Here is a 72,089-nt window from a genome sequence, read left to right as displayed (position 1 = left end):
ATTGTGGAAGTAAGCGGGGGGGAGATCCTTTCATTTTGCAAACATGGCTAGTTGATGTATCTTACTTTTAAAAAAGAGGGTCTTCATAGACATTCTTTGCAGCAGGATGAATTTTGTATCAAGCTAATTTCATTATGGCGTAGAGGCGTAAAGAGGGTGACTACGAAGCAGATCCCTTGTCGCCTCTCCTGCTTTTTGTCCAGGCAACACCCTGTTTGACCTCATGTTTAGTCTTAGAAGGGGGTCATTAAGGGCTTAAGCTGCAATGTAATGAAAATGTTGTGACAACAGCAGAGGGGTGAAGTAAAAACAGGCTTTAGGAGACAGCTGAGCCTCCACTCGAGGGACCGCAGGAGGGTTTAGAGGGAGGAAAATGATGGTTATCTGCGCACCCTTGAGACATTGATATTAGCCTTGAGACTGGTGGATGGACTTGATGATAACCCTGAGTACTGCTGAAAGCCTGTCATAGTCCGGGGTGTTGGCCGTGTCATGGCGAGGAGGTCAAGTCAGGAGGGGTAGCTACCTTAAAGTGGCTTATTAAAGTGTAAAATCCTGTATGATGTGCTATCAAAACTGATCCTGCCTCACCAGACCAAAAAAAACCAAAACCAAAAAGAAAAAAAAAAAAGAGCAGAGTGAGGAACAGCTCAGAGGAAATTTGATTAATTTGGCAAGAGCGGTAATTTAATCTAAAATGAAATGCTCTGCTCCCTCGAATGAAACTAAATTTAAAGATTGTATGCAAGCAGCTTTATTCGAGTTAGCAGCCGCTCCCCCCCCCTTTTGACTGCATTCATCATAATTCTGTGGCTTGTTGTTTTTCCACCGTATGGTTGCTGGCAAGTTGGATGTGACAAAAAATGAAGAGTAATGTGCTTTGTCCCAGCTCCTTTATCCTTATGCAGGGGCCACTTTTGCCATCATTCGTTTTCTTTTTTTTTTTTTACAGTTTTTTTTTTTTTTTTTTAAACTGGCTAACGCTCCTCCAAGCCAAAAGCACTTCCACATGCTGTACTAGAAATCCATTGCTTGGTGCCAGAGTGAGAGTTAGCCTCAGTTTTGGACTCCAGCCTGCTTAACCTCTCTGTTTTGGAGCAGCTGCACCACCCTGTACTTTACAGTGAGAAGAAACACCACAGGTATGCTGTACGCTGGCCACTCTGCAGCACCACACACACACACACACACACACCCATTACAAACTTGCGTCAGCTAACTGCTGTAATTTAAATTAACATAAGTTGCTCCAAATAAGTAATAATTGTAGTGTTTTTCATGACAAATTTATTGCATGCTATTAAATTTCAATGATGATTCATAGGGAGGACTGGTGCCTCGGGTGATGATACACCAGTCAATTGGTGTCTAATTTGTGATCCCCAGAAAGAAATTAAAAGTGAACAACAAGGTACTAAATCTGTTCAGAACTTTTCTTGTGAAAGTTTGTCTATAATGCAATTAATCACAAATCAACTCCTTTGGCAGTGTTAATATTGCCCACAATATTTCTGTATATCATCATCTGTCTTCCAACATCTGCCTAAATTATTCCAGTGCTGCTCCAGGAAGTCATTTTGGTGCGCATTTCCCACCCTGAATCACAGTAAATCAATTTTCTCCTGGCCCAAATTATTATTTTAACTACTGAAGTGCAACCACAAGGACCTGAGACTGACAGGCTGAGAGGTAAGCCGTGATGAGACAGAGACGCTGCTTCGTAATTGCTATCCTATAGTAACCTAGACCGCAGACACACACTCGCATGCACATGAGCAACATACAGGTTGATACAACCACCGCTTCGACTTCCACCGCCACAAAACAAGGCATGAAATACTGCCTCCAAACTGCCAGCACATGAATCATAGCAGTATGACATTGCTTTGTGCCCGAGGCCAGATTCTCAACAACCCCTCTCCAATCTTTTCATCCATCCCTCCACCCAGTCAGTCCTACCCCACTTTCCTCCTGACTCATAAATGGGCCAGTCTGCTTTACCAAAAGCAGACAGGGAGCCTGGAGGAGGGACAAAACTATTATCTCTCTCACAGCAGCAGCTCATGCAGGAGCTCCAGCAGCAGATAGGATTCTCAAACAAGCTGCTGTCCTCCCTCAGATTGTTACCCAGTCTATCCTTGCTTTTCCAACTCTCTAACATGTCCCAGTATGTTAGTGGTTTTCAGACTTTTTTCCCTTCAGGGCATGAACATACCCAGACTGATTTTTTAGGCTACTCTGGGAGCGTGTCTGACAAAATATATCCTGTTTTAGGAAAAAATTACAGCATACATTGTTATTATGAAGAAATTAGGAATAAACTTTTGGTCACAAAACAACAGGCCTTTCCTCATCTACTTCTTTTTCTGCACTTCTCTGGGATGCAAGTCACAGCCTACACCCAGGTCATACTTAGCCAAATAAGCTCCAAATTTGTCACACAACAGGTACACAGTTATGTTAAAATGTAACCACCAGATCCGGTGATGTCAGCAGGAACACTGTTGTCCCAGTTGCAAATTAAGTTACACTGCGTAATCCTGTTCCTGTGGGTTTGAACTATTGTGTTCAATTTAACAAACTCCCAAGGGTGTAAGTTTGAACTTGGTGTACTCTGGATTGATAACGGTCTATGAATTCAACAAGGAGAAGTAAAAGCTCCACAAGGGGAGTTGAGTTTATATTGTGAACAGCTTTATCCACTGTTTAGTGAAACTGCTGTGTTAGGGGGGAGATTTGGGGACTGAGCAGGATGAATTCATTTTGTTTCACATTGATTGCACCATTTTGAGATAATACATTCTTCATTGCATCATCTATTTGCCTAATAGAGATCTGAAAAAGGCAGCAGTCGTGAGCTAAGAGTAACAATGGTTATGTGGTAAATGATAATGTTCAAGTACAGTTCACTAAAAAAACAGGTAGAACTAATTGGTCTGAATGAGTGTCGTACTTTACTGTTGGCACCAGGGAGGATGGTTTCCAGGATTCATTCTGCTTATGCCAAATTGTGACCCTGCCATCAACAAACTGTGATGTGCTGGAATACTCAATCTTTTTCTACTCCCCAGTCATCCAGTTTTGTTGATCACGTGCTCGCTGTAGCTTCATCCTCTTATTGTTAGCTGACAGATGGCACAGTTTCCTGCTGCAGTCGCTTGTCTACTTCAAGGTTTGATGAGTTGTGTGTTGAGAGATGCACACCTGGACACATCATCTCTTGTATTGAGTTGTTATTTGCATATATTTGGCCAGCCTGTAAATTGGAGTAAGTATTGTTATTTTAATCTGATGTCACTCATCAAAAAGGTCTTTTTTGATGAGTCCTGCTGACAGGATGGTAAATTCTAGAAACTGTATGTTTATGACAGTCCTAAAGTGATGGCTATGATCGAACCACTTTTACAATTAGATCGAGGAGGAGACAGCCTGAGAGTCTACTCTGTTATCCCCATTTGTACAATTCATTGCTGTAGTGCTGCCACCTCATAAAAAAAATGGCAGAAGATGTTGTTTGGCACTGGAAAACTTTAAAAGGGGGGTTGGATGTTGGGAGAGCAGGTTGGCAGAAAGGGGTATGTGTGAAAATGGTGATGCTTAACAAAAAATATTAATAGAACAGAAACAAAAATTAACCCTGGGAAATTGGGAAAATAACTTAAATTGAAGCAAAAGTAAAAAAAACAAACAAAAAATACAGCCTCACAGCAAGCTGCCAACTACCTCTCATTACAATTGACCACTGACTGGCCTTTTACCTTCTCAGAATCGACTGACTGGAACGTCCCATCTACTCAGGTTGCCGTAGGGTGAGCTAGACTGATAAAAAGCTTTCAAAACATATAAAAACATTCATGTAGAATTTCTTGTTTACTGCTGACAATAACAACTTTTTATGGTTGCACATGCACAGCCATGAGAAAACCAAATTATACAAAACAGTTTTACCCTTCCTACCTCAACAATGCTTAGTGACTCACTGCTTAGTGCAGCTAATGATGCACACCTGTTGTCACCATCACTGATTAAGCAGACGATCACAAAACACATCACAGCAGGATTGAAGCCCTTCAAGAAAACCCAACATTGTGAAACACAAACCAGTCTTGCTTTCTATTATTTGTGTAATATGACTGATAAATCAACAGATTAATAGAAATATTGGACTGAAATGAATTTTACAAAAAAAAAACCCAAAAAACATTAGTATTGTTAGGAACCAGAGCTTAGTGAAAAGGGAGAGAAGCAACTTTTTCACCACCTGCTGCAAGGCAAGGGTCATGTTACCGACCAGAGCTAGCACTAGTTAGCGAGCTAATCTGTTAGCGTGTTTACTCCATGACAACGATGACAACGACAACAACAACAAAAATGTTACAATGGAGACATTTCATTAAGACTTGATTAATGAAAATTATGTTTGCTGTCTTATTACAACAGTGTAATTGAGCTCTGCCCTGTTCATTAGCTATGTGTCATTTCTACAGACAGAAAACAGAGACAAGATCCACACACTGCACTAATAGCTTCAAGCAAAATTAATGGAGCAATTATTTTTGATCTAACAGATCTTTGTCAGGCATTGTCAAACAGGTATCACAAAGCTGAACAGGTAATATGCTTGATAGTGTAAAGACTGGCTTGAAGGGCCATGGCAAATAAAGGGGAATGTACTAAAATGAACCTTCACCTTTAAAGGGGCAGTGTGTAGAATTTGGCGGCAATAATTTAGCAGAAAATAAGAACTGTCGTGTTTTCGCTACCTTAGAATGAGCCCTTTATAGCTACACAGGGAGCAGGTCCTCTTCCACGGAGCTGGCCATATTGCACCACCTTGTTCCTACAGTGGCCCAGAATGGACAAACCAAACACTGGCTCTTGAGAGGGCCTTTTGCATTTTTTGCAAGTTTCGTGGCCATCATAGGTTCTCCTACATGCTTGGAGGGGGAGGGGGCGAGAGAGGGGTATTCAGTTGGTTGCAATCTTGCAGTCTGCAACCTCATCACTAGATGCCGCTAAATCCTACATGCTGGTCCTTTAAACCTTCATCTTCAATACAAGTAATGCTAGCAAGGCTAACAAAATGTTGCCAGCTGACACCTTCCGAGACAATCGGTCATGTGAGCCTCGCATTGCATATATATATATATATATATATATATATATATATATACATATATATATAGCAGTCCATCAAGAGTCCCCCAAGACATCAAAACTTCAAGTGTGGCCATTCCAACAGGTATTATTACATTTGCCTCTACATGTGTTTGGACAACATACTAGCTCGTTTAAAGCATATTGAAAGCTTTACAAGGCAGCTGCATTGCTGTGTTGTGATTGCATCTGCAGCAGGCCCTGTTGTTACTTACCAGACAGAATCTCAGTTTCTGCCCCATTATCCCCCATTACCGGCCTGCAGCCAGCAGAAGAGAGAGAGAGTAAGGCCATGAGGTTGATTCAGGACTGTTGGGGTCCACCATAGGGTGTGAGGATCAAACTGGATCAACAACAACAAACTGCAGGAGGAACCCTGACTCAAATGACACAGAGATTAATTGGAGTTTTAATGTTAAACAGATCAAAATCGTCTTGTTTGTGGAAGCACAGGTGGCAAATGTGTAGCACATCCATCATCTTTCTGCTCTCAAACCACACATATCTGTGAACAAGAAAACGTTCCCAGCAAGGCACTATCACATAAATGAGATGGCTTTTCCAGCAAGCTCCTAAGAATTGTAAACTAGATGTCTGGATTGTAATTTTCTTTTCACCGGAGAATCAATAGATTCTGCAGCGTTCTTGACTGAACCTGCTGAAGCGTGCTTCTCAGCCTAATGGACCCACAAGTTCCCATCTGTTAGTGAAAGAGATCTCAGCGGGTCCTCTCCCCTTGCAGTGTCCAAACACAGGATACTGAGCACAGACAAAATGGATGACTTTTATTGGAATTCCAAAAGTCGGGTGGAAAACAAGTGCAGGACAAGCACATGGCTGTTAACCTTAGACTGTAACGAGCACGAAAACAGTTTTACGAGCAAAATGTTACAAGACTGACTGTCGCACTGTGGCTTTGTTTTCGTTGCCATGAACTTCTATTGTTTTGTGTCAAATTTAACCCTGACTGTCAACACTGCAGTTTGTCATGTCCCATTTCCCTCTTTTTCTGGCCGTAAGACACCAGTTTGACTTGAAGTAACACTTCAGCCTTTGTCATCCAACTTCCTCGACAGATCTGCTCAGGGATAAGGGCATTGCTGTCAAAAGTTTAAATAATTTGACCCATTGTAACTAATCGATAATATAACTGACATAAATCACTCACGTACTTATGAATTGAAAAACTGAGCCTGTCCATCATCCAACAGGAAACCTTGGAACACGGAAGAGCTGCTTTATATCAGGTGGGTCAACTTTGAATGTCTGCATTCATTCCTTTAAAGTGTTAACCCTAGAAAGCTAGGTAGTAACCATAGAATGTATATAAAGATGGACGTAGAGAGGTGTGGTTTCACCCATGGATTCGCATCGGACCCAAGCAAACGCTAGCCAAGACCCTCACAGAATGCTGTCAACACCCACACGGCAGAGATCAAAACTATATAAGCCTTCAAATTATATTAACAGGGCAATAATTTCCAAAATGACCACCAGTACACTTATTAGTAGGCCTGAATTTAGCGATTGTGTCCATAATGACTTGTTGAAAAAATGTATTTTACTTTTCTTGACACTTTTTGAATGAGTCAATTGGAACCAGCATCTAGTGGACATCAGTAACATTGCACTTTAGGGTATTTCCACATTGGCTTTGGCCTCAAGCCGTGGTAATTGCCGGTTGGTAGTAACTCTGGTGACCTACAGCCTCGAAGAAGTTCTTTGAAGGTCTGCAGTGTTTATTTCCTTTGCACCTTTATCCATCACAGACCGCCCACCTCCTTGCAAAGCACAAACCCTTCCAGATGCATTTTTCTCTCAGCTGCATTAAAACATCCCGTGACGGCGCATTATGAAACACTGCTTCTCAACGAGATGAAATATCCCTCGGTGATCAGACTAATGTGTTGTTGTCTGCTGCTCCCTCTCTCCTCTCGGTCTCCCCCCCAAGCCTCCTCTCTGTGTAAATAATGAATGCCTTCTCCCGAAGAGCAACTGCTTTACCCAGAGTGTGGGTATTTAACTCAACATTTAAAACATTAGCCAGATACTTGGGGCGTATGCCATAAGTGACAGAGGAGGACAGATTAAAGAAGGGAAACAGGAAAAAGAAGTCAGAGAGGAGAGACAGGGAGAGGGATTAGACACGGGAAATATGTTGCGGTTGCACATAAAATGGTGAAAGCAGGAAAGAAAACATGTTCCCTCTGACCACACAAGGATTTGATGGGACTTGATGAACTCTGATGTGTGGGTGTGGGATGGCGACGGAGACAGAGAGGGAGAGAGAGGTAGGCACCATGAGGACTTTGGCCAAATTCATCACCCACATGGTTTAATCCAATATGTTGTGTGGCGGCAGCTTTCATTCATCAGTCTGCTCTTAGCCGTGCTGACTAACACGACCCATCAACAGCAGTAGTTAGCAGGGAGACAATCTCTACACTAAACGGTTGAAATTTTCTTTCCATTCTTTCCAGATTTCAATTAGCTGTCATTCATTGTCAGAGCTCTCTCACAGTTGTTGTGCTCCTCTGAATGAATGTCGGCAATAAACGGCAAAAGTCACAGTGGCATGGTAGTTATGGCGTCTTTACTTTCCAACATATTTCCAACATGATGTATTTTAATTGATCAAAAGTGGGCATAATTCAGCAAGCGTCGAGTCCTTGGAGTTCTCCCATTTCCCTCACCCACGTCATTAGATCAGGAGGTGGGGGATGAGGAAGAAATTCATAAATGAATCCACAACCACACATGCATTTTACAACTGATACACATACCTTGGATCTGTTATATTGCTCTGATACTTTTATGACCCACCAGCTAATGAGATCAAGCAGCAGTCCAGAGCTGCAGCAGTCCAGTCAGGAATGAGAAAGAAATCCTGTGCTGTACTCGGCTTTATGTGGTTTAAAATATATTGACTTCAAAGGAGGAAACCTTTATCGGTTATCATATTTTTAACTAAAAAACCATTCTCTTAATTCATATTTTCAACATTCCTCTCGTGACACATTTTATGAACTGCTGAGTGACTGAAAATGTCCAGGTCCTGTATCAGGGCTAGTTTTATGTGATGGGAAGGTTACTCCAAATCTGTATATTCGGCTGTCATGAAAAATATTTAAAAAATTTACAGGAAGAGAAAAGAGAGAGATTTTAATATATAAATACTTTAAAATACTTTTTGGACACATATCTGACTTCTAACAAGAGCCAGATGAAATCATATTTTTCATTTTACTGTATCTTTATATTGGCACTGATTTATTTTTTTGGCCATTTGGGTTCAGCACAACAATCTGTAAACATGACAGCACTTTTTTAGAGGCATGTTTATGTCCACCTGACGAACCTACTCTCCTTTTAGCTCTGTTTTGTTCGCCACCAACTCTGGTGAAATATTTTCCTGTTTAGGTGCTAAATTCTCCACTGCTAGTCCACATCTTATTCATGAGTGAGGGAAAGATGGAGTGTGAGGTCGACAGGCGGTTTGGTGCAGCATCGGCAGTAATGCGGGCGTTGTACTGGACTGTTGTGGTGAAGAAAGAGCTGAGCCAGAAGGCAAAGCTCTCAATTTACCAGTCGGTATAACATCCCAACCCTCACCTATGGTCACAAGCTTTGGTTAGTAACTGAAAGAATAAGATCGTAGATACAAAGTGCCAAAATGAGTTTCCTCCAGGGGGAGCTTGGATTAAAGCTAATGTTCCTTCGCATCGAAAGCCTCCTGGAGACCCCAAGGCAGACCCAGAACACACTGGAGGGACCACATATCTTTTCTGGCCTGGGAACGCCTTGGGATCCCCCAGGAGGAACTGGAGGGTGCTGCCAGGATGAAGGATGTCTGGGTTTCCTTACTCAGTCTAATGCCACTGCGACCTGGTCCTGGATAAACAGAGGAAAAGGGATCGATGGGTGGATGGATGGATGGATGGATTGATGGATTTATAGTCCACATGCTAGTCACTAACTTTGCCTGTCTGTTGTTTGGTGCTGGGAAGATAGTGTGGTCTGAGTGGAGCTTTTACTGAAATACTGAAAACAGGTGCCTACTGTTGGAAATAGCACTAATGGGAGAAGTGAACCAAAACAATAAAGCTGTCCAAAAAGACAAACAAACAAAAAAACCCAATTAGCTAAAAGATGCTAAAATGCTCCATAGAGCTGAGGGGAACTGCAGAGTTGGTGATTATTTTCTGTGGGTTTGTCACTGTGAGTGACATCTTCCACATTACACATAGTGATTTGATACATTGCTAATATAAAAATATTTATCAATGCAACTTAAAAAATGAACATTTAAAATAAATACAACATATGGCGAGAATCACTGACAGCCAGGAAGTCCTCCACTCGCTTGCTTTGTGAGCTGCTTCCACTTGAGGCCTCAGGCATGACAGACCCCTCACCTCCGCTCCGTGATGTAATTGGACATAAAACCCAGCTTATTTGAACAAAGCTCTGCAAACAGGAAAAGCTATGAATCAGCAAATAAGATAACTTGTCACAGATGTGCTGGTGGGCAGGTTTGATGGTCAATTAATTAGGGGCCATAAAAAGCCAGTTCCTGTAGGTTTTAGGGAGGAGAAGCCGCTGCTGTAATGGGATCAACTTCTTCATGGAATTGGTCAAATTACTCAAATTTGCCTTGTTGATCTGATTTGGGTGTGTCTGGCCTTAACATGAGTCTCCCAAACAACTGCGGTACTACTAACTACTGTAAGGAGCCTGTATAACTTTTCATTTTGCCTGAATTTCCTGAATCTACAGTAGGTAACCGATATTCCACTATTCCCCCTTGACCTTTAAATTTGGGATAACTCCTCAAGTAAACACAGTAATCAGGTTTCCTGGCCCTCAGCTGAGCCTAATTGAAGATACTCAACTGAGAACTCAATTGTGTAAGTGTGATTTAGTTAGTGCCTGGCCTAATTAAAGTCCTGGAAATGACCTCCAAAGTTCTGTGTGGCATTAATCAGCTAAGACACCTCATCAGCCACCAGAGGAAAGTCTGCAAGGGCCTGCACCCACACAGCATTAAGTCCATGTGTGTGTATGTGTGTGTGCGTGTGTGTGCCGTGAGACTGATTTCCTGGTCTTTAACCCCCGGCACAGCTCTGACAGGATCAGCCACACTGTGGTCTATTGACAGCTCTAATCCTACCTCCGTGTTCAAACCTCCATTGCCTGCCACCATTCTGATACCGCACACGTTCCTCATTTCCCGCGACATGTGGTCCACGCACAGGGACCCCAAGTTGTTTTTAGAGTTACACCCACATCAGCCCCCTCGCTCGAGACACCAAACTGGCTTTCGCTCACCTCCCGGCCACCCTCTGCAAACGTTTGCCTAGATCTGCGGAGGTAATGCATGCAAGTTTTGATTAAAGCACTCCCTTATGTTTTTTGGCTCAGAGCTGCTCAACCATTAACGCCTGTGCCATGAACAAATGGATTGTGTGCTGCTGCCAGGGCCCAGCCTCTCAGCCTGCTCTGACTCTCCTCCATCCAGCTACTCATTCACAACCACACCTTTTTAATGCCTCTTAATGTTCTTCTTGCCTTCCCTTGACCTCCGCATCCATATGTTCACTTTGACAACTTTTGAGCAATTTAACGGCTTAGTTGATACAACTTCTACTTCAATTTGAAAGAGTGACACAAAGTTCCAGTACAAATGAATTCAAACAGCTTTTTGAAGGATACTATTGGGGGAAAGTTGATGGAAAAAATAGTAACACTTTTATAAAAAGGATTTAAAAGTATTTATTTCTAACCTTAAGGGATTTTTTTAAATCAATATATAGCCTTTTGAAATTAAACTATTTAATAACATGGTATACTTGTTTTACCCACCTCACAAACGCGGTCTGTCAAGAGTCAAATCCAAAGAGGTTTGTCTCTCTACCTTCCAGAATCTCCTTTGTGCCCGGGTGCTTAGTGCAGTCGTTTTGTCTTATCACATTTTCACACAGTCCCCTCTGCAGCTTTGACAATTTTGAAATGCTGCTTTTGTTCATAGTGCTTGAAAAGAGAGAATGAGGGGAACGAGGCCTCAGAGGATCGCGGTACCATCAGCGTTAATGCAGGCGCTCTCCATCTGCCGGCGAAAGCTTCAACGTATGCCAAGGAGGCACTGGACACGGCACGAGTAACCCACTACTCTGAAAGTTGTTTTGTACGAGTGTGCGCACATGCATGTAGGTATTCTGTGCTTGATAAGAGCTTACACCACTGCGCCAGTTATTTGAATCATGTCCAGCTTGACCACAAACGGACCAAAACAGAGGCGGCAAGTCATTAGCTTAAAAATAGTGAAAAGCACTGTTTCTATCCAACTGAGTCTGCATGGGCCGGAGTTGACTGCGAATGATGCACACTTTCCTGGTCCTGGTTTCCCTGTAGGTCCTGATTTCGACATGTACAACCTGTCATTGAGTTTTCCAGCCATAACTGGTGCCATGCTTAGCTGCTCTGGCGTTTCACATCAGGGAAAAGTGAGAGGAGCTAGATTGATTGGTATGATGTGTGATTTTATTGGCAGTATTTTTGTTAGCAAGGGACTAAAGGGAGGAAGAAGGAGGAAGAAAGTGGGAAAGTGTGCTGGAATAGAGTTGATGAAGTGAGGGTGAGAAAAAGGAACATTAAATCATCAGCGGTCTCCTCGCACTACCTTAAAAGTACCCTTTAGATGTCTTTTTCTTGCTTTCATGCATGACACATATTCATTGAGAGGGTGCTGCTAATATGTTATGTCATAGGAGACACGGAAAAACTGTGGAGCAAAGTGTTTCCACAGCTGGCCTCATGCTGGGGCTCATGGAGGTGGATTGTGGCCACACCGCAGGATCCGCGATCAGTCACTAACTACATGTGTCAATCATACAGTCAGCTTCTTCTGTGCCAATCACAGATTTGATCCTGCTCTCATTGCCGTGTTTTCTTTTTACATAAAGCAAGAGGCCCATATCTCACATATGTCCAACTCTATTATAAATTATCAGCTCAGAACAGCTCTTTTAAACTAATACTAACCAAGATGACTTGTGAAAGGATCTACAATTGGAAAGAAGGAAAAACATTTCTGCAACACTAAATTATTCTCTCATCAATCTCAGTTTCTCCACACTTAATGCATTGTTTATAACAAACTGTAATAAAGTTGTAAGCAGATATAAGGACAGTTTTGAGTGTTTATTAATGTGTTTTTTTGTCATCAATTATGACCTCTCCTATGAAGCATCTGTACTGGTGTATAAGATATAGTATGACATACCTGCAACCATATTCACTAATATATGATTACGCACAAACAAACTCTTACAGTGTGTTATAAACAATTATTAAGTGCTCATACACTTGTACAAATCATTAACAGGCCAATTAAAATACTGGAGTGTGAAGGTTCCTTCTTGAGCTTAGAAATAGTAGTTGTAGACAAAAAATTCTTAACTCAAAGGTCCACTTACTAGATGTCCACTGATGCTTTCAGCTACATCTTGTGGACTTCATCAGCAGATATTGTTTGCTCAGTTGTTATGGACACTGAAGACATATTTATAAATAAATAAACACTTTATTAAGAAATATAACAAGTAAATTGAATAACTGTTAATACACTGGTTGTTGACAAATACATTAATAAGCACTTACTTTCCTTATAGCTGCTTACAGATACATTACTATGTTATTGTGTGTTATAATCCATTTGTCAAATGTTTATATGCTGCTTATAAATGCTTATAAATCCTCCTTATTATCCACTTTATGAAAATTATATGAATCAAGAATATATGGGAGAATGTTTCATGAGGAAATAATAACATACTAATATCCAGAAGCAATTAAAAAATAATAATTGGTAGACAATATTTACAATGTAAAATACACAAGTCAATACTTAAAGTGAGGTGGTAAAAGCACACTGTTTTTGAAAGTGCTGAGTGTAGCACAAGCTTAATGTTAAACACCACATTAGCTTCTGGGACCAAACATGTATAAAACAGAGGCAGCAGAGTACATTAATATTAATGGGTCAGCACTAAAGGCTCCTCTCTTTTTCCTCTCCTTCAGAAACTTGCAAAGTTCTGTAATCGACCGTGAGGAGACCTGTCTCAGACCTGAAAGGTCACCGGTGACAAATTAGTTTGTTGACGGGTCAGTGAGAGGGGTCGTGAGCCCGCAGGAACAGGTCAAGGGGTCAAGTTTGTGCAAACACAAACTCACCGTGTTGTAGCTTCTGTCAGGAGCTGTGCAGACTTGAGCTCTAACACAGAAGAAATAGCATTATATCAACATTTTGTCAATATTTGCTTTTGAAACATTTTTTTTTCAAACACAAAAAAAAATTCTCTCTACTACACCTGCTTTTTAAAATACCCTTTTTATCCTCTTATCCTCATCCAGTACCTTCTACTCTTCTTCCTCTTCTCCATTATCATTGAACAACATCATTTATTTTGCCTTTCCTATTCCTGAATAAACAGTGTTGTAAGTCCTTGCTTGTCTTATTTTGTGAGATTGTAGTAGAGTGTGTAAATTGGGTTGTGCAAAAGAGAAAGCTGCTTAAATCTACTGTGTGGGCAGGCAGTGTGCAGATATTTTCTATCGCTCCATTACCTCCCTATTGATTGAAGGGCTGGATTTGATGTGTTAATCCGCTCTCCCTGGTGAAAGATTCCTGTCTTTGGAGACACTAAACACACACACACACACACAGTCTCTCTTGCGCTGACTGAAAAAAAAAAAAAGTAATCAACTGAGAATTCTACAAGGCTCCTCATTCACCTCGCAGTCTTCTGAAAGCCTTTGATCAAGAAGTGCTTAGGTTTCACATAAACGGTTGGATACCTTTCAGAGACCATGCTAAGCACACAGCTACTTGGGGGATTTAGGCTACTTTAATGCCTGTTTTCAGAGCTTCTCTGTGGTATTTGAGCCAACACGTTAGCCAAGGTGGATGTCGAGTTATGAACTGCCACACAAGTAGATATCGCAAAGGGGCCAACGAATGTATGATTGTCATGAAATATCAGCTAAACCCGTAGGCTCTTCTTTGTTGTGCGCCAACAAAGCGCAGCGCCTTCAAGTTTTTTCGGGGGATCCCCAACCTTCTTTTGTCAGCTCCTCTTAATGTTCCAGCTCTTCGCGTTAAATCACGTGGAACTAATTGGGTTATGGCAAAGCATCACAAATGAGAGCAATAAATTCCGTATGAAAGGTGAACTCTGTTAATAAAAAGTCACACGTTTTAGCTGATGGTTCTGCATCCACCCGTTATTCCAAAAAAAATTAAATAAAATATCTGAAAGCTGTACAACTTACATGCCTGAATAAATACAGACAAAGGTCTTAAGCCAAATTGTTTCCAGTGTGTCCCACTTGTGTGCCGTTTTACCGACTGACGCGACATCTTTGTTTGGAAACACTCTCCCATGTCCAGAGACACTGTGAGTGAAATGAACCTTTCAGAAATCTTATCAAATAAACATGTTTGCGAGTTTGTCGGTGTTGGCATGTACACTTGTGTGTGTGTGTCCTCTGTAATGTCTCATAAATGTATGAGAATCCCTCTCCGATGTCTGACCTTCTTGTTTCTGTCTGAAACTCTTTGTCTCCAGATCCCAGCCAGCCATTTTACTTGCAGATTCATGAATATGTGGCTCAATTATGTGTTGAGACTCCCCGTAGCTAACTGCGGTAAGCAAACATTGTTTTGCAGGTGCAAGAGGGCAGCTATAATGAAAACAGATACAATTTCTAGTGCTGCGAAGTTGCCTGTAGCGATGATGGATTTATTCCTTCTGAGCGTCCTGTCCCTTTTGATTAGATGAAAACTTATTTTCCAAACCACAACATGTCTTAGCGCTAACCTACACCTCCTACTTCTGTTGTTGATATACAGTTCTTTGGCCAGAATGACACAGCAGGCTTTCTTTTTTCATTTCTCTTCAGTGGGACTCCCTCATTCATTTTTCCTTCCTCCTTTTCTCTAGATACAGGGAATCCTTCCACTTCCAGGAGGACTTACCTCCTGGCTAAAAATGCACTGGCTCCACATTTTCCAGTGGCCAGCGCCGTATTGACAAAAAAGCAACACTCACATAAGAGCACCGCTGCCCCCATGAATCAAAGTGCGGAGCAGCGAAAGGTTAAAAGCTCCTGGGGCCTGCAGACACATTTTTCAGGGGGGCGGGTAATAGGATCAGGGCTTCCATAACTCCCCAGAACAGCCAATCCTCCCTCGTTTCTGCCCGTTTAGCCTTCAAAGAGAAAGTTTGTGTCTGTGACGGCTGGTCAGGGGGTTAAGAGGAAAGTGCATTTTTTCGGTCACAAACTCAATTTCCTTGGTGAGCTGAAGAGGCCATGCTTTAAAACCCAGAACATAAAGCCTGTTTAATTTGTCCCACATACACTATCCTCCTGAACCTCTCACTCTGGTTATGGACAGACCCAATCCTGATTGCATGAGCGGAGGTACAAGCAGCGAAAGAAGTCTATCTGGCATTTTTTTTTTTTTTTTTCAAAGTCTTGACCCTATGTAACTAATAATAACACACTGTGTATTCTTTAATGTTCCTGTGACATCCTGTCTTTATGTTGTTATCTTAATGTGGAAAATTTGTCAGCACAGGAAATGAGGCCGAACAAATTAACCTTGTTTTGGCAAGCACTGTATGTTCCTATATTTTATGACAGCGCTTTACAGCTCCTATACATGCTGTGTTAAAGGATAGGCTCACAGTTTTTTTTAAGACCGCCTTGAAACAATAGTCAGATGCACATATGAATGCTGAAAGACATTTTGCTCACTGTAATCATTCTTCTTGCTAATAACGGCCATTAAAACTCCCCCTCCTAACATACTTATAATGTAAGTGATAGAGGACAAAATCCACAGTCTCTCACAGGCTGGACTACAAGCCCGGTCACACATGGAATTAAAGCAATGAGATTTCACAGCAAAATCAGTTCATGTCAGTGGAATAACCACAGTGGGTTCACTCAGACAGGTGAAGTAAATCTAGAAACATTTTTCACACTAAGTTTAACCTTGGTGAAGTTAAACGATGCAATAGCAAACTGTCTCAACCATGCTGACTTTTGAGGAAATGAAGAGCTATTGTTTTAGCTGTGTTGCACCATCCGCTTCTATATAAACCTCCTCTGTCTGAGTGTCAAGTGCTCCATAAAAGAGGCACAGTTTGAAGTCAGTCGTGAGACAGGAGCTGACAGTATACATCAATTGAATAAACTGTATTAACTGCTTGTCTGGCTATACTGCTGTTGTCTGACAGGGCTCTAACTCTGTTGTATAAAATACATATAAAAATAAAAGTGAGATAAAAGAGCATGGAGAGATATGGAGAGAGAAACAGGTGGGTGGTCTCACCTCTAAAACCTCGTAGCACAACGACATGCTAGTCGAGGAGGTCCTATAGAGGCTGCATGTGTCCTTTCGTCAGGGGTCTTGGCAGTAATCAGATTAGTAATAGGAGTCTATGAGAGCATCTGTGAGGCTTCTTCGGGTCATGTGCAGCTGCAAATACAAGGAGATGGAGAGACAGGTTAACCAGGTTTTCCGCTGTTGAAAGAAACCTCTGCATGTTGGTCATTCTGACAGACTGCTCAGTAATACAGACAAGAGAGGGTGGTTAAGTAAACACAGACCACAGTGGATCCCGGGGGGGATCTGTGTGTGTGTGAATGTAACTGTATTGTGGTGTACGTGAATATCTGACAACCTCTTTCTGTTTTAGATTTGTATCAGCTGGAGGACAAATCCACTTAAAACAAGGTCTCTGCTCTTAATGTTTAAGTATTCTAAATATGTCCGCTAAATGCTGCTTTGACACTGGTGGTAATCTGGGCTAAAAGTAACACCGCTCATCTACATGGCCTTTGTATTTTGTACACGACTCTACAATGTGATCAATTATCACCGTGGCTCCGAGGCTACATGCCTGAATGCCTGAACTGCTCGTCTCTGACTGGGGCAAATACATTTTAGCCGTCATCACTTGAGCGAGAACACCGTCCCTGATAATTAAAAGAGCTCTATTGTCATGTGGCAGAGCTGCTGTTCCCATGCATGCGAAGCTGAGATCAGATGACGATGACAGGGCGAGTGTGGACCGGAGCCTGGGAGTAGGTGACGAGGGGGCAGGGTCCCTGAGGGTGACCTCGGCCAGGCTTCGCTCACCAGCTGCTGCCTTGAAACGGGACACCCGAGCCCCTCTGCAGCCATCCACCTGGATCACTTACCTGACACAGACATGCTGCACACACACAGATACAGATGCAAATGCCAACAGTATCTCTTTCTTACTAATACTGTACAGTGTTTTGCACACACAGTTGCCGTTCAGGGAATATAAATTGTGAAAACTCAGTGCAGTCTCATCTGATTAGTAATGTTTACAACTTGCCTTTGACCAGGATGTTAGGCTAGTTTTTAGAGTCTAATCCAGGGGTACTCAGTTACATATTTCATAACAAAAAGTCCAGAACTCTGCACATGAACTGCATTTCTATATTAATGGAGATGTGACACCTTCGTTGTGTAACTAAGTCTTAAAAAGGTCAGGTAAAGACACTGGTTTAAGTGCTCATTAATGAGTCTGCTGCAGTATTTCACTGCATTCATCATTGCATTGACATCCCAACTTCAGCTTGTTCAGTTTTGTGGTTCTTACAACTGTGTTTTTGGGATAGTTTTGCTCAAAACAGGCCTGCTTGGCGTCGTAATGGCGTTTTGCCATCTCATTCTTCATTATTGCCGCTCATTGCAAATGAAGCACAATGGTACTTCCCCTGGGCAAAATGAGCCTCAGTCTAGTCATCTTTATGCGTGTTTTTCACTGTCAGCCTTTCTTTTTTTGGATCAGCCAGTGCTGAACAAGACATTTTATTTCATTAACTGAGGCTCCTGCATTCCACAACAACCCTGTCAGTGACAACTAGTGGGTTGCTTAGAGACAACAGATGAGGTGTTATTCGGTTCGGGGCTGAATAACAATTTAATCAATTAACATTACACTTCTCTGTTATGTGCTTTGCAGTTCTTGGTTTTTAAAAATCATTCAATAATTTTAGGTGCCTTTTCATTAATACACCCTATCTAAAATTTTCAGAAACACTGTTATTCATGGTATTTGCCCAGTTACAGTACTGTCTACAGCCTACATTGCAAGTCTCGTCAGATATTTTACAGTTTAATGTTTTATAGTACCTGTAACACTCACATTTTGGTGCCTTTCATCCTCTGTCAGTGGAAAACATTAGATTTGCACAAGGTCAAAGAAATAAAAACTGTACACAGTGCAGAGTGCTTCTCTTGCGTGGATCCTGACAGCCCTCAGCCAGAGTTACGATTACACTGAAGAGAAGTGGAGTAACCCAGCATGCCAGTTAGGTTTGTTATGTAATTTTGAGACAAGAATGGGTTTGTAGCAAGCCATGTTGTCCTGTGTTTATCTGAGTACAAAGATGATTTGACTGACATTAAGTTTGCATCTGGGGCTCCTTGACTGATGACTCAAATCATCAGCGTCACCAGAACAGAAACAAGGATGTAATCCCTCACTGGCTTCCCACCAGTGAGCACGGCCAATGTTTTCATGAATGCACAACCAAAGTGCCACTACTGGGATCAAACCCCAGATCTCTGTGGTATTTGACCAATTTTACTTTGTGATTTTGCTATTTTATACTGTTTATAAGACCCTAATTCTGTCCTCGTGATATATATGTTGTGTTACTGTTGGTCTGTAACTCAGCGTTGTTGCTTGGCCAGGACATGCTTGAAAAAGACATTTTTAATCTCATTGAGGTTTTCCTTGTTAAATAAAGGTTAAATACCATGTACCAGCATGACCACGAAGCATGCTGAGAAAAGTCCACCGTGTTAAGAAATGTCCACAAAGTTTATGACTGTTTTTAAAGGCCAGGCGGCATTATGGGCAGCAATACATCACACTTGAAACATACTTTACAACAGCCAGAGTGTGGCGAAATACTTGACAGCACATGTAAATTATCCTCCATACAACCTCGCTGATTACTGTGGCATCCCTTGAAAGAAATCCATCACCTGATTACACCCAAACCTCTATGGCAACACAATCCTTTCGGGAAAAAAAGTAACAAACTGCCATACTTGTCATATTTATGAGCATAAGGGCCTCTGTTTGGAGCGGCTAGAGCTGGTTCATACTTCACACAATGACCCCCATGGCATTCTCATTTGTCAGAGCAAGACAAACCTTAACTAAAAGGCTAAATGAGGGAGTGGAGAAACCCTCCAAGTTGGGTGGAGTGACAGAATGGGGAGTGACGCTGCATAAACACACACAGTGTTATATGTCATGGGGCGCTCAGTATTAACAACCCCACTCCCAAAACAGGTTGAAAATCTAATTCAATTGACCAAAGGGACAAATTTGCTTCACTTGGCTGTAGTGGAGACCGACGGCTCAGGTTTCCCCATCGCCTGTGCTATATCTTTACATCAAGTCTACACCATGACCCGCTCCACCAAAATATACAGTCTGAGAGGTAATATTGAATCTGTCTGTAACACCTCACGGGGCTCGGCTCCAGGCTAGTTCATCATGTTGGCTCCCTCAAGTAACACTTTGCCTCCACTGCTGTAGCCCTGGGTGATAAATAATTACTCGTCGGAGCCTTGACGTTTTTTTTTTTTTTTTTTTCTGTGGTGTTTGCATGCTGTCCCCTCGCTCAGCACTGTGGCACTCCAGTAGTGTCAATTATTAACAAGGTCCTTTTGCCTCAGTGTGTGCTTTCTGTGTGTTTGGACTTTTCTTTTGTATGAATAATAGTATGAGGGAGGAAAAAAAAGAAGTTTAGGTTGCGTGTGTGAATGTGGCTTGACAGATGATTATACTTGTTATTTGTATGAATTTCTTTGAGTTTTTGCGTCTGAATGTCTTTGTATCAGATGAGGAAAGGGACTCAAGGTGCTAACAATGCAGCCCGTGTGTGTGTGTGTGTGTGTTTGTGTGTTTGTGAGGACCTCTGAGCGTGATGGGCCAATGTCTATAATGAGTGGGAGGTAAACAGGGGCGAGTTCTCATTTATTCATGAGGCAAACAGAGACTGTGCAGTGAATGGGAATAAGTGTGTGATGATTTATTTAGAGCTATTTGTTTCAGGCCACACAGGCTAATTTCCCTCTAAAACAACTCTTTATCCAACTCTGTCATCCTCCTCTATCTGACTACACTCCTCCTTTACAGTCTCACTCTCGGTGTCGTATTTTAACGCTAATGTACACACTGCTGAGGAATGATGCGTTTAAATCACCATCACATCATTTATCATAATTTATTGTTTATTATTGACAGAAACCTGGATAAGGTGGTAATGTATAACTAGAGTTTTTTCTTTATCGATTGATCTGTCAGTTATTTTTTTCCATGAATCATTTCACTGGTCTGGTCTATAAAATGTGAAAACCAAGGTAATATCTTCAAAATGCTTATTTTGTCAGGGCCAACAGTCCAAAAGAGAAAAGACATTTTGGGAAATGCACTATTACATGCCTATTCCCCCTAAAACCCCAAATTGCCACTAAAATGACAATTAGTGGTTTCAAGGGGGAGTTATGTGCTGTAGCTATTTCTCAAAAAACAATCGTTTATCCATCTAACCGAATACTTCTGTGCAGTGTCCTCACTGGTTGCCCCGGCAACCTGGCTGTTCATCGTTAAGAAATAGTTACAGCATGCAACTAGCTCCCTGTAAAACCACAAATTGTCCTTTTCGTGTATTTTTTTTTTAAAATTGTTTATAACAAGATACATCATGTAAATTAGTTTTAGAGGTGTTGGTAGGTGCATTTTTAGGGTCCGCCACTTTTGTTTTTTAGAGAAATATCTCAACAACTATGGGATGGATTGCTATGATATTTTGTACAGGTTTATGACTACAAACCTGCAACTGTTTCCCCTCTGCTTCTAGTCTTGATACTAGTTGCCTACTAACATTTCATTACTGTTTATGTTCCATGGTATCCCAGTGTATTTAGAAGCAACCCACCAAGCATATTTGGGTTTCTGAAGACCAGAAAATGGGCTGTGATGTTTACATGCTCCAACACATGGATGACATTCTCAGAAAACTTGACCAAGATACTAGCATCCAAGTGAATGTACTCTCTCTGATCGTGTGACTAAAAGGTTCCAGCGCTGAGTGGCAGGGCTGACAGAGCCTTCAACCAACAGGGCAAACGTCTCCTCCCCTGAGGACGTTCTGGGCTCTAGCCCTCAGACGATCTGGCCGTCTTTGTTTAGAGTTCTGTCACCCTGCTTTTCATCCAGGGGAAGGAAAATTTGAGCTTAACATGAACACATCTTTAATCATGTGTCAAGATCAATTATCACCCTTTGAAAAGCAGCAGCTCTTTTGAAGAAGGTTCTTTTAAGGAGAGATGCCGTGAAAACTTCGAAGTCAAAACACACATGTCTGGAAAGAGTCCTGCTCCCAGACAATCTTAATTGCTAATTTTGTGTGTCGTCTGCTGTACTCGGGGCACAGAAGTGACAGTTCAAAGAGCAGTCCCGCGTTTTATTACTAGAATGCAAACCAATGGTGAAATGCCTTTTCATCACGAAAAAAACAATTGGCCATTTTCATGAGAATGTCTTTAAACTTAAAACCAACAATTTTGCTGAAGCATAGCTAAACATTTCTTTCTGTGCATCTTTTTGCTGCCCACAATCCCTCTGTTCTGTCACAATGAGGAACATCTACAATGCAGTCAAAAATAAAATAAAACACAAACTCTCAGAATATGAATAAGACAGATTTTCGTTGCATGAGGAAAAATTCCACATTTGAAACAGTTTAATGAATCAAAAAACATTTGTTGATGGCTAATGTGTGCTATTCTGTATGTTTGATATAAATGTACATATGTTTACAAGTATGACACACGGGTATCTTGGTAACATCTGGCCATAGTGCACCCGATAAGACTCAAAGTTCTGCTTTGAAGTTTGAAGATCTCTCTTTAAGATACAGAGTCTATGATAGATAAAGCAAACTTGAAATTGAAAGTGCGACTCAGTCACCCCCTCGGCTGTTTTGATTAAGGCTGTGTGTGGAGCGTGCCTGCCAGAGATATTTGCTCAGACTAGGCCAGGGATTAAGGGCTTCTCCTCTGGGATCCAGAGAAAACAGGGGTCTGATCCCCTCCATGTCCCTCCGCGGGGTAGAAGTGGGTGGCGACTGTGTGGGTCAGCGTGTGTGTGTGTGTGTATGTGTGTGTGTGTGCAAGTGATATTGTATGTATGTGACAGAGTGTGAGGTCATGTCTGCATGTATGTACTGTAAGTGTGTGTGATTGCTTGCACATGCAGGGAAAGATGCAAGATTCCGGGTGTGCGCATGATTGTGAAACGCTCTCGCTGCTGCCTTCTTCTTCAAAGCAATCTCTCTGATCCCTTCACTTCATCATTTTACATGGCCTATATGATGCTCAAGGCACTTCACATGCAAGCACGCACACACACACACACACACACGCTCGAGAACCTTGTTTTTCTAAAAGCGCTGGCGGTTGTTATCGTACAGCCCACCCATCTTTCGCTGCGCTTCTGTAATGTCTGTGTGTGCAAAAACAGGCTCAGCGTTTGCGTGTGTGGAGACGGGGCGCGGATGAGTGGAGGTTTTGCCGGCTTAGTTAGAGTTAAAGGGCGGGTGGAGGCGAGCTAATTGTGCACAGGTGACTCCACACACAGGTGCTTCTGCGTCTACGCACGTGTGTTTGCGAGAGAAAGAGAGAGAGAGTGATGCCATATTGATGGAATTAGCAAAAGAAGCAAAAAGGGGGGAAATATAAGAAGAAAGAATAAGCGGATCAAAGAGATTCTAGAGGCTACCAGAAATGCCTGTCTTTCTGCAGCAGCTCGCCTCACCCTCACAAAAAAACCACCGCATGTGGTCAGCTGTTTTTGAATAGACAGACTTCAAGTTCTCCCCGGGTCCGTGCCGTTGATATTGAGCCGAATGTTCTCTGACAGGGGTGGTCTGTACGTCGCCTTGGAGCAGATGTTGCCGTTCCATTTTCTCTTTCATACTTAGCTGCTCTTCAGAGGATTGAGCGGGAGGATGAAAACTGTCTCTGTTTATTACTGTGAGGAACCGTCGCTGAAGAGGCCCCGCTGACCCACTCAGGAAGGAATAACAAGCAAATTGAACAAGTCAACAAATGGACATCAGCCTCCCTTTTCCTCTCTTCCCCCTCTTCCTCCTCCACCCCACCTCTCCCCACAGGTTGTTAAAGTCACAACATTGTTTCAGCGCGCTGACGATCGGCATGAATGAGCTTCAGAAATTTGTAGGACGTTCAACCAGGTTTCCTCCTGTAATCATGGTTCATCTGCTAAGTGCCTGTCAGTCTAATTATCCAAATCAGTCAGCAGATGGCAGGAGGAAAAGGCCAAGAGATTCCTTTAGCAAAGAAAAACATACAGGTGTGGAGGGAAGTAAAAGAAAAGATGGAGATGAGGTAGAAAAGAGGAGCGGACATAAAGAGATATTGATATACTGTATACACACTATTACATCAAGACTGCAGTTATTCTGTACCGTGCTGTTTTGAGCTTAACATTTTACTCACTAGCCTTTGTTGCACAGTTTTTCATACTGTCCACTCGCATATTTCACGTAAGATTCAGGTTCAAAAATATACGGATGTATTTGAAAAGTTTCTCTTCTGCGTAAACAACAATAAAGAGAAGTGAAAACCTACTACTGTTTGTTAACGTAGCCTCTGGAACCGGTGGAAGTCTGTGGAGAGGCAGCTAACCAAGAGCTAACCAATCAGAACAGAGCGGGCTCATTGGGAGGGAGGCCTTAAGGAGACAGGAGCTGAAACAGTCTGTTTGAGAGAGAGGCTGAGCTGAGGGGCTGCATAAAGGGCCGGTGTAAGATAAATAACAAGTATTTTGAAGTGTAAATCATGCAAAGATATTCCAGCAGAGCCCCAGAATATAAATATAGACCTGGAAATGTGCATGATATGTCTACTTTAAAGGAAGACTGCAACATTTTGGGATCTTATTCGCTTTCTTGCTTGAGATTTAGATGAAAAGACTGATACTAAAACTCACACGTCTGTGCAGTAAATATGAAACTAGAGCCAGGAAGTGAGTTAGCTTAGCTTAGCATAAAGTCTAGAAGCAGAGGGAAACAGCTAGCCTGGCTCTGTCAGTTATGATCTGTTATTTCAGTATTGTTGTATACTGATGTGTTAAGTTAACCATTAGCTAGGACTAACTGCATTACAAAGTCAAGAGACCCAGCAGTGCTAATACACAACTTCCTTGTTCCCCAAAAAGCTTGTACCTCTGAGTCTCCAAGTTGCCAAGGAGCTGCCAGGAAGACCCAAAATAAAGCTTTCAGATTGCGAGCACCTTTTACAATCCTCAGCGCCTCCTTTGACACTCTGCCCAGGAGGCTGGACTGAGATAAGCAGAGACAATATGTGAAGGTGTAACAGTGGAGATAGGAAAGGAGCAAAGGAGGTGTTCTGAGCTTGTTAGATAGATGCGTGAGCAGCACTGCAATGACTTTAATGTTCTCTACTTAACGTTGTGGATACGGTATCCCGTTACGCGTTCATTTTTCTGGATGAAAATTAAAATATATAAAGGCCAATGTAAATACAGTATTAACATATAACATCATTTATTCAAGGAGTGCCTTAAAAATTCCCACAACTTCAAGTTAACAACAGTCTGAACAGCACAGTTAGATTGGTAACATTATCTCCCACCCTGCCCCCCCCACCCCTCAAAAAAAACAATCTAGATTAGGTTCTTTTCTGATGCTCACACCAAAAAAACACAGATGATTTTGTGTCTTTTGAGGCACATCTGCTTTCAGAAAGTGGCTCACAATACAAGTAGACATAAATTAGGAACACAACTCGGCCATTGTTCTCATGCTCCCTGGGGTTTATAAAGACATCCACACACACATCGCCTCGAGGCAAAAGGAAGGCCAGTGACATCAAGTGTATTCAATTCACAAGGAGGCATGTTGAGGAAATTTGAGTCACAGTTTGGGAAGGCCTGCCACTGGAGTCGCTGTTACTTGGACAACAGAGTGCTACTTTATCTTTGCTTGTAAATTCATTAGCTGAAAGTGAGGGGGGGGGGGCAACCATTGGAAAAAAACAGCGCTGGAATTGAAAACTAAGTGGAGACTAGTGTTACGTATTAGAATGAATGACCTTAAATTAAAATGAGGATAACAAGTTTTTAGTGTACAGTATATGACAAAGAAAACTCTAGAGACATGGGGAGCATGATAATAAGAAAGCAAATAATCACTGAGGAGTTATTCAAAATACATACATACTGCTTGTGTACTTCTTGAATAAATACATTTCAAAAATACATATATTTTTATCTTTTCATATTCTTTTTTGCTAGAAAAATGTTAAAATTTGAAAGCAGCTATGTATGTTTAAAATATGGCATTAAATCGCTCAGTAAGGGCTTTTATCAAAAGCCCCTGGACACAATGTGATTTCACCCAACTTCTTAAAAAAGCACTGCATACAATATTTTTCTGTGTCACAGCTAAACACTTCCAAACAGAAAAAAACAAACAAAAAAAACAAACAGTTTCTTGTAGTGCACGAAGATATGATGCAAATCCTTCAACAACTTTATCGTCTTTTTTTTTTAGAGGAAAACATCTCCATGATTGTGGATTAGAGGCAGCTCTGAAAAATGTAACAGTGAAATATTGCATATCAGGGGAGCCACTGAGGGGAGATTGGGCCTTTTTTTTCTCTCCTGTTACAGCCACATATTGCTTAGGGTTAGTGCTGAGGCTGTGTTTCTTTTAGCTTTAGTGTTGGAGGAAAAATGTCAGACTGTGAGATTAAAATCAGAATATTGTGAAAAAGTCATAATATTAGGAAAATTAAGATTTTATGAGTTGTATTATTTTGAGGAAAAAGTAGTAATATTTCAAAATTAGAATTGCAGTATTATAAAAAAACAAACAAACTTCAGATATTGGGGCAGAAATGTATAATATTTGAGAATAACCCAATACTTGTATTGTAACATTTTGGTTGTTCTCAAAAAAAAAAACTTTTTTCATGTAAAGTTATGACATTATTCTCACATTTTGACAATATAATGGCAATATTTTGAGATAAACTACAATATGATAAAAACTAAATTACAAAAAAATCTTCCAAAATAAAGCACCATTGGAGCACCATCATATTATGAATTATGAATATCACTTTTATATAAAAAAAAGTAATATTTCAAGATCTAACAACCAAAATGTTATAATTAGATTGGGTAGATTAGATTAGATGTATGTTTCAGCATTACAGTTCAATTAAATATCATTTTTGCTCACATAAACATGTTTTGACTGTAGTGTACAGCAACCAATATTTTTAATATTTTAATATATCTTAACTTATATAACTTATTTCTCGTAAAATTTTCACCTCCATTCGTTACATATTCTGACATTTTCCTTTTAATTATGACTTTATTCTCACAATCTAACGCTTTTCTTCAAATATTACGACTGTATCCTCAAAATCTCTCTTTTCTCCCCCTAGAGTGGCCCCAATACTCCGTCATTCTTCTGCCGTTCCTCTGTGTCACCGAGAAAACAAACATTCAGTCATCCCAGCCAAAAAAACGTCCCGTCATCTGGTAGAACTTCATGTTGAAGGGCCTGTAGAAGTCCCGTAGCCTCTGCACCACCTCAGGGTTAATGTTTGGATGGGTCCGCCCTTTGGTTTTGCCCAGGCAGTGGGGCTTGCTGCTGCCCTCTGCCTTCTTGAGGCACGGGAAACCCTTGGTCTGGTTGAAGTAAAAGTGTTTGTCTGTGATGATCCTCTTGAGCCCCAGGAAGTCCTGCACGCGACCCAGCTCTCCGGCCGGGTCGCTGATCAGCCGCTCGCCGCTGACAAACAGGATCTGGCCCATGGGGAAGTACTGCAGCCAGTTGTCCAGGTGCTTGGCGTAGATGCCGATCTGGATGGCGCTCCACGAGGTGTCGATGAGCCCCGTAGTCCTGTTTTTGAAGGTGAGGCTTTCGAAAGAGGGAATGTCAGGCTTCTTAGACAGCGTCTGTGTGTAGTCCGAGATAGCCCTGGTGACGGGGTCCCTCACGACGACGATCAGCTTGGTGTCCCGGGACATGGCGGAGATCCGGGCTGGAGCCTCTCTGGTCACAAAGTAGCTGGGGGTTTTCTCCATGGTGATCTGGCCCTCTAGGGTCTTGGGCATTAATTCCCTGAGAGGAGAAAAGGAAAAAGAGAAGGGGAGAAAAAAGGAAGTGAGAAATTTGTTTGACCTGCACCTTTGACTGAGACACACGCGTGAACTACCGCAGTTGTTCGACTGCTCTTATTACAATAAACATTACAATTGGACGAACTCTGTGTCATCAAATATTCTGAATCCAATCAATCAAGAATAACATTGGAAACAGTTTATTTGCAGAAGTTTATTTGATCTTTATCACGTCTTTTTCCTCTAAGCTCAATTAGCTGCCAAGAGGCGAAGACCAAATGTTGATTTGCAGTTTTGGCGCAGCACAACGTTCGGGCACGTCTCTGGGTATAAAGACATTCTTGTGGTGATAGCATGCTGATGCTACCTCAAGTATTCCTTAATGTAGCCTGAAGGCATATGAAATCAAGAGCGGCACTCCCATGGGTCCATTTGAAAGGGGATATTCTTCACTATCATATGGCAAGAAAAGAAGAATGTCAATCTTTATACCCATACTATGTAATGCTGTTTATAAAATATTGATATTTGAGCCGAAAGGCCCTCTCAGCATAATTAATCACCTTCCTGTCTTTCACCTTTTCCAACCAATGATGGACAAACATCAGAAAACTATTTCAATGCTGCAGTTTCCCCTCCGTCGGACAGTGAAAAATGAGTGTTTTTCTCCTCACAGAACATTGTATTTATTTGAAACATAATTTTGGGTATCGCTTTGTGGGTTTAACAGTTCCACTTGGGCAATGTGAACACACTGTGAAACTGTAATCATAGACTGAATCAAAATGTGCTCACCTCTCTGAAATTAAACGCTAGGGATGAAAGTATACTCATAAATCAAACCTCAAGTATTTAGATAAAAAAAAAAAAAAATTCCATTAGGCAAATCCTGAGGTTATAACATTTATTTGGCAAGATGCTCATGTCTGCTTGACTCATTTCTCACTACAAAACTCACAAAACAAGCTAATCCATTTGGCCTTGCCACACCTCCACTCCCACTCCTCTTTCTCCACTTTCCTTCTGCCCAGCCGCCTTAAGGACACTGACCTTAAGCAAAGTGGGTAAAAGCAGCCCATGAATGATTAACGTGCCCTCCCTCTGCCATTTAGAGCCGCTGCAGAATACAGCTTTAAAATTCACCAAAGTACAGAATGCAAGTGTCAATTATTCATCTGCTTGGCTGGTGCTGCTTAAAGTGAGGACTGGCGCTGACAAAGTGGCCGGGCCCGCTCCCAGGGTAGATGAAGTTTGCCGCCCGTGACAGAACTACTGAGACGCTAAACGCAATTTCTAAAGACCGAAGAAGTCTCGACACTTCAATCTGTTGTTTATGGGACCATGCAGTGGCGTCCACTGGCGAACGTGGGCTCCTTCCAACCGGCGATGTGGTGTGCATGGGCGCTGTTTTTTCTGCCTTGCAATAAGGCTGGTAAACAATCACGGTCCGTTTCACATAGACAGAACGAAATGAGGCAGAGGACACTGGAATCTTTGCTGAGGACGAGCTTTACACAAACGGAACGTGTTTCTGAAAAACACCAGCTGTCGTGATGAATGCGATGGTTGGTTTCACTGACGGTTTTTCCTCAAACAGGTCCTCCAAATGAAACAGCGAAGTATTCCAACTGCCCCCCCAGAAAGACACATGCATGCGTTTTCTAATTTGACGTCTCCATCGTCAAGACGATATATTTGTCTGTTCCTTACAAATCACTGTTACGACAATAAAACCATTTTCTCATCTGGCACCGCTATGGTTAGGGTCCTACTCCCTCTTTGTGCCTCTAAAACAATGTTACACTCTTTCCGCCTTTGCTCCAGACGGACAAGACTCATAATTCAAGACTCATAAGTTGTTTTTCTTGAGAGGAGAGGACAGTCTTCTCTCCTCAGTCGACACTCCATAATGTTATGTTTTTACTCTTACAAAGAGATGGATAATGAAAATCAAAACATTTGGATGAGACTTTGTAGGAGGAATATGGAAAATAATTCAGTCCGTGATTACTCCAAAATAAACCATGTCAGACTCCAAACTGCAACAGAGTCATGATTATTGAGAAGACAGCATGAATGTGTCTTCTGTGTTTTTTCATGCCATGCTTTGAAACAGCTGCCGGTTGAGCTCAGCGTATGAAGTGAAATAGATCCAAAAGCTATAAGTCAATACCTTCAGGCCAATGTCTAAACACATCCAGCCTTTGAGGCTGAGTGGATCTACTCAGTGAAGGAACAGATCACGAGGTCAGCACAAGAGGGGACGCGAAGGAAGTGGTCGATAAGAGCACGGGCTGCAACACGGGTGCGCAGACGTCTTGACATCCGCTGGCAACATTGACCATCACCTGACCCCCTGAGTCCTCTCGGTATCTGCAAGCTCTCATACAGCTGTTTAAAGAGGTACAAGGACAAGGCTCCTTTCCTCTCACATTAGCTCTGCTCCATCGCCTGAAGAGGCAAAGTGAGACTGTATAATGGTGCTTTAAAACAAACACAGGTCACACCAATGCCATCAGGGAATCCGATGGCTACTAAGCTGACAAGTCAATAATAAAGAACGTTGGAGACTGATTATTGATAAATGGAGGATTCCAGACGCTGGCATGCAGGTAGCCTTCCTGAGCGTCTTCCTGCCTATAATGGCAACATGCTGATTTGGGAAACACCACCGTGCTTTCGGAAACAGCCCTTACCACGACTGTATGACGCAAAAGAGAGCATTATTGTGTTATGAAAAAGAAATGAGCCTGTACTAAAGGAAGCATCCATATTTGATGGCGTGCGTCGAGCTTGTTCTGTGGTCGATGCACTCACAGCGGTGGTGTGGCGGTGCGAGGGCACTCTTGGGGGATTTTCAGGGTCAGCGAGGTATGTGGTATTGGTGTGCAACATGAAGCCAGCCATGTTTGGAAGTCCAAGTATAAAGTCATAAAGCACTCATGTATTCAGGTTGATGTAAATTTTATAGGAGTTATTGGGAGAATGGTTTCAGGTTCATCTGCGAAGTGCAGTCGTATGAAACAGATACATTCTTGTTCAGTTTCTTAGACAAATGAAATTCACTAGAGCTGCAAATTGTGTTTTTTTTTTATCATGATATTTTTATGATTAGTTGATGAATTGTTTAATCTAGAAAATGTAAAAAACGAACGGCTTTTTCAAACTTGTGTTGTTTTGTCCAGTTGAATTGGACTCTGGTTCATTTCCATCCCTTGAAGACAGCAATCATACCAGGGTTACAGGTTTTTTAAAAACTGTAACTTTGACTGTTGTGGTGTTTACTATTGCTATGACGAGGAAGGTTGCATAACTTTAAGGAAAAAGTAACTTTAGGGTTAGGGTTAGGTTTAGGAGGATGTTAAGCAGGTATAATGTTTTCCATTTTCACCATCTTTACCATGTTAGCATGCTAAAATTTGCATGCACATTCAATTTACAATGAAATTAACCAGAGATAAGCAAATTAATTCTCGGTAATAGAGACTCGAACCATGACCTGAGTCATGTCAGGTCTAATTGGGTCCTGTTCTATTTCCTTGGGTCTCTGGCCTGAGTGTCAAAAGGTTGTTTCTTGTTTCTTTATTTGTTGTGTTTGGATCGACCGTATTTTGGATTGGGTTTAATTATTCTCATGTCTCATTTGGGTTTAGTCTCTTTTTTTATGTAAATTAATTCATACATGTCAGGTCCAGGTGGGATTTGCATGGTTCAATTTTGGATCAGATGCACAATTTTGGACCCCTGAAGACCTCTAAAGCAAATCCTCAAATTTTAGAACCTGGAACCAGTTCACGTTTGGCATTTTAGCACGATTATACCAATTAATTGATTATCAAACCAGTTGTAAATTAATTTACTGTTGATTAATTAATCAGTCAACCAACTGTTTCAGCACAAATGCACACCAATGTTAGACAAGCAATAAAAAAAAGTTTTAGTTGGGCAAAGGCACTCGGTTTTACAGTAAGTGAACGACACTGGAGTATTTCTTTCCATCCTACAGCAGAAGCATGCAGCACTTTCTAATGAAACTTTATTGGCAGAGTAGGTGATGTAACAGATGACAAACCGTCCAAGTGCTTGAGATTTACTGCAGTTCCAGATTCTGCTTTGATGTCTTCATTGTGCTGCTAAAATATGACTCCCTAAGTACATTGATGCATGAAACACAGGCAGCAGGATCTACTCATGAAACGAGACGCAGACCCAAACCGAAATAAGAAACACGGCACATGAACCAGAGCCTCTCTCCTAAATCAAATTCCCTTCTATTGGCATGCGTTTCAGCTCTGGAGAGAAACAAGAAACACTATTTAAGATGACTAATATGTTTAGAAAATAACAAACAAACAGCTTGTGTACATGACAGAACATAGCACATGTTGTTACTGTACGTCATTCCTCTCATATGGAATTAACTAGCTAGAAAAGGATGCCAGGACTCATTCAAACAGCTCTATTCCCTTTTTAGAGACCAAATCCAATGTACACAGTAACGTGCAATACATCACTCAATGCATTCTTTGTAGGCTCGTCTATAAAGCAAGCACTTTGGAATAAGGGTCCTGATGCACTGCTTTCGTTTTCCCCATTGAACTCATTTCACTCACGAACCAAACTCAACTCTGCTCTCATATACGGGCTGTGACTCATGTCTGCCTCTTATACCAACGCCAAAAAAAAGTTCATGTCTAAATGCACCATAAGGTCTTATTTACTGCAAATCGGGTACACGCACAATATGACAGCATGACATATGAATTAGGGAGGAGTAAAAAAAACTAACAAGCGATCAGCTCCGAATGGGCCGTTTCCTGGTGTTATCCTGGACCTTTCAGAAAAAGGGGGGCTTGGATCGGGGCCAATGTCTGTCAATTGACGGGAGTTGTAAAGACATAGAGGCAAGTGGGCATGAATGCTGTCCACTTCTCCCCCCACAAGCCTTTGATTCATTTTTCCTCTTCCAGCAGGGAGCCCTGGCAGGCATAAATACACTCCCACAGTGTTCCCCTGCCACTACCACCAGATAATAATCTTGTAATTGGCTCAATATTTCTGCTGTTTGCGGGCGAAGCAAGGGCCAGTGCCGCTCCTGGTGGCTTGGACTCACCAGATATTTTCCAGGTCAGTGGATGCTAGCGGAGGTCAGAGAGAAAGGAGGGGAGGGTGATTTAGAGTAATGGCTGCTGTGCGATGAGGGGAAAGCCCACTCCTCTGAGCTCAAAGCTTTACTGCTCTGTCAACCTTGTGCAACAACACAACTCTTTACCTGCCCTGCAGGCTGCAATCACCAGCAGTGCTGCCACACAATATGGCATGCGAGGGAAAGATATGATGTGGGACGTTGGCGTGTAACAACCTCTGCAAATTACTCCCATGGAAACGTAATGAATGACAAAATGGCATGTTTGCTATAAACTCTAATTCACCTCCCCTTGTATTAATTCTTAGAGAGTGGGGAGGGCAGCGAGTGGCGAAATGTGGCCGAGGCTGGGCGGTGAGGGATACGGGTATTTATAATTCAAGGGATTACAGGTGTGAGCTCCCCGGCAGCAGACAGTCCCGATCGTTTGTTCTGTTACCCCGACAGCCTCAGACCTTCAGGTTCAACCCATCTGACCTTTTTTTTCTCCCCCTCCACTGGATTTATAATCCTTGTGCACTGTGTCACCTTTGCCTGCATACCTGCACTTTACAGCTCTAAATCCTCGCCCCTCCTGGATAGTTAAGTACTCCTCCAACATGGCTACTCGGGATTACTGCAAGTCGAAATCACACAGCACAGAGCATCTAGTGTGTTCTGCTGTTTGGACATTGAATAATCAAATCAAATCAAGGGCAAACAATGTGTAGGATTTTATTCCAACCAAGGGCTGGTGATTTTGACTTGATTAAACCCTCCTCCCTGGCTGAGTGTGTGTCGATCACTGAAATATTGTTGCCATTGATTGTAATAAAAGCTTGACTGTCCCCTTGGAACATGAGTGCAGATCCCTGCTTTCAAGACAAACTTCAAACTGAACTCTACTTTTCAATATTTTTCATTATAGTGATAAAATATGCATACCAACCAACATTTTCACCTGAGTCTCCCTATTTTTAACCCTTTCCCCGCTGTGCTCCTGTTTGGTTGTTTCTCCTAGGAAACCTCCATAATTTGCATGGCGCTCAGCTTTTATTATGAATAGTCATCATACACACGGATCCATAAGTTCTGTATGTTTGTCTGACGTTACCCGATTTGCCAGACCGTCTATGAAACGCAATCTGCACACTGTCACTGTCACCACAACCCGATTCAAGGGGCGTGTGCACAGCTGCTCTGTGTGCAGGCAGTTTTTCCTCTTGTCCTCCTGTCCTCCTGTCCTCCTCCCTCTGCTGCGGATGTGATTCACTGCCTGCAGGTACCTCTGGTAGAGAGGAGGGACTGGTTTGTCTCAGCCAACAGCTACGTTTACAAGAATTTGCCAGATTTTATGATACGTGGCAGATAAAGAGTGAGGCTACATACAGACAGCTTTCGTGTTATTAGTTTAACCAGCACGCTGTGGTTGTAGCAGTTGAAAATATCGCTCTTCTACATGTTTATGCTTGTTGAACAGGTGGTTTGATAAAGTACTTATTGCCTTTTTACTCGGTTTTGTTGCACCTTGTTGGCAGGTATGACCTAATTCTGACTTCACCTAAAACTACTTATGTTGTGTATGCCTTTGTTTATGGCTAATTGGTCCAGTATAATACAATAAAAAGTCAAAATATTCTTCTTCTTTAAGAATACAGAACTTAGTTATTCTGTTAATGAAGAAAAAGAAAATTCTCAAGCAATTTTCACTTTGAATTAAGTAGAAATTATCCAGGGTGGGCTCTTGGAAATAAAGAATGAAACCAGAATGGTACATGGGAACTGTAGGGGGTAGGAAGCAATTTTGAGAGACACACAATTACTAGATAAGAGAGTCGTTTGTTCCTCGGAAAAACAAAATGGGAGGACAGGGTCTACAGTTTTCCTTTGGGAGATGACAAGGTTTTGATAAAGAATAAGTAGGAAAGGAAAGAAACCCTGCGCAACTCTGGGGACACATAAGATAACAATGTCGCTGTGGATGAAAAACTTTGAAAACGTCTGCTTTAAAATAACAGGAAATTCATTCTCAGATTGATGATTATTTCAAATTAGAGGAGAATGATGTGAATGGGTCTCAAAAGCCTCTGGTTGCTGGTAAGAGGCATGGGAGGACGATCTGGCCGACAGAAGAGCAGGAAATCAAGACAATCCAGAATAGTTTGAGATCAAAACCTTTGAAAACCTCTGAGTCATTAATCAAACAACTTTGTTAAAAACTTCCCAGAGATATGAAAAGACACAGACAAGTGGGAAACTGTGTGAAGGATAAAACCTGCTGTCCTCCTTTTGGCCTAAATAGGGGGGGGGACACACAATGAGGGAAAGTTAATCAATAACACCAGAGAAAACTGGAGAAAAGCAACATGGGAAATAATACTAAGCCTCACAAAGTTGCATCTCTGATTCAGCTGCATGCACCACTGGCTGCTGGAAACGTTGGAACACAAACTTCTAGTCTCAAACACCAAATTTGAAAAAAAAAAACAGCGCTGGCATCTCGCCATTGTAATTCATCTCGGTTGATATATGTGGCTACACTTGGAAAAATTTCTATTTCTTCATATATGCTGAAATATTAGCGACCTCATAAATAATGTCTGGAAAGAAAAAATAATCAAGACTTATGAAATTTGTTACTGGGTGAAATTGATTATAAATGGAGTACAAGAATAATATTGTATCATACACTGTAGTAAAACATTTTTTTTTTTTTTTTTTTCATAAAAGCTTGTACAAATAAATCTCCCTGCTGGACACTCGCCATACCACCGAGCACTGAGTTTTCCTCTCCTTTTTCCTTTCCATACAACAACCGCTATGCGATTTAGTAAAAAATTTATAGAGTTAGCTTTGCAGTATGTTCTTATAAATTTATCAACAGTGTTTTTAACAGAATCCTTCTTTTTTTTTTTTTTTTTTTTTTTTTTCCTCGGCGCTGAGTGTAAGTCCCCGGTTTATTGCGTAAGGGGGAAAAATAAGCTTTATCTTTATGGCGACTTGCTTGTGAATTATTCACCCTTTCTAACTGTGGTGGAAGAGTGAGTGAGGAGGTAAAGAGGCTGCGGGACACGTCGGAGCCGACTGAAGCCTTTTAGACATCGACTAGCGGCTCTGGACTGCGTATCAGCAGAGAGGAGAGAGGGGTGAGGTGTTGGAGTGAGGAAGATAGGTGATAGTGATGGAAGGACGGGAAAAAAGAGTAAGAGAGAGAGAGAAAGAGAGGAAGTGAAAGAGCAAAAATAGAAAGAAGAAATAGAGACGGACATAAATATCTCAAATACAACTCCCATTTTATATGATATGTACTGACCAGCTGACACTGCCACCCCCACAGCAATATGAGCTAAAAAACAAAAGTTGTGCCAAACAATACAAACAATTTAATTCCCTTCATTCAGATTCTTTTTTTCTCTGGTTCTGAATCTTAAAGGAGTTTTCTCTTTTTCTCCCATAGCCTGAGGTTTACTCTCTATCAGCTTTGCTGCAGATCAAGACAAACTTGTGCACAACTGGTCTTTAAAGGAGACATATTATGCACATTTCTAGGTTTATATTTATATTTGGGGGCTCTACTGGAATATCTTTGCATGATTTACAGTTAAAAAAAAATCCTTATTTATCATATACTGGCCATTTATGCAGCCCTTCAGATCAGCCTCTGTGTGAAACAGGACGTTTTAGCTCCTGTCTCTTTAAGGCCCGCCTCCCAGTGAACCCACTCTGTTCTGATTGGCCATCTTCAGGAAAGCTGCCCCTCCGTCACAGCAGAGGCTACCTAAACAAACAATAGTAGTAGGATTTCACTCCTTTTTTTTCATTCTATACTCAAAATGGAGACACGTGTACATGTTTGAACCTGAATCCAATCCCAAATATGCGAGTGGAAAACAGCGACAACACATAGCAACACTGAGCAACAAAGCCTGCGGGAAACTGACAACGGTTTGTGGACATGCACCAACAGTCTGTCATCAGTTCGAGGAGTATAGAAATAACAGAAAATGTTGTCACCAGAAAATGACAAAAATCATGATATGTCCCCTTTAACATTGTTGGAGATGCAGTAATTTTGAGAGTGGTATCAGAACACGTATGTGTGTATTTCTATTTACAGTGCTCCCTGGGTGGTTTGAGAGAGTGAATTTCAATCTGTCCATAATGCTCCTTTAGTGCATTTACACCTGGGTTTTCATGTGGATAGGTGTGATTACAATGTAATTTGAGATGCATTTCAATGCTGGTTGTAAAATGTGGTAGCCTGTGTCTGAATTAGCTGAGATGCAGAACTGAGTCTGATTATTCCCCAGAGAGTCTAAAAAAACCCAAAACAAACTGAAAGCAGCCAACAAAGACAAGGCTATATTTTGCATTTTGTGATTCATGCTCCATTAAACCAAATTATGAGGCAACTTAACCACCAAAATATGACCCAAAGAAGAAGAGTTCTGTATATCTAATGTCATCACATGGAGTGTATGCGTCTACTCAGAGTAGATTCTCAGACACAGCGCTCACATTACTTTTTCATATTTCTCTGACCCACTTGTTCGGAGTTACATGCAGTTTGAGACAGAGCATGTGGAGATGACACTTCAGTGGGATCGGCTTTGGCAACAGCTCACTGCTATTTTTCTTTCTGCCAAGTCAGTTTTTAGGGACTCAACAGCGTGTGGGAGATAAGACACCTAAAACTTGGGTTTAATACCAGAGCTCATTTTCAAGGTATTGTGCTTCTTGAATGTTCACTTATATACTGAAGGTGGCTTCATTAGGGGGAATTCAAGTGGTCTTTCTACAGCCCTCTTTATCCTTTCTCTATAGTTTCTAGTATTGAAATAATCTGAGGGAGAAAAATCACAGAGAACCACTTGACTCAAACGGAAACCATTTCAATGGGTATTTAAATTCTACATTTAAGCCTGATTTGGATACAAAAAAATAAAAAGCTCTGTGTCAAATGCATGAGAGCAAAATTAAATGTGAATTTGTTCAGAGCCAAATGGAAGGCTTTGAGGGGACTGCTCTGCGATAATTACCCATGACAAAAGGCTAGGGCTTTTGTCTTTGGGACCATTACCATGGTGATTTTCAAGCTGCTGAAACATTCAATATAAACATTTCAGTCTGCTGAATATGCCACATAGACTGTCACTAAAAAGATAGCCGTTATGAGCCACATTTTTGTTCCGCTGGCACATCCCAGCCTGTGCTGCTCTCTGTGTCGAGAAGAAGAAGAAGAAACTCAAATATTAGAGCTCAGAAAAAGACATAAAAGCTTATGATTTAAAAAATATAGAGGCTAAACTCTGATAACTAAAGCCCGGTTTTCAGATCCTTCTACGAACACAGCTGCAAAATGATGGGCTGGCAAAAAGACAATCCCCATCCCCCTTCTCTACTTTGTAGACTGAGACACACACACTGGCACAAGCATTCCTAAACATTTCTCAAGCACAGTGGTGATATTTATTTCACCAGCAAACACTTATCCCATCTGACATTTTCTCTTTTTCATCGGGGTGAAAAACTCCCCCCAAAAATGTGCAACCTCTTGTGTAAGGTGATGCGCTGTACTTTCATTTTTCCCTTTTTTAAAGACTTTCGGGGATCTTCAATCATCAAACAGTTCTACGAGCATATGATGGTGTTTTGTAGAGGTTCTCCTCCGTTCCCCTCTGATGTTCTGAGGAAGAAATATTTTTTTCCTGCTCTGCCCTGTTCCCCAGCCCTTCCTCTATGATCTAATAAGTATTCCAAAAGGCGACTTATTAAACACAGTCTTGTAAGATCAGAGATGATGGTTTCATTACAGTTATCAGTGCAAGGAAAACGTGAGTGGACTCGAGAAAACGTTTTATACACACACAGACACGTTTGGTCATTTAACTCCTGGGAATGTGCTTAAATGCCACTGTTCTCTCACTGAGCGTTAGTATGTTCAGTATGGCTACAGCTATAAAAATGTATCTATTGCAGATACAAGAAAACAGTATTATTCATGCAAAAACATGCATGTCTTTTATCATATTAAGTCAAAACAAGCACCATTGTTTTTGTCAGTGCAATATATATCCTTATCAAGCATTGCTCCATTACCTGTCCTGCTATAAAATGCACTGCAACAGTGGGGGGGGGGGTGATAAATTGCAGCTTATTTCAATCTCTGGCAAATGAACAATCCACAATTCTTCACCGCTTTCAATCCCGACTAGATTCACTTTTTTTTTTTTTTGTGTGCCTGCATCTGTTTTCTATTATAACACACATAGCGGTAGGACTTGCCACGGTTTGTGTTACAGCAGAACAAGTCGACAAGCATCCAGCGGGGAGCTCCTGTAAAAGTGAGAGAATTACTGTCACGGTTACACATAGGGAGGAACATTTATGATGGTTTCACTGACAGGTAACATTAACATGTACAGTAAGGCGGGCGTTATGCTGTAGTCTTTCTTTTTGTTAACTACTAATGCCGTGAAAAGAATTAAAGCAACGATGTGTTCGTTCATCTCTCGATACTTGCTGACATCCTGTCTGTGGACCTCAGCGCCAAGCCCATACATTCCTTGTGAAGATGTAAATAAAACATGTCATAAATATGTAGTTTAATTTTTTTAAAGGGCTCAATAATTCTCACTGTAGGCACTGTAGGTTTTTTTTTGCAAAAGTTACTCAAACTGGAGGAAATAGTGTATTTGTTGGGGACTATTTTCAGCCAATGATTAATAGACATTTGGCGCTCTGGTGAGTATCTACGGCTAAAGGATGGTGTATGTGGGGTTGACTCGAAATGAACTTGTCACCCAGTGCAGTGCAGTGATGTGATGCAATGTGTTTTTAATAGTTTTTGGACAACAATGGAGCTCTAAGAGGAATAAACTACAGTATATCATGATTTTGTTACAGATTACTAACTTATTAGTAGGATCAGTTCATCGTTGGTTTGGTCTTTTAATGGAATTTGTTGACAATAAGAAAAATAAAGTCATCTTTATCCTTTAAGAAGAGATGAGGACAGATATTAATCTGTATAAAACAAACAAAAAAAAAGAGATGTGGGGAGTGAGAAAGGCGAGGCTGAAGGAAGGGAGGAATGAGATGAGGAGGCGCTGGGTGTGGTGGTGACTGTAATATGTGTGTGTGTATGTGTGTGTGTGTGTGTGGTTGTTGCTACATCATAAAACAGACTGTGTTTGTCGCATCACTTTACACACACACACGATGCACACTCACACACAAGGATGAAAAGCTTGCAGAGATGATGTCATGTGCACCCTCAAAAACCCAAATCTTATTCAGAATGTCTGCTTTAATCTTCGTCGACATTTCCATTTCATACCCGCAGCACAGGTAAGCATACTGATAATAACACAGAGGCATACTGTACCACACACACACACACACACACACACACATATACACACACATACAATTAAAAGTAAGAACTTGACAGGTTGAAAGCCCGAGTCTCAGTCTTGTTGGCTTACTTCTGAGAGCTCTGACTGTAAACCACCTGGGATTTTCTAAAATAGAACGACTTCTGAAAAGGAGTCATTGTTCTGTTCAAATACAAGCATATAGAGAAGCCAAAATTAGTCAGGTAGTATCTCAGCCAACAGAGCTGGAGCAGACAGGCTGGCAGATCTTCTCGCTGTGAATTCAGAACATCGCTGCATTTTACTCTCTAGACGTCGTGGACTACCTCGCAAGCAGAGAGCTGCCGGTGTCGGTTTCGGCTGCCATCATGCTGAATTGCATTACGTTTTTTTTTTACTCTGTTACAGTACTTTGTCTCAGGACCTATAGTCAGCAGAGGGCAAGAGGCAGTAAAACATAATTTCCATATGAAATTCGATAGCTGTAACATAATGAAAGCCAAATATTTGACAGTTAACTTTAAACAGGAGTCTAAGCTTACCTAGCTGAACAAAAAAAGTTAACAAGATAGCAAAACAGTGCTGCACATATGCAACACATACAAAACCCCCCCCAAGAGCTCAAGTTACTGTTTAGACTGAATAAGAAGACTGAAAAAAGGAGAGGCAGATAGACAGTGTGAGATATTGGGAGTGGGGGATAAGAGTCAAGCGTCACGTGGACAGCGGTATCGGGGAGTGTAAAAGTGATTACACTGTCTCCATGCTTTCTTCTTCTCTGTCTACTGCCTTTTCCTATTTCGTTTTTTTTTCCCCCTCCCTCCTCTTTCCTCCCTCTATCCCTTCACTCCCAGGCTCAGAATACAAAGCGCCTGGCACCGTCACATCGCTTCCCTCATCTTTGTGCCAAGCCACAGCGAGAGCACACCAGCGAGCTCGCACCCTCCGCGCCGTCCTGCCACCACAGAAGAAGCAGAGAGGGGCAGAGATTAGCATGTATGAATGCTCCCTCTTATCGCTTCTTTTGACATAAACTCATTACAAACGGGCTCGCGGAATCTCTCTGGGTTTTTTTTTTTTTTTTCCTAGATTGTAGTGCCAGAGAGGAACAGACAGAGGCATATGAAGATTATGTTCCTTTACTCACATCTAGCGGCTTTAAATATTTGATAGGAGTTTTTTCTTCTTCTTCTTCTTCTCCTTAAACACCGGTGAGAATAAATAATGAGCTTGGTAAAAACAAATTACCAAAATGATTTATGCTCACCGGGGGATGAGAGTGAATGCAGTTCAGGAAGGCAGGCAGGGAGGAGTCGGTGTTTAAGACATGGTTGAATGCGTGATTTCCATTTTGCATCCCTTGCATTATCCATTAAATAAATAGCCCGGGGGGAAATGGAACTTTTGGCGCAGCTCGTTTCTGTTGAGGCAAATAGCGCCGCACATAACGAACAGGTGACGTTGAGGTGTGTGAGGTCTCCGTGCTATCCAGCACCGGTTGCACCAGCTAACGGCGATTGTAAAACAGTGCCAGCGAGGTGGGGCGAGATGGAGAACAGGTTGTCGCTGAAAGAAAAGGTGAAAAATTACCCGCTGTAGAATGTTACGGGGGGCTAAAAACGACACAGAATGGCGAGAGCGGAGCCAGCGGTTGCCTGGGGCTGGGCTGTGACCCAGAATTCAACAGACCCCCAGTGAGAAACCAGGAGGCCCCATCACGGCTGAGCTAAACTGGCCGCGTAACAGGAAAACACCTCCTCTTCCTCCGCAGACTGCAGAGAGGTAACTCCATCTGGGAGGCTGGACGGAGGGCGCAAGATAATATGAAGTGTAACGGAGAGCTGCGGCGTCTTGAGGAGCCGCTGACAACGTGCTAATGTTTTAGCCTGTCAGCTCTCTGTGAGCAGAGATGGATGGTTTTAGAAATAGAATGTAATTACAGGGCAGAACCTCATTGTCAGAGTTAGGACAATGTGTATAGTGTAGTGTGCAGGTCTTTTTTTTTTTCTCCCCCATCCCGGCTAAAAAAAGGCAAACTGCTGAAGCAGGAAAGTGAGTTTGAGCACAGAGACGAGACTGACACAAACCACAAACGCAAATGATGTGCCTTTTTTAAAATAATTTGAAACATCAGCTTTCATTCACTATATTAAAGTGATCTCTTTTTATTTTTTTTATTCTAGTTTTGGGTTCACGCTATCCCCCCGATCCCACCCGTGCCCGCGGAGGCACCCAGACCGACCAATAAGGGTTTCTGGTCCAACAACAAGGTTTTTGATCCCTCACTGGCTTCCCACCATGTATTCTTTATCCTTTATTTTGACATCATTATGTTAATTATGTTTATCATTATGTTGAGTTTAACTGTGCAAAGAGTCAATATTATTGTTCATCAATTTTCTAGGGCTTTCTAGGCTTCCCAGACACAATGTTGTGGTTTCATGGTGCTGTAACCATTAAATCGCTACTTGTTTTAGAAATGTGAAGAGTTCGGTCTAATGTCGACAACAGAATACAGTTAGAACAGAGAATGAGTACGTTATATGTGATTTTTGCACACATTTGCCATGAATTGATCTATACTGATATCAGAAACTATCCTCATTAATATCATGGTAATGATTTTTACGATGACGGGGAAAGAAGGAGAACATGAAACATAGTGACAGTTCTAAGCCAGATGTTGCACGCTGTCATGAAATCCAGATAAATTCATAATTTTGAAGAAGCGACGCCTCATTTTAATACTTTACCTCCTGCATTCAAACTGTTTCAACCTTGCAGCTGAGCTAGAATATTGATTTAAAGGCTCCTATACATAAAGAGCTATATATTAACACTATCTCCATGAGGGATGTTGCGCTTCATTCTTTTACGAGCAGGTCTGTGGTGTATTTATGTACAGCATTACAGAGGTATGGTCCATGCAGCTGTTTTCCCGTATCAGTCCAATAACGAATGTTCTAATTCTCCCCAGGTCTGCCTGATTACTAAGCCAGTGCCATAACCTGATCTAATGTGAGCAGGTGATTGCATGTCGGCAGTTCCCCTGCACGTTGCCTTGGAGATGGTAAATGAGGTGTTCAAGAGGGAGGGGACACAGGCTTGATGATTCATGTTATCAATCAGAGGGTTATTTTTCAATATTTCACATTGATGTAATCGTCCTAAAAACACATTAACATTGAGGGAGTACTCCGCAGAGAGATAATGGCTGGATATTTGCGCTGTTATTGAGTCAAACTCTGCCAGGCTTGAATGACGGATGTGCCTTACATACAGAGAGAGGCTGCGGGATGAATAAATACGGTCTGTCCAAATCACAATTAGAAAATAAATAAATAGAGTGTAAAGACAATGATGAGGAGGGGCTGGGTGTGCACGATCATTCAAGAGAACACATTTACGGAGAAAAGAAGCAAACCAAAACGAAATGCATATTAATGCCATTCATATTCATGACAGTTGAATGGAGGCTATTATGAACCACTTTCAATCACATTTGCATTTACATTAGGGGCCTGTAATGCACTTGTAAACCTATAGAATAAATGGTGGCGAAGAAAATGTATAATTAGTTGTAAACAATTGGCATGGATTTAATAAATGGGTGACTGTATGAGAGTGAAAATGTATCATTTACAGTGATACTGGGTTTTTGGGGCCATTGCTGATACCGATATTAGGGAGTATGAAAATTCTGATATTGATATGACATTGTTGATGTGACATAAACACACATTTTTTGCAATGATCCCTCAAATGTGGCTCAAATCAAACACTTGTGACAAAGATATGTAATGACGGCATGATATTTTACAGTTTAACAATAAACTTTATTATTATAGTGACATCAGTGCACTGAAACAGTAAACTTCACTGGAAATGTATTAATTATAAATTACTATAAATAAAAAAAACACATAGAACAAAAAACATATGTGCATATACATTAAACTTTATTAAGAAATATTAAGAAAAAAGATACATAAAATGCAGCCTATATGACTTTAAAAAATACAAATAAAAATATTGGACAACATATACACCAATAGGCCAATATCGGCTGACCGATATATCGGTCGGGCTCTAGTACAAACATATGTTTGTGAGGGCATGTAGTTCTTCTTGACTGAGTCTGTCTGCATGTGCGTGCTTGTACATTCACCTAGAGACTCAAAAGAGCTTTGTAAGGAGCCATTTTGCTATAATGTGCATCCAAGAGTTCATCGGGGAGAGCTAGAAACGCACGCTGGCACTCGATTGCCAGAAGTAAGAGCTTTGTGGGTGAGGGGGAAATCCCTCCTGCTGGATTTACACCTTGCCAGAGCCGACCCTGTTTAAAAGCCAGTTGGATACAAGAAAGAGAAAAGAAACATAAGAGCAAAAACAGGGCAGTGAAAAAGAATATTCACTGCTGCTGCTGCTGCTGCTGCTGCTTGGCTGAGTGGAAAATAACATGATGTAATAAATGGTATGTCAGAAACAGACCAGCCCACGACAGCCACAGAGTCTGTGCATGCATGCGTGCGCCTGTGCGTGCACATGTGCATTCCGGTGCATGTGTGTGTGCATGTGTGCGTGTGTGTGTGTTTAGGGCCTCTCCATTACCGCTCACATAACATTTGGCGGTGCAAACAAAGCACAGAATCATCAATGAGGACCACTACAGCTGAGGCGATGGTGGGGTGAGCCCTTGACAATATGAGCCTAATTACACACAGTTGTCTCAGAAGACCCATAAATCAATGCCGCTGGTGAATCCTAAACAACAAAATCAATACTGTTGCGTCTCAATGGCGATAATGAGAATCTAGTTGAAGGGGAGAATTTTAAATCAGCCATATATTGTGTCATTCCAACGCATTCCCTAAATCTCAAACACATGTTAAATTACAGTATAATGATTAAAACCAAACATTCTGACGTTTTCAATGTGCACTCCTAACGAGAGGCTGTTTTGTAGACGAAGTAAAATGGCGCGACACCATTTCATTGTGATTAATAGAGTAATGGTTAAAATATTTCTTGGCTACTGTCTATTGTGATAGAGAGTGGTTAATGATGACTCTGGTACAAAGGGCTTAGTCACACAGAGAGTCAATGTGAAGAAAAGCACGACTCCGAATGTGTAGGGACAACATGTAAACCGGTGGGGGTCCTGAACTCTCATTTGTGTTAATCAAACTTCTCTAAATTGTTTGTATAATGAAATTATGGCTGTCAGGGAGGCCTGGGGGACATCAATTAACCAGATAAGCAAATGAAAATAAATCACTTTTTATCAAATGCGCGGCTGCCCGCCTGTGTGTCCAGTAAACACAGGGAAAAAACAGGAAGTGATTTTGTTCAGCGATTTGAGGGTCCATAAATCCAAGTGACAAGCAATCAGGATCACTGCTCTCTTTGTAGAGCCTGGGAAACAGTGGGAGGGCAGCGAAAACATTACTTTCGATACAGAGCTAAATAGGGTGGGCATGATAATTTTAGATGTGCTGCTACTACAAGTAAAAGCCTTAACCCTGGTTTAACGAAGGAAAATTGAATATATTTCGCTCAATCTTCCTTTGAATATGATAAAAGTACTCGGCTTGTGCTGAAAAAATAAAAGAAAAAGATAAAAAAGGTCACTATTAGTGCATGCATATCCACATCGGTGAATTTGCCTGTTACGAAATATGCTGAAAGCGCAATTTGGTGGTCAAATATGTGCGCTGTGCAAGTGCAGCATGGGAGAGCCACGATGAGAACAGGCAGCGCCGTTAATGGATGTGATCACAGCTTCCTGGTGAATAATGCAGCCTTGCTAATTGGCTGGATTAATAATTGATGGGGGCGTGTTCGGCGGGAGCTACAGCGGATGAGGAACACACAACCGTCTTGTTAGAGGACACTTTGAATCCTATATCTCCTGACATCTGTCTATGCTGGTGGCTAGTTTTAAATAACCAGGTTCCTCCTCTTATTGATGATATGGATATGACTGTAGGGGAGGATGTGTCCGTGTGAGACGAGGATGTCAGAATAAACAATCACCCTGACAACATAATGATATAATGAGCCCCGGCCCCACCACATGTTTGACGGTTAAATGACTTCGGTTCATGTCAAGTCCCACAGGCTCCACAATGTTGTTACACCCTTAGTCCAAACTGACCGTGACTGACTCAGAACTAGCCAGCTGCATAAATAAAAATGACTGCAATAATGCAGAAATGAAACATAAGGTATTGATATAACGTTTTTTACAAAACGCTCGGCGTTGGATCTGGAACTTGGTGATCCAGCTCGAACTCAGTGACAGGAAATAATGTGGCTCACGGGGGGGGGAAAGGACACGAGCTGATGAGAAAAGATAGGTGTGGCAAAGAAATGAGACATAGGGGGGTAAGAAAAATAGATTTTACTGTAAACTTGATTTATCCGCTGTTCTTGAGGTGTCCAGTTTCTAGAGGATGCATAAAACCAGCCCATAAAAAGTCTTGTCTTCCTGTCTCTTCGGGTCAACACCTTCGAACCACTGTTGTGCTCTTACAGGACACAATAAGATCAATATCTCAGGGTGTGTTCAAAGGATTTCTGACAATCCGACAGCATTTATTATAGAGTTCAATAGGGGCTAGACACAAAAGAACAGAAAAAACAATGACCTGGTCCGATCATTCAAGTCAATAAAGGATACACCTGTGTTTCTTTCATGAAATTCGTGGTTTTACAGGGGTTTAGGGTAACACACAAGGAAGTCACTGCACGCAGCCAAAAATGGTCAAACTCACTGTCGTTTCTACACTGTGGTTTTTGTTAAACGAACAATATATAACATGTTAATTAATTAGCTTTAGATGTGCTGGTAGGTGGATTTTGTTAACAGAGCCATGCTAGCTGTTTCCCCATGTTTCCAGTCTTTATGCTAAGCTAAGCTAAATGTCTACTGGCTGTATCTTCATATTTAACAGACAGATACAAGAGTGCTATCAATCTTCTTATCTAACTCTCGCCAAGAAAGTGAATAAGCGTGTTTCCCTAAGTGTCGGATTCTTCTTTTAAATTGACATTTTTGTTTCACAGATGATTACATAACTCTCTAAAGGGAGAATGTGTCTTCTGAACAGTGGTGAAAAGCTGCTCCTAGATTTTGCATCCATAATTTCCCTGCCATGGTTCATCTCTCACTTTTCTCATACTGGTCCGCAACTGAGGAAATCTGTTCCCTGCTCCTCTCATTAACATGCAAATCCTCATCTAAGGAGAAAGGATAATAGTGAGAAAAAAGAAGCCCTTTTGTGCAACTCCAGAGCACCGAGGATGTTCCTTCCTACTTCTATTAGCTGGACATGTTCCTCTGACAGCGATCTCCCTCCTGTCTAATGTACAGTCAGACCTAGTTACAGTAGCAATTACTAGTGCTCAGGTTAAGATTAATTGAATTACTGGGTGGCTTCCCTGCACTCCTCTGTGGGCATATCAATCACGGCCTGTGCGCTACACAGAACCTTTATCACCCTCTTCCATCTTTATGTAAAAAGACACAGGCTGTGCTGTTGCACTCCATCTATCAATAAACGGGTCTAGGGTGGCAAACTCATTTTCTAACACATTCCTCTCTTTAATCAAGCAGCCTGGCATTCGGGGTAGTTAGTAAAAGCTGTCTGCCATCTTTTCTCCAAATGAATAAAATGATTGAGAAAATTAAAAATAGAGCAGCTGGGATTCTAGAGACTCTTGTTTGACTTTGTGAATTTGAAGAAAAGGGTAAATCTGCGCTCTCTATGAAGTCATAGAATATTTGTGATACATTTTAATTGATCATTTATAAAGATAAATCCCTCTATAGAGCACAGTGAATTGCCTGTTTTGTGCTATGCAACCTTTCAAATGTGAAATACAAAAGACTATGTAAAGCATTTGTTTGAACAGCTGGATTTGTACTTGAGGAACCAGGTAGCTTTTCAAAAACCGCACATGCAATGGATCTGCAGTGCTTCTGTTTGAATAAAATCACTCTCAAGGCAGATTAAATGCCACTCTGTCATTCTCTCTCCATTCACCACCTCCATTATTAGCTATTTTAAAAATTGTGCAGGATTTCTGGTCATGGTCTATAGTACTGCCAAACCCTAATCTTCAGCAAGTTTTATTTCACTCATCACTACTATACAACTCTTTGTTCGTCATCTAGCAGGAATATACAGAATACACTGGATGTAGAAGTGCTGAAAGCTCCAAAATAACATCTGAAGGAAATAATGTGCTGGCCTCTTTGTCAATCATGCCAAAAAAATGCCAATCCCACATTTCAGATGGACTCCAAGAGCCACACACACACACACACACACACACACACACACACACTCTCAAGCTTAGCTACAGTGTAATTCTCTGTTTTGCATGGAGACAGAGGTTGGGCAGTCAAATAGAGGTTGTGCCTGAGGTGCCGTCTGGCATATCCTCGGCCCATGTCTGCAGGGCGGACTCTGCCAAGGCGACTGGCACTGGCCATGTCCCAGTGGAGCAAGAGAAAAAGGATGTTTGGTGCCACCCTATCACCACACAGGCAGCTGCAGATAGCACACATGGCAAGTGTGTCAGAGTCCATGCCTTTAAGCACAGAGAGAGAAAAGGAAACAATTCCATGTTTGGCCAGTAAGCCCAAAAAAAGACCCTTGAAAAGAGTGAAAGACTTTTCCTATTGAGTGAACGGAAGTAAAGGGCTGGAAAGATGAACCTCCAACTTCCTTGAGTAGTAAACACTTTAATGTTTTTTAATTTTACAGGGACTTGAAATACAGGACGGAGATGTGTGCCAGAAAAATGAGGAATCTGTGGCAAAAGTATTTTAAAGAAAACACTATAGGAATGGAAAATGGAGGACCCAAGAGGAGAGGGCTTCCTTCTTTTTATTGGTTCCCATGCTTTCCATAGCTCTGGTTCTCCCCTCTCTCTCTGTCTGTCTCTGTCTTTTGCTCTCTGGTGGAAAATACGTAGGACTCCCCGTCCTGTGATAAAGCTGTTGCCTGTGAGATGGGAAAGAGAGATCCATCACGCTGAGGCGTTGGTTTACCTGCCAATCCGCACCACTGAGGGCTATAACATGTACATGCTCCATACATGCAACATTTACCAAGCCCTTCTGTGCCCAAATAACGTGGGTTTGGCTGCACGTTTCTAAAATCCTAAAGCATACTGGCAAATCCTCTGAAAATCTTGATACGCATGAATTCTGGAGGTTGTTTTGCGGTTTGTTTAGTTCACTTCTACGAAGAGAGCTGAAACAGTCTAGTCTAAAGCCCCTCGACTCTCCAGTGCCAAATGATAGGGTTACAGTCTCTCTTTGTTTGTAGAAGGATAACACTTAACTTCCATCAATCTTGGACTGCCAAGAACAAAATATTGAAACATACAGTAGAGGAACAGAAATATAGTACAGGAAGAAAATTGCCAACATGATTTGTTCCTTTTGGCTGGACCACAATAGCAGGTCCAGCCATATAAACGCAAATGTCTGTCACTGACTGACTGACTTAGTGAGTGACTGACTGATGAAGTAACATCACTGGTCAGCCGAAGGTGGCTGAAGCTTGGGATCCCAGAATGCATTTCGCCACCAACTGGCAACAATGGCGGAGATTTTGAGCCAGGCTAAAAGCTGTTGTAATATTCGCTGTAGGACTGATATGTCACTTTGTTCAGGTAAGAAAGTAACTATTTAGATTTCCAACATGTGGTCAGTGTATCCAAATAACGTCTATTTGGGAATTTGCTCAGGCGTTTACGGAGATGTGAGGGGCCGATGGGCGGGTGAGACCAGCTGGTCATCTCAGCCTCTAGAGGCCCAACTCAGCCCAACCGAGATTATCGGCCGGTCAACATCCTTCCTCGTCCCACGGAGAACATGATCCGATGAACTGATCTGTGCTCTTTGGTGATTTACCCCTGGCTCCAATGTCTCTGCAGCATTTTGATATATGATATAATTCCTTTTGGAAGATAAATGTTGGTCTCAGATGAAACCTAACAATTGTAGCTGCTGCATTAGTTTGTCTGAAAGTAAAGTGAAGCTTCATGTTTTTACTGGACAGAACAACAGCGTAGCCTCTGGGGCTCAATATGTACAGATATCACCACATTTCAATATAAATGTATTAAAATGAACAGCTCAATCTATATTAAATTTCATTTTATTTTATTAAGCTACATAACAGTTTGGACTTTATATAGTCTGCGTCACAGACTGAATGACATAAATTACTGTGTCTCTCTGTCAATGAGGTCATTTTTTTGTGAGAAAAAAGTGTTAGTGGAGCTTTGACTGGAGATTATTTTGTCACAGTACAGTCAGGTAAGTTGTGTTGAAGCTGAGCTGCTGCTGACAGCAAGTGCGTTACTGTTCCAACTGCAGAATGATGGTACTGTGTCCTCCAGTCCTCAGAGTTTGTACTCCTGAGTTGAACTTGCCAAGTCTGAAGTAGCAACTACGCAAGTCCGAACTTGGTGTACTTAGTATTGAGAAAGGCTCTTTGTCAAATTGGCTTCAGTCAAAGCCTGGTGCACTTCCTTGGGACTTGGTCGCCAAGTGTCGCCACTTCCTGTATCCCTCTAGCATTTCATACACAGTCCAGCCATATACTAGGTTTTAACCTTGTTTCACTTCAGTCATACTGCTTGTGAGGAGTGCGTGGAGGCAGGACTGCTGCAATGTTAGAAAACATTACCTGGCAGGTTTCCATAGAGTTCAAGGACAATAAACATCACTTACATTCATGGACATTGCTCGAAAACCACTAAATCAGTAACGGTATATCGCCTGAAAATAGACCACCAAGCTGCAGACATGAAGGTAATGTCTCGAAAAGGTCAAACATCTCACATTTCTCCATCAGAAACAATAAGACGATAGAAATGATGACAGCACATTGTAGCTTTACAGTGCAATATATTTTTGTACAGTCAAGCACAATGTGACCTCAAGTGCTCCTTTTGAAATATGAATCCAGAATAAATGTTTCATAATGTATGGGCTAATACCTCATAAAAAGACCAACAGCTGCTAAGCTGAATGGGCCAGAGATATGATGGGGTAAAACAGGTTGCTGACTAGAGTACACAGAAACCCAAAAGTGAATAAACAACAGAATCCTAGAAACAATGCAACCCGATCCCAATGTTACAGTACCATCTGTTGGCATTGTGAACTCTGAGTGTGGCACATTCTGTGGCAGACCCCTTGACCCTCCTGACCGTGATCAATCACACTCCCTTTCTGCACATGTTCATCAAAGCTTCAAGAGTTCCTGATCCCTGAGACCTGAAATATTTGGACTAAAGGAACCGGTTAGCGTCCTTCAACTTGCTAGGTTGCAAGAACACGACAAACAGCTCTTACTTTAGCTGCATCAGGTGAATACATCAGGTGTGAGATCCAGGTGGTGTCTGCAGAGCACCCTGCACCTGCTACCTGTCCTCACCCACCCATCGGGGGGCAGATTCCCAGGATGCCAGAGGGCAGCTGCTGACAGGCACTACTTTGGATAGCCCCCTAGCTTCTATCTACCTCCCCTGCATGGGGCCTCCTAGGTTCAGCTGCTAAGGGCATGCAAAGTTGTCGGAGGGGGTGGCGGAGGTCAAGGAGTTGGTGGTGGTGGTGGTGGTTGGTGGGGGGGGGGGGGGGGGGGGACTGCAGTCGCTGGTGGGTTACATGCTTTCAGCAGGAGGTGAGTGTCCCGGTTTTACAATTATACCCCCCGATAATCACTTTCACAATCCAAAGGCAGCTCAGAGCTCATACTCAGGAGGTCTCTGGTGATCACGTTACGTCCGCTGTGTGTGTGCCCTCTACAACCCCAACCGTGACCCTTCCACCTCTGCTGCTCTCTGCTCCACCTGCCCTCCTCAAACCTGCCCTTATGTTATCAGATGCAGTTCTGCTCCAGAAAAACTAACTCACTCAATATCTAACTCTGTAAACATCCTGCTTTTTTATCATTGTATGCCAAATATGTTTCAAAAAACCATTTTTAGTTAACTCTTACATTGAAATTCCATCTTGTGGAACATTGAGAATTTTTGGCAAATACATCTTGTACTTAAGCGCACATTCAATAACCACATAACTTTTCTGACAATCCAGCCAAACATAGTTTACTTTGGAAAGGATTTAATTCTAAACTTGAAGGTAGACCTGCAGGTTTCATACACTGGGAATCTCCTCTCAGTATTTAAAACCTTTCCCTTCCGAAACAAGTCCCATTCCAACATCCTGTTTCATGACGAAACATGTCTAACTACATTAGAAAATTACCACCCACAGGCATTTCACAGGACCTCTGAGAATATTTCATTACTGCCTGGTATTTTTTATTGCAGCGTCAAAACAGGCTAAATCAAACAAGGGAACAATTAGGGGAAATGGGTAAATCTGTTTTCAAAATCTCGACTGAGAATTGCTTGAACAAATGGCTCCTTTCAAAGTCTGTATAACGAGACCATGGAGGAGCATTTTTAAGGGTTTACACACACAGACACATAACACCAGGATGTTCCACATGGTTTTGGCTGATATGGTTATATAAATCCAGATAGGCAAGCGAAGTATTTGAATGTTGGTTTGTAGAGTGGTGCAAAGAGCCCGGGCAGTGAAGACCAAACTATTTTCAACTAAATCTCTCTATTTTAAAACTCTGAGTAACATGTCATTCCTGTATTCCTTTCTGGGTGACATCCAAGGGCAGCAGCAAGCGCCAAAAGTACCCTGGAGGTGCTTACAGTCTGCATGCTCATATAAATATGGACACATAGTATACACACACACATAGCCTCATGCTCCAGCTGGTGTGTTGTTTTGTCATGACAACCTGCTGCAGGCACACAATAAACACATACACACGCATGTTGGAACTGGTTCTGTATGTTTTTACCAACTGTGTATATGTCTGTGAATTGATAAAATCATAGGAGCTGCTTTAGGGTGACTGTTACAACAACTTTACTGTCCTATAAGACACATAACTTTCAGGAATTTCTTCACATTAACATCTCCAATTTAGAGTTGTCATGCTTTCCACTAGTCCTCAAACCTCTCCACTAGGGCTAGGTTTAAAAAATTAAATTTTCCGATTCAAATCGATCTTCATTTGAATGATCCAATATTGATTCATCAAATCTCAAGTTTGCTCTTTTAATATATTTCCTTTTCCCGTGGATGCGTGAAGCTTTTTAACCCCGTTAGTCTCGCATGGCCAGCCTTTGGTTCTACGTACGACGGGATCTGGCTACGTGAGAGACTAGTGAACCTCAGTTGAATCAAAAAACATGGAAGGAGCTGCTCCACCGAAGGCACCGCCACGCCTAAAGGCAGATGTCTGGTTGCATTTCGGATTAAAAAACAATATGAAGACAGAGAAGAGCTGGACAAAAGCAAAGCCATATGTAAAACATGCAAAACGGAGGGAAAATATTACTAATAGTGCTAGTACTAGTGATAGTACCATTGTTATCTGGTCACTTAATACTCACTGACTGAGTCTGTAGAGTTGCACTATACTGTGTTGTAGTGGGAACATAGTCATGTTTAATAAAATGATAATTAATGCTTTGAGGTTAATTCTTAAACATTAATATTTTTAATAATCCACCAGGTTAGAGGGTTCCTTTTACAATTTACAGCGTTAGTTCTCTGAATATCTCTTTCATATCTAAGAAAAAATAGTACTGTAACTGAAATATCTATAACCCAATCAATATTGAATAAGGATCAGAAATCAAATTGTGAATTGTGAAATCAGTAGTGACACTCAGCGCTACTCTCCACGCTCAGAATTACAAGTTAAAACGTCAGGCAGCAGTAAACAAGGACAGAGTTTTTAAACCCTGCCACCAAATGAATTGACACCCACTGTAAACAGAGCCAACATATGGGAAACTTGGATGTCGGCCTCATTTCAAACACCGAGAATTCAACAGCTTTTCATCGTCAGCACTCGACAAATGTGACTTTATTTTCTTAGTCTTTTTTTTTTTTCTTTTTTAATGGAGTTGTATCAACAAACCCAATGGGCTAGACTAATATAAGAAGAAAAAAAAAAAAAACGCTAATCACAAAAGAAAAAAAAAAAACGGCATTCATGGAATTTAAACACAGTCGAGCACGTAATATTATTCCACACATTTACATCTGGATCTTGAATTGCATTTGAAGAGAAGAAGAAAAAGAAAAAAAAAAAAAAAAATAGACGCATATCCACATCTGAAGCTTGTCTTGCCACACGGACCACTACCGCACAGAAACACACGGATCAGGCCGCACGACCGTACCGCTTTCTAGCACAAGTCCCTACTGGGTCACTGCTTTTATGATTAAGACCCTTTTTTTATTACCATTACAGAACTTCTTTTCAAATACGGCCAGTTTTATGAACAGGGAAACCCCTAATTTAATATGATTTTTCAGCTTTTCTAGCAGAGCACACTCTTTTCATTTACTCTCTCGTGGCTCTCAGTAATGCATACATAAAGAAAACATTAGGAGGAGAAGCTGGAGTGGGTACACTTGGAGATAAGCACAGGCTACAACATTACAAAAAAAAAGATCTGCTGGCATACACCTGTTTATTTCCTAGATATTTATTTCAATTCTGGATTGTTTAAAATCTGTCTCAGCTTTGAGGGCTGGAGGGCAAACAGAACGCCTTGTTGTGTGAAGAAAAATATGTGCGTATCCCTGCTTGTGCGTATCCACATTAATATGTGTGCGGTGGAGCCGGCGGCACGGTGCCCTTGTTGCTTAACGGGTCACACATGTTTTTATGAAGGGTAATTAACCCATTAAGGGATCTGGTGAAGCAGACATCAAAACAGGAACTGCGGCAGGGTCTAGACAGGTGAAAGCTGGGCGTTCGGTAACCCAAGTAGGCCAAAAACATAATACTGACTAGTCTGTAGCATGGACCTCTGCCTTACTTCACAGTATTTGCGTTTGACCTCCTTGTTCGCTCCGAGTGTCCATTTCCACAACAAAAGCCTAACAGGTTGTGTGTGATTATACGGATACACCGCTGAGAAATGTGTAGTGAAATGTAACACTGACTGACTGGGCAATTACTGTAGACCGGGTGTTGGTTTCCTGTTTAACAAAAGGCCTGAATTTATCAGGAGAACATGACAGGGACTTCTGAAATATGCCTCCTGACAGAAAGTGCATGAAAAGCCAGAATAAGATTGTATTCAAAGACATTTTTTTTGGGTTGAAACACATTTGTAAAGCTGATTACACTCCTCTTTTGGTCATAGTGAGTTCAACATGCCGAATATGATCTTCGGGAACACCCAGAATAACTCATTGAAATGTAGAAGAGTAAATATATAAAGTTGTTACCAAGATCTGAAGAAATACAGATGGTGAGACGGAATTTTACACAACTATACGGAGTCATTGGACACATAAAAGTGAAGTTAAAAGTTTAAAGCTACCAATGTTTCATGTCCTGACAGCCGTGCTGTCAAAACGGCAACTTTTATCCTTCTCAATAAATTACAGATTTTTTTTTTTTGCATCATAGCTTTGGGTGTGAGACTGACTTTTTTGAGGGCAGTTGATGGAAATTCCCATAACAAGCCAGACAAGTATAATTCTGGGAAAGCTGGAAAAGGAGGCTGGAGGTGTTGCCACGTCACATTAAGAGCTTAGAGGTGTTAAAGTATGTTCCACACATTCCCATAGGGACAGAGACCGGTGATTCATGCTGAGGACACATATCGACAATAAACAAAGAAGCTCCTGAGAAGGAAGCCTCCGCGTTTTAAGTATTCAGTGTCGCTAATGAAAGGAATCACATAATTCGAGCAAATTGGATACAGTGATTAGTCACAGAAAATCTGGCCTTGTTTTCTACAAACATGAACAGTTGTTTCTTTATTTCTTTTTTGTTTTCAGGACGGTATTATTCTGATAGTACGGAGTTGCATCCTAGGAGTTTCTTCCTAAATCTTGACGCATCAGCTTTCAAACCGTCACGTGTCGGACGAGTTTTAAAAACCCTTACAGCCTTGAAATCTTAAACCGGGCAGCACGGTAACCGACTCCCGAGTCACCCTGATTGTGACGATTTCCGACAAGGGGCCAATTTAAGTTTAGCGATTGCAATCAGACTGATTTCCTGCTTCCGACGAGCACTTCTGAAGTGAGCAAAAAACACCTCTACGTGACCTCAAGCCGACAACTGTATGGGACTCAATCAAAAGCTTCCACGCAAAACACAAAGGCCATCAACGGGATGACTCAGACGTCGCTGAAGAGAGAGCTGACACAAGAGTGCTCCGCCGCAGAACAGATGAACTCCTGCAGAGCGGGCCACGCTGTTATAACAGTTATTTATTCCTCTTTTCAATTCAAGGGTCTTTTCTGTTTTAAATGGACAGCATTAAGGGGAACCGGCACTAAGGTCTATCCTTGGAGGCACGGTCCAAATTCCAGAGAATCTTGGCAACTCCTTGGGATAGATGGGACCCTCATGGATATAAAACCCCACAATGGATGAATAGGTAAACAGAAGGGTGTGAAAGAGTGATGGCGAAAAGAGAATGTTCACTCTCAGAGAGGCACAAAGAGGGAGGTGTGTGAGTGGGAGATGGGAGAGAGCCAGAATGTTTGGGGGAGGAGAGGAGAGAGAGAGAGGAAGGGGGGGGGGGGGTGAGCGAGAAGGGTCTGGAGGGAGTTGTCGGTGAGCGAGAGTAAAAGTTTTGTCTCCAGGCTTTTTAGAGGGTGCTGTGTGTAGTGTTAACTCAATCAAAAGGTGAATTATACCTCCAGAGACACTCAGGTAACCTTTCATTATAGCCCTAATCCTTCTTAATAACAGAGCCGCAATGTCGGCAATGCCCCATTAGACAGAGAACCACTGAGAGGCAGAGCCATTATTCCCCACAGGCCTGTGGAAATGTGAACACACAACACTCACTCACACACACTCGCAGTGACAGATGAAATCAATCACAAATTCGACTTGAGCGAGCAGACCCCTCCACGAGGAGACGGAGAGACATTGACGGAGAGTAAATGTGTGTTTATGTGCGATCCGGAGTTTCTCGAAAGTTCCACTTTTATTAGGCAGGACTGTAACTGAATATGTGAAATCTAGACTGAAATAAGCCTCTTTTTTTTGGAATAAAAAGGTCTGCAAAGCTTTGAACATGTGTTTTCTAGCTGAAGAGTTTGTAAAAAAACTTTTTGAAACAGTAAGAAAGAAGCAGGGACGGATGCTGGCACTATTTTTGTCGTGCTTAATTCTAATTTAATTTATTCATGTAAATATTCAAGACATCATTAAACGCTGAAAACTTAAAGCCTGCTTAGAAATAAAATATACAAATTTCATTAAGTGCTTTTTACTTTCTTCACAGTTTAACTTTTTAGAGAAGCAAACACAGTTTTACTATTTAGATCAGAAGCTTCATTAGACTTCACACTTATTTCTGTAACTTGGAAGAAAAAAAAAGATTTGCAGTGGGACAAATGTACAAAAACTATATAAATAATTACATTAAATTGTAACAGAAAGTGTGATTATGCTCTGTGTGTTTATAGGATTTATAAAAGGCAATGAATCTTATAAAAAAAAAGAAAGTAAAATTGGGGAATAAGTTATATTAAAAGTCAGCAAGTCTCATGTTTACTGCAAAAGTGCTTCTCATTAGCCTTCAGAATTGTGCATCTATGTCATAAACATGAAATCAACGATGTTAATTTTAGGAATGACGAAACTGATGAAATTGCACTGAAACCTTTAGTTTTACAAGTGGTTTTACAGGCAGGGGTAGACATCTAGGCTGAGGCAGCAATGATTCAACAGAGAAAACTGCCACTTGGTTGAAATTCTAAATAGTTTGATTGAACCTTGTCTTATTTCCCAGCCTAATCAAGCTGTAAACCGTGATTCCACTATGGCCCTGACCAAAGCAACTTAAAAGGCAGTTAACCCTAAAATCTGCAACAAAATGAGCAGTCTGATAACATCTAATAAAAGCAGGCCCTAATGTAGCGTAATAAATCAACAGGCTGTCCACAGTGACCCTTCCAGCAGCAATTAGGCTACTTCTATAAAAGTTGAGATGTTAAATAAAGATTTCTGGGTTGTGCAGACTAATCTCTATCAGTGATGTAGTAGTTGGCAAAATAAAAAGTTGGATAAACACAATCCATCAGTATGGCAATTTAATGACTAATAACAATATACAGAAGTTGAGCCGAGATTTTAGGAGGGACGTTAATTAATGTATTTTTAATATCCTCTCCCTGCAATAACTTATTACCTTGATGGTAGAAATTAATGTAAAAGATTTATCTCGGGTCTGAAAAAGTGTTTAAACTCTGACTTTCAATTGGTTTCCCCCCCAATTTATAATGAATGTATTAAATATTCACCTGTACCACTCCAGCCCGTTCTCATAGTTGCGGTCGAAGAAGTGCGGCTCCGCTCCAACGGCTCTGATGTCCGGATGAACCCGGAGAAACTCCAGCAGAGCCCGGGTCCCTCCTTTCTTCACCCCGATGATGAGAGCTTGTGGCAGCTTCTTGCTTCCCTCCCCGAGCGGACTGAGTTTACCTGCAAACCTCGGCGACACTTTCCTGGAGGCAACTAAATCCGGCGGCGGCAAGATGAGAGACTCCTCTGATAGCTCAAAAACCTGCCCCGCGCGCTCATCATCCGCGAGGACCCGTGAGGAGCGCCTGGTGGCCCCGTAGCCCGTCAGCTCCGACCCGGCGGTCCATTCGTACACCAGCCTTTTAGTCCTCAGCGACCTCAAGTCCTCGAAAACCCCCGCAGCCCGGCTGGAAGAGGCTTTGACCGGTGAGGGCAAGGTGGTGCTGTAGCGGTCGGCGAGGCAGTGCAGGAGGAAGAGAGAGGTGAGGAGGGAGCCCAGCATGACCGCCGCTTTCCTGAAGATGCCTCGGGACGGGGGGTCCAGTTTACTGATGCGGCTAAAAGCCATACCGGTCCCTGGGTGGTCGGTGCAGGAGCCACAGCCATGCTAGGCACACATTGTTGAGTCTTCTTGCCATGAAGAAACCCAGGACTGAGTCTTCATCCACAGTGTGCTGCGGATAACACCTCTGTCTCCTCCAAAAAAAAAAAAAAAAAAAAAAAATAGCCAAATGATACCTGATGCGAACAGGTGAGAAAGATAAAGCCCAGCCAGAGCGAAGACAACCAGAGCAGGTGCTTCCAGATACTGTACAACGAGTTCAGGTAATAAAGTGTCTTCTTCGCTTGCTCTGTGTAGGATGCCACCACGAGCCCTGATGTACCAGCAGCACGTGTATAGAGTTGTAAACTTGTCTCGCACGTCAGGTTGGTTGACAGGCACATCCCTGGCCAATGAGGAGAAGGTAGAAGCAGACAGGAGCCAATGATATTCCAGCTGGGTGGGGACTCATGCATTAACCACCTCAGCCAAATTAGAAGGAATTTTTTCATGTAGTCTGCAAAATATAATTATCTGTGAAGTGGAAAAAAATGCTGCACAGACACACAACAATAGAAACTACAATATGTACAAAGATATATGACACAAACGCCTTTGCAAACATGCAAAAACAGACAAATACACATATTAATACATAAAAAACAAACTCCTTAATGTTAAGACAAAACACACACACACACACAGCAATTCTGTGCACATGCTGTAGGGGTAATTTTAGATAAATGTTTGTCAAGGTATGTTAAGTGTATCACCTCCATTTTTTTTCCTGTGCCAGCATGTTTTGAGTTTCCTAAAGTATTTCTTGGATCTTCAAAAACACACGAGGGACCATTTCTCCACCACATGCAGCTCAAGTCAGGCCACCAAGGAAGATGGCCTCTGCCATGAACTCTTTTTTTTTTTTTTTTTTATGACACATAGAAGAACAAAAAAGTGAAATAATGATAACAGGGCACATTATTTCTTTACAAGTGAACAGGAACAGAACCAAATGTTTCACATCTGCTCCTGCCTTTTGGGTATTAGCATGAGAATGTGCAGGCAGTGCTTCAATGCTGCACAGCTCACTGCTCGAGAAAGAGGATGGAGACCTCAACACTGGGCTGTATTGCCAGCGCCAGATGTCCCCCCATGTTGTCGGAACAATACATGGGGGTGTCCCGCATTTAACAAATCACACCCCGTGTCTTTTCTCTGTCTCCCTGATGCTGGAGAGATGCTCAACCCCCTCAAACCAACCGCGATGACACTCAGCATTCCCTCACAGAGGTCAAATGGCTTCACACACTCTTCTTATCATGCTGCTAAATAATGATGCTTAAAAAAAACAGATTCTCTTTCTTTTCATGAGTGAATGTTGAACACTTGTTGAAAGCACATTTAATTCATTAATTTTTTTTGCAGTTATTGAAGGAACCATGAAACAGAACAGTAGTGGTTCCCAGCTCTCTGGATCAGGAGCCTCCAAAAGGGGTCACAAGTTAAATCTAAAGGGTCGGACATGATTGATGGAAAAGGAGAGAATCCAAACAAACTTCTTCAACAGAAAATAATTTGTCATTTTCTGACTTTTCTTATCATTCTTTTTTTTTTCTTGGGAACTACTTAGATAAACTGTAAGTTGAAGAAGCGGTCAGATTGTTTACTTCTTTAATAGTATTTATACCACAGTGTAAAAATTCTACAAGTAAATATCCTGCATTCAAAATCTTAAGTAAAAATACAGCAGTACTATCAGCAAAATATATGTGTTATATTATTATATATATTATATATTGGATCATAGTTATGGATGCATTGACATATTTTTTTAATTAAATTTTATTTATGAACTTTTTTCTTTTTTTACATCACAAAGAAAACAAACAAAAACACACAACAAAAAAGAGTACAACGAAAAAAGGGTACACAAATGCATTTTAATCCATGCAATAACTTATGTAAAAATAATTTTAATGTTGTAGCTGGTGGAGATATAGCTAATTTAATTACCTTATAAACTTGCCGGGTAGTTTGATCATATATAAATATATATAAATCATATTTTATAAGATTTTCTAAGATAAAATCTAAACATGCAAAGTAATTATAGTTGTGGAATTAATTTAGTGAAGTAAAAAGTATATTTCCTACTGAAATGTAGTGGAATAGAAGTTTAAAGTCACATAAAATTGAAATACTTGAGTAAAGTAAGTACCTCTAAGTTGTACTTATGTGCAACATTTAGCATAAATGCGCTTAGTAACTTTGCACCACTGATTTTTCCCATTAAAGCCTGTAAAAAGGTTTCAAATTAAGTAATTTTTAGGGGAATTCATTCTCACAGGCGGGTCTGAGGGGTCACACATAGTCACACATTACTTCATTTTAAGAGAACATGAGCCAAGAAAGGCAGGAATCACTGATATAGACCATCGATTAGTCTAATAACGCTGTTGTCCTCGGTGGCGTCTGAGTTGGGACTCTAAATTTGGGGTGTGCCTTGTGCAGTGTACCCATTTTGAAGAATGCCTAATGTTTGTGCTGCGACACATACTTCCTTCAAAGAAAAAAAACAAAACAAAACAAAAAAGAAAAAAAAAAAAAAAAAGCAGCATTTTGTGTGTAATTACACACCCAGACATGGGCACTTTTAGAAAATGTGCAAGCAGTCTAGAAGGCATGTAAAATCGTAATTCGGCTTTCATCTTCACCGTTTATCCAAATTGCAGCACTATGGTTACACTGACGCAGCCTTTTTGGAATCTTGGATGCAGAGTTAGGTTTTAAGTTTAAAGGGAGCACAAACACAAAATGTTTATTATCCTTTGAATATAATCTTGCATTTTACTTTGCATATTGAATAAATTCTCAAGGAATGCCATGGGAAAGCACACGTGTGCCAAGGCGGTGCCAAATAAAGAATGGCTGAGTTATCTGTGTCTGCTTGTTGTTTCATAGAAATGTATAAACCATACCTTGAGTTGTGCATTAGCTCTCTCAGATGCACCATCAACAGCGAGAATATAGTTGTGAAGAAACAGTTTCCATTGCTTAGCTGGCCAAGTAGTTAGACTGTGTGTCTCAGCCATGCACATAATCTCCAGACAGGTTTATGAACTGAGGTTTGGGAGCTGTCAGTTTGGAGGAGGCATCTTTACTGCCAATATTATGACTTTACGTTTCTCGACCTGAAATCTGTGGCAATAAAATCCTACCTTTTTTTATTTCCGGGACAATATTCAATTTAGCTTTGGACAACCGCTCTCTTTTAGTGGCATATATGTTTAAGAATCTAAGAATTTATGCAGGATATTGAATTATTGTCGGAAAAGTACAATGCTCCACGGGGCAAACACGGTTAGAAACAGATGCAGCTAGTAAAAAAATATAAAGGATTTACACGTGGAAATTGTATGGATTTAATTTATGAGTAGTTCCATCCCTGAACTATGATCTGCGTCACAAATTTCCACACAAGCCGTGTAGCTCCTTGGCTCCAGAAGTTCATCTCCTAAAACCATCTCATTTTGGAATAAAATTAACAGTATTGCCCATTTAAGAGCTCCATTAGGTATGTTAGTTAGAGTTTAAGAAAACTAAAATTATATAATACAGTACCTACCCACCCAGACGGTGGTATTGTTGTGTGATATTAAAGAACATCATGCAAATTTCAAACCCTGTACGTGCACATATGTGTATGGTGTGTGAGCCGTGACTCAATGTTTTACTGAAACAGGGTGTTTTTTTCACCGCGAGAGGAAATGTACTCGTTCTATATACACAGCTGTTGGCCATTCATCGAGGTTGAGTTCTTCTGCTCCATTGGCAGGCCGTGCACTCGACAGGAAGGGTTTCTATTGAGCACGGAAACTCAAATAAATTGTGCTCTTAATCAGATTAATGCTCATCTGAAGTAGGCTGTTTCTCTAAATAGACTCAAAATGTCAACATACAACCAATTTGAATAAAGCAAACAGGCAATTACTTCCCATTCATCAATGCTTTATCTTCAGATTTATGTTTGCTGATATTTGCCACAGGCAGAGGAGGAAGCAACTTAACACAATTAATACACTACAAATGTAAACCAACAAACATATAATTAAAAATCTGTGAAGTTGTGTGATGTTCAAATATTTTTTTAAGGGAAAGCAATTATTGTGTGATGCCAAAGCTTGCCCTGTTGTATGTGAAATGACTCTCACACCATCTTGTGTGGTGCGTTCTCATTTTGTGTCACATTCCTTCCTCCAAGAGGCAGCAGGATCCAACTGATTATGAGAGAAGCAAGAGGGGAGGGGAGGGGAGGGAGGCGCCGTTAGTGTTGGAAGGTTGTGTGGCTGTATGTCCATCTCTGCAGGCCGGTAATCAGGTTTAAAGACAAGCTGGTGTGGACACAAAAAAAGGTTAATGGCACATATGGCTGGCTGTGTTGTATTATATACAGGAGGACAATCATCCAAAGTAATCTCCGAATGCACTTGGCACCTAGGATATAATGTCATGGTGACTTTGAGTCAAGCCAAAGAATGAAACAACTTTTAAATGCTCCACATGGGAAATTTGAACCAGGTATATGACAATTTGGATTGTTTTAAAATGAGATGAATGTTCAATGATTAAAGCCTATCTATAACATAAAACATTCAAAGTTGCCGATCCTATCATGCTGATGTTTAGCAAGTATACTATTTACCATATTCACCATTTTAGTTTAGCGTGTTAGCATGCTAACATATGATAATTAGCACTAAACACAACAGCTGAGACTGATAAGAATGTCATTGCTTTTGTGGGTATTTTATCATTGACCACATTATTGGACTATTGGAAATCAAATATGCAATATCCCTTGTAAGGGTTATTACAATTCATCCTGTGGGGGAACATGAGTGTCTGTACTGAATTTCATGGAAATCAATCCAATATTTGTCACTCAAAACCACAAATTTGAACTTCATAGTGGTGTTGTTGGAGGTGTTGGACTAAACCGGCTGACAGACTGTTTTTGAGTCATGCATGGCTCAAAAACACAGCTAATCAGTTTCATCATGACTGCGTAGGTGTGGTCTGATCAGATTTGTTTCACAGTGGCATGGCAACATAAGCAAACAGCACCACAACTGTTATTAGATTCAGCCTGAGTATTGCACAGCAGTATGTCACATCACCTTTTTCTAACTGGACCCCGTCCTCTTCAAACTAGTGAAAAAAGCAAGTCCAAAGACACAAATACTGAAACATTTCATGTAAAAACAACCAAAAACGTTCTATATTTGGCAGATAATTGCATGTTCATGTAGGACACCATCACTCAGGGTAAGAGGCTGTTTGGGGAAATATGTTTTAAGGGCCTTTTAACACTTTCGATTCAACATTTTCACACCAAAGGCATCAATAAATGCCTTTCTGTCCTTTTTTTTTTTTAGTGAGTGGGCCCTCAATGTCCTCTATAACCAGGCTGCAGAAAGAGATGATAGCATCATTATACAAAGTCCAGGAACAAATGCACACCACACTGACCTTTTGACCTCACTACGTGCCTGGGACGAAGGCCAAAATGTGGAGATGGTGGTGGGTGATATGGGATTGATATTGGCGTCCAAATGACCAGCGCAGATGATGCGTCACATGTGAGCCCATTAGAGCCCCATTGGACAGCGGCGTGCTGTGTTCATTAAAAAGCAATATGTGGAGGTCTGATCTGCCATTTCCTGCAGATAAGTATCTGCTCATACATCCAAAGAAGACAGCTAGGCTGTGGGTTGTTTTACCCACCATAGGGCAGCGTAATCACAAAGCATAGATCCTCCAACTGTGAGCTTGAATTCACCATGTTGCTAACTGAGCCTGAAATTGTGTGGGATTGAGGGTTAGGGCCTGCAATCTGGCCAGGATATCTTCACGCTGTTTTCTGTCGTAATGTGATGATGGAGCCCAAGCAGAATCGATTAAAGCAATCATTTGTTGAATCAGGTGTTTTTCTGCCTGGCTGCAATAACACGATGACGTTTCTGTGGTGCTTGTGTTCTGCTGAATAGCCTTGACCTGATGTAGTACAGTGCACGCAGTTCAGCAACACTTTATTTTGGCAAATGACCATGTTTCATGTCAAATAACTGACAAAATGCAGTATCACAGACCATATGGAAATTTTATTAGCTATAGCACTGAATATGTGATGTTTTGGTTTTGAGGCATGTTGCACAACCACAACTGGGACTAAAATCACTTCTTCGATGATATCATAGCAATCAGACCCATTTGAAGCGACTTCTCCGAGTGTGACGTTGCACATTTACACACACACACACACACACACATCTCACACCAGCAATATCATGTTATGCCTGCTCTTGCTGCCTCTCACCTGTTTTCTTTGAAAGTGATATCAGTCCAGAGCATGACACCTTAAACCTCCCACATAGAGTTGCGAGTCAGCCCCGGCTCCTACATTGATGGACATGTGAGAGTTAGAGCGCCGTCCAAGATAAACAAGACCCCCAGTTTGTGTGATTATTGTGCATAGTTAGAATAATTCTTAGTGAAAGCAAAGCCGAGGGTGACGGGGGTAGCTGCTGTCAGAGTCGGGAAACCTGACGGCGTGCAGTGTGATGTATGGAAAGCGGCTGTTTTTGGAGATCCTAGCCCACCCTCCTTCCCCATAATGAACTCCCTAAAGGGTGTATGAGCAGAGATGCAGCGATAGACAAGACTGCGGTGCTGGATATGGCGGATATTGCCTTACCTCTGGAGAGGGATCCATTGCTAATGACAAATGGACGGTTGAAGTGACTGGAAAGAGATTGATTTATTTAAATTTTTATCCCACAGACATTCCTTCTTTCCTGGACCATCTATGAGGTCTGCTATGATACTAACTCAAAGCTTTTATGGCTGTCAGATTTCAGACTTCTTTTTTTTTTGTTCTCAGGTGCAGCCAGGCTGGAAACCACACACTCTGAAAACACCTGAGTTTAGTCCTCCCTGTCAAAGAGGTCATGAGAACTGGGATGCCTGGCAGCGTGAGCGTGTCTGTGAGTATTTTTGGGGTGACGTCTGAAGGGATCGTGTTACATCTGATGTTGCCACCACACATCCTGAGGGGCAAGAGACTAATACACCAAGCAATTTCTTAGCAGTGCTGATAACTGCAAGCGACAAGCAACAAAGTGATTGCCTGGGTCTAAAATCTATTAAAAAGTTTCATGATAACAGATGTAATGTGATTAGAACAATAACACTCAGGCAACTATTGGATCACTATGTCACGTTAAATCTGATTAACTGAGGTAAGTATGTCTAAATATTTCATATAACCACAAACTCCCATTTTAAATTGCATTACTGAGCAGGGCTGATGAGAAGGAAATTATGTTCTGAGGTGATTTTTCTTTGTCAATTGGACAATAAACTCGCCATCTCTCACTGCCAATAGTCCTGCATTTTTCATCTTTCATGCGTAGGTGAGGAGCTAACCTCTCGCCCCTCACTTGCAATATTTACATTAGAGAAGATCTCGCCTGGTCAGATGGAAAATATGTAATGAAGACTATTTGTTAATGTCAGCGTCTGGCCCGGCGGTGCCTCTTGAAATAATCTGAGCCCTTTGGCCATTTACGAACTTCTTTTTGCTTTTTTCTGACACCTCAGAAGTCTAATTGAATTCCTGCCTTGGATGACTCGTTAATAAAAGCTGCAGCGTGAATGATACCTTGTTAGTTGCTGCACATAATCAAAAGGCAGTGAAAAGGTTGTGTTTGTATGTGGCTGCCACTGTGTGTCTTTTTTTAACCTTGTTGCCATCACGTCTTCAAAATTATTGTTTTGGATTTAAAAAAATATAGCAATTGTCGTCTATTAAAGTATTGCTGCTAAAAGTAGCTCCTAACTTACCAGACCTTTAGTTATGCTGGGTATGAAAACTCTGTAATTGCTCCCTTTAAAGCAGGGGTAATTTCACATTGCATCAGGACGACTGATTCACCTAAAAACAGGTCTGAGGTAAAGGTTGGATACAATATTTTCAGTGCAGTGCCAATTAGCTACCTCAGACTTGACTTGCATGCTGGAACAAGAGACTCAGGTAGCCACTTAACTTGACGCAGCATTGTCATTTACATTCCTGGTTTTCAACACTCACAAGAAATTATACATTTGCATACCTACACATAGAGCTGCAGACCCCCAGAAGCTCTTCACATAGAGTTGCTAAAGGTAAGACATTTAATCTACTGTTATTATTGTCCAAATCTCTGAATGCACAAAACTGTATGATATTTTGTATCTGGCATGTGAAAAAACACATAATTGAAATGAGTGTTAGTAAGAGCTATCATTTCCAGTCAGTGGGGCTTTTAGATCTTCATCATTATGGTACTCTAGGGATTCAGTACTTTAAATCCATAAAGTTGAGGAGATCACAACAGGCAGATTTAAAGAGAAAATTGAAACAAGATATTCTGATTTTTAGTCCCTAATATGGATCAAGCTCATGGATGTATTATAGGAAGTGGATACTGGACTCGAAACCTGTTCAGTCGAATAAAAAACTTCCAGGTTTGCTTCCGTGTTGCGCCTGCCTGGTAAATGCCTACGTCTTTAAAACTGACAAATCCAGGTTGTAATGAGGTTTTCTATACATTTTAAATCTTAAAAACCCAAGCTGAAATATCCCTTATAACATCATCAACATCCACCTTAAAATCTGAAACCCTTTAAAGAGATGCTAGCAACTTGTTTTGATATACAACAAACATTTAAAGGAACGGTCGATGGTCGGATGCTGCCATATTCATGCAACAAGTTACTTGTAGCTGTAACATTTTACTTTAAGTCCCACTATTCAGCATTTACAAGCAGTTACCAAATGATTTATCACACTATAATGTAGTTGTAGGTAGATATAAGTTTTTATTAATGTATTTGTTAACAATTATATCTCCTCCAGTGGGCCTCCATAACTGCATGCTGATGTATAAACAGATAATGAATCACAATATAGTAAACACAGTTGTAATTATATAAAATATGTGCTCAAATGAGAAGTTATACAAATACAAATACATTAATAAACACTTAAAATGTCCTTATTCTGCTTACAATTACATTATAGTGTGTTTTAACAATTTATTAAGTGTTTATATACTACTTATAAATGTTAAATAGTGGTGTTACCCAATCAAAGTTGTATATTCACTCCTCAGTTGAACCTCTTCTTTCCTCTTTTGGGTTGGGCCAGCACAGTCTTCAACTGTGGAGCACTGGAGTCTTAAATGTTTACAACAAAGTCTCTTAAAGTTAATCACTGCAGAGTAAGTAAAGCCATCAAAGCAATAAATGTTGCTCAACTGTTAGAATTGTAACTACCTCAGGCCTCGCCGAAGTCAGGTGGACTCTTCCTCCTCTTGAAACTGCTAAAGCTATTAAGGGATGAGAGTCCCTGTGTTGCAGAACATTAACTGAGATCCATCAGCACCAGTGAGGATGCAGACAAATAGTGTATACATAGACAGAGGCGTATACACAGTCACATATCCTGGGAAACTGACACACACAGACATATTTATACACAGTTATACACATGGAGACACCCACACACACACTGATGGCAGGGCCCAGACAGATGTGACTGCTCTGACAATCGAAACAGAGCCACATCTGGCCTAACAGTTATATACTGTATGTAGATGTTTCCCAGGAGTGGTCCCCTGCAATACCCTGCTTTCTCCACCCACACAAGCTAAAGACGCAGCACCAGTGTGTCGTGTGTGTGTGTATATATATATATGTGTGTGTGTGTGTGAGTTAGGTGCCATGCTTTCTCAATTTTCCTCCAGTTCTCAACTTGGTCAAAGTGTTACATTCCATACACACACCTCTCCGCAAAGCTCTGGGTCTGACCTAAAAGAAGAGATCCTTTCTCACTCTGATTAGCTGCCAAAGGAGAAGGGAAATGAGAATAAAATATGGTGTCGTAACATAACCTTTCATATCACTTTTACTGCTTGTAGGATGACAGAGAGTGATAAAACGAAAGTCTGGCCAAGGTTGCGTCAACTCTCCTTCATATGTAATGAGGATGGGGAATGCAGATGGATGAAAGAAATCTCTCATTGCTTTGCTAATTATTGGGATGATTTAGGCCCTCGTGGCACCTGAAAAGAAGGAGTGAAACCGATATCAATTATGTTTGACTGTAGGTATTTCTCTTTTGAAAACTTTTTCAGCCTTTTTTAGATTAGCCTCACTACATCAGCTGCTCCTTTTAATTGATATCCTAGAACTGTGAGGAGTGAAAGTCTATTATATTACATGGAGAATGAAAAAAAAAGAAGCTATCATTTAATGGGAAAGAAATCCAAGGTTGCTGAGCTTCCTGCTGCTGAAACGGCACTGAACACCGCCTCTGCTCCCCCACCGCAATGTCAGCGCAACCTCATTTCGATGTACAGATAGGAGAGATAGGGCCAACACCTCTGCCGCCACAATTTGACACAACTAATTTAGAACTGGTCTTTTATGGAAGCCTGGAATACATTACCTTGCCAGAACATAATAATAATGGAGAAGCATCAATCAAACAGGCCCTATGCATACATTGTGTAATAAAGCTTATCTCTGGGTGACACAGTCTGTCTGACTCAGCCTGCCAGCCAGAACGAAACTATATGCGAGCTCTGCCATCAGGCACTGGTTAACACTGCATAAATATGCAGTTTAAGAGTCAATGACATTTTAATAAGGTAAAGCTGACAGCTTACCGCTCGCACACAAACACCCAGTTGTTTCCAGTGTCCCAGAATCAAAAAATAGACGAGCTGGTAGCCCATGTCTACACAGAGTCATGCTGTGAGAAAGAATGTTTTTTCTTTGAATATTTATACCCCCCTCAGCTGTCATCACACACCCCCCCTCCGAATTGTCAGACATCGATGTGTCCCCTCCACTCCCTACCCCCCCCATACCCCACAACCCCTCCACCCCAAATGTTTCTGTAATTTTTTCCAGGCGTTAACTGGATTCCGCTGCTTGTGAACTGCTTTGGCTCTCATCTCCGCTTTCCATATTATTTAGATGGGGCCTTTTTGTTGATGTATGGTTTGGAGCTTGTTTTGCTGACTGTTCTCACCAGCACCTCTCAAAGTCCTCATTGTGTTCAGACGGAGGCAACGTGATGTCATGCCTCCCAAACACCTGGGAAATCCTGGAGTTTATGTCAGAGTCTGTTTGGATGAGGCTTTTCATAGGCGTCTTGCATGCCTGGTGCATTTGGGACAGCTTAGTGTTTGTTAGTCATGATTAATGGCGGTGATGGGTGGGCATACGGATTTTTGGAGGAACAAGGCTGTTGTCAGCTGTGTCCATTAATAACACTGAAGGTTGCACTAATACAATTTTTGAATTTACATAAACGGACAAAATTCACATTAATCTGAAAATCCCTTTTGAAATACCCCATATTCAGAATTGTTTGACTCTTCGGTGAATTATCCAACAAATTACTGAATTATTTGTGTATTTACACACAGATAGTGTGATCCAAAGTCTAGGACTTTGTTATTTCATGCCATGGCTTCCACTCCACCCTGTCAATCAAAAATAATGTCTGCTGTCATTGCGTCACAGTTGCAGACAGTCACCCGTTTCACAACAGAGGTCAACAGACGGGACTATGAAGGCTCCAGATGGGCTAGAAAAACATCAGCTTCACAAACACACACACACACACACACAGATTTTTCCATTCTTTAAGCAACGCTGATTAGGTCTCTTCACTCTTTAGGGCCTTTTGTATCAACTGGGATCTCACTGCAGTTGGCGATATCCCTCCCTTAGTCCCCTCGTCTTTGGAAAGAATGCCCTTGAACGTCATGTTGTAATCCAAAGACTGCAACACACATGCTGTAGCCTTTATTCTTTATTTGGATCTCCATTAGATCCTATTGTAGAGGGCACTAATAACATTTTTGGTAGCCTGTAGTCTCTGTTTACCCACTGGCACCTAATGCATCACATTTAGCATAGCCGATCACCCCTTGACATCCAGTCTACAGAGGAATGCGGAGATGGATACAGGCAGAGTGAGGGCTAATGGGGATGATCCTCTGAATGTGGACAGTCGCTCATTGTCACTGTGGTTTGGGCATTCTTGGCATTAGAGAGATCAGTGTGAGGACATGGCTCATTGGACTCCAAACGTTTGTAGCCGTGCTTCCTCCCTTTGTAATGATTGAACTCAGAATGAGCTCAGAGTAATGTCAACATGATCGATTTCAGCCAGCTCTTGATGCATCCAGTACAAGGTAGTGACAACAAACAATGCTAAATCTGAAGCAAATAAGACAGTGAAGCACAGAATAACAATGCCAACATGCCCATTTATCTGGATATAGTCCACTTAGCTTCTGAGGCTACAAATCAACAAGGAAACAATATGAGACAGTCAGAACTAAAACATTGTTATGGGCAGGTTTTGAAATTGTCTAGACAAATCATTAATTCATCAACAGTTCATTCTGCTGTGTTTGCGACTGTGTTTTCTGTCCTTCCGATTTTAAATGCAGGGTTGCTGATATCTCATTAGGTGACAGCCAGTCCGGTGATAAGCTGCAGTCAGACAGGATGAATCCCTGTCTAGTCTGCAGGCCTTAGACACCACACCCAGTCCTGAGCCTGGGACACACACACAGACACATGCACAGGCACACACACACACACACAAGCAAATATAAACCTTTGCACAAGAGCATACGTGTACAGTGCATAAATGGACTCACTATCCTCAGCTGTCACAGTCTTCACAGCTGATTTACTGTCTTGCCTTTGAAAATGTGGGCAGCCATATACTTACCGAGCAGGGCTAAGGAAGGGTAAGGGTTTTATTTTAGGATGGTCGTGTATCACCTACGATTGTAAAAATAACACTAAACTGTGCTGGTGATGAACTATAACATCTAATTACCTCATGCTGTATTCCACTCTAAGGATGCATTATTTGTACTGTTTACTACACTACTGTCGAAGACAGTGAGGCACATATTATTTGGACATATGAAGCCATTCTGAATATATTTTGCTGTTTGAAGTTGCACCGTTTAGGTAATGCTTTTAGTTTTGATTATAACTCATTTTGACAACTCAAATAGCAACACA

The 72,089-nt window shown here is 41.4% G+C and overlaps 1 protein-coding gene across 1 annotated transcript; it reads right to left on the bottom strand.

Moving 5' to 3' along the window:
- Positions 1-26,382: 26,382 nt before the first annotated feature.
- Positions 26,383-59,522, bottom strand: LOC122972008 (heparan sulfate glucosamine 3-O-sulfotransferase 3A1-like). Its single transcript, XM_044338813.1, has 2 exons — positions 58,387-59,522; positions 26,383-27,471 (listed from the first exon to the last, which is right to left on the bottom strand). Exons 1-2 carry the CDS (start codon positions 58,953-58,955, stop codon positions 26,850-26,852), a joined length of 1,191 nt encoding a protein of 396 aa, XP_044194748.1. The 5' UTR covers positions 58,956-59,522; the 3' UTR covers positions 26,383-26,849.
- Between the last annotated feature and the right edge of the window lie 12,567 nt (positions 59,523-72,089).

This window comes from Thunnus albacares, chromosome 20 (assembly GCF_914725855.1).
Source record: "Thunnus albacares chromosome 20, fThuAlb1.1, whole genome shotgun sequence".
NCBI classification, from domain to species: Eukaryota; Metazoa; Chordata; class Actinopteri; order Scombriformes; family Scombridae; genus Thunnus; species Thunnus albacares.
Note: the sequence above shows the minus strand (reverse complement) of the source record. Positions and strands in the feature narration are given on the sequence as shown.

What these genes read in the sequence shown, in the direction of transcription:
- LOC122972008 (XM_044338813.1), bottom strand. Translation starts at nt 58,955, where the DNA reads ATGGCTTTTAGCCGCATCAGTAAACTGGACCCCCCGTCCCGAGGCATC. An exon ending in AACGGGCTGGAGTGGTACAG is followed by an intron (nt 27,472 to 58,386) that starts GTGAATATTTAA and finishes TTCTCCTCTCAG; the next exon opens with GGAATTAATGCCCAAGACCC.